This window comes from Paramacrobiotus metropolitanus, unplaced genomic scaffold, assembly GCF_019649055.1.
Source record: "Paramacrobiotus metropolitanus isolate TYO unplaced genomic scaffold, Prichtersi_v1.0 Parri_scaffold0000078, whole genome shotgun sequence".
Taxonomy (NCBI): Eukaryota; Metazoa; Tardigrada; class Eutardigrada; order Parachela; family Macrobiotidae; genus Paramacrobiotus; species Paramacrobiotus metropolitanus.
Genome location: NW_026570298.1, coordinates 468610 through 530194, shown reverse-complemented (window position 1 = coordinate 530194; position 61585 = coordinate 468610). Strand labels below are relative to the sequence as shown.

General features: G+C 44.0%; 6 protein-coding genes and 2 long non-coding RNA genes across 11 annotated transcripts; 4 read left to right on the top strand and 4 right to left on the bottom strand.

Annotated features, from left to right (window-relative positions):
* Positions 1-870: 870 nt before the first annotated feature.
* On the top strand, positions 871-2648 carry LOC129595479 (uncharacterized). The gene is made up of 3 exons (XR_008691324.1): positions 871-1589; positions 1658-2197; positions 2567-2648. It is a non-coding gene; the product is annotated as an uncharacterized LOC129595479 (long non-coding RNA).
* Positions 2649-2850: 202 nt separating this feature from the next.
* Positions 2851-6458, bottom strand: LOC129595461 (P2X purinoceptor 4-like). 2 transcript variants are annotated; one of them, XM_055492483.1, is made up of 10 exons: positions 6076-6458; positions 5622-5714; positions 5173-5371; positions 4849-4920; positions 4622-4776; positions 4485-4565; positions 4279-4417; positions 3886-4016; positions 3583-3739; positions 2851-3294 (listed from the first exon to the last, which is right to left on the bottom strand). In XM_055492483.1, the coding sequence occupies exons 1-10, from the start codon at positions 6141-6143 to the stop codon at positions 3181-3183; spliced, it is 1209 nt and encodes a 402-aa protein (XP_055348458.1). In that variant the 5' UTR covers positions 6144-6458; the 3' UTR covers positions 2851-3180. The 2 variants fall into 2 exon arrangements, with proteins under 2 accessions (XP_055348458.1, XP_055348457.1); XM_055492482.1 differs by lacking the exon at positions 6076-6458 and adding an exon at positions 5786-6054.
* Positions 6459-10603: 4145 nt separating this feature from the next.
* Positions 10604-13842, bottom strand: LOC129595480 (P2X purinoceptor 4-like). Its single transcript, XM_055492504.1, has 10 exons — positions 13495-13842; positions 13147-13239; positions 12737-12935; positions 12463-12534; positions 12241-12392; positions 12069-12149; positions 11843-11981; positions 11388-11518; positions 11118-11274; positions 10604-10847 (listed from the first exon to the last, which is right to left on the bottom strand). The coding sequence occupies exons 1-10, from the start codon at positions 13560-13562 to the stop codon at positions 10731-10733; spliced, it is 1209 nt and encodes a 402-aa protein (XP_055348479.1). The 5' UTR covers positions 13563-13842; the 3' UTR covers positions 10604-10730.
* Positions 13843-16018: 2176 nt separating this feature from the next.
* LOC129595487 (secretory-abundant heat soluble protein 1-like) lies at positions 16019-17509 on the bottom strand. Its single transcript, XM_055492512.1, has 5 exons — positions 17410-17509; positions 17210-17317; positions 16717-16874; positions 16317-16418; positions 16019-16250 (listed from the first exon to the last, which is right to left on the bottom strand). Exons 1-5 carry the CDS (start codon positions 17435-17437, stop codon positions 16200-16202), a joined length of 447 nt encoding a protein of 148 aa, XP_055348487.1. The 5' UTR covers positions 17438-17509; the 3' UTR covers positions 16019-16199.
* Positions 17510-19339: 1830 nt separating this feature from the next.
* On the top strand, positions 19340-23370 carry LOC129595478 (netrin receptor DCC-like). 2 transcript variants are annotated; one of them, XM_055492503.1, is made up of 6 exons: positions 19340-19530; positions 20992-21040; positions 21363-21683; positions 22408-22655; positions 22757-22929; positions 23036-23370. In XM_055492503.1, the coding sequence occupies exons 1-5, from the start codon at positions 19432-19434 to the stop codon at positions 22901-22903; spliced, it is 864 nt and encodes a 287-aa protein (XP_055348478.1). In that variant the 5' UTR covers positions 19340-19431; the 3' UTR covers positions 22904-22929; positions 23036-23370. The 2 variants fall into 2 exon arrangements, with proteins under 2 accessions (XP_055348478.1, XP_055348477.1); XM_055492502.1 differs by having other exon boundaries at positions 22757-22942.
* A 225-nt stretch (positions 23371-23595) lies between these two features.
* LOC129595444 (uncharacterized) lies at positions 23596-25941 on the top strand. The gene is made up of 2 exons (XR_008691317.1): positions 23596-23885; positions 24408-25941. It is a non-coding gene; the product is annotated as an uncharacterized LOC129595444 (long non-coding RNA).
* Positions 25942-26962: 1021 nt separating this feature from the next.
* Positions 26963-32980, top strand: LOC129595473 (sucrase-isomaltase, intestinal-like). The gene is made up of 19 exons (XM_055492495.1): positions 26963-27433; positions 27496-27783; positions 28068-28231; positions 28295-28383; positions 28449-28646; positions 28700-28812; positions 28882-29032; positions 29103-29209; positions 29291-29449; positions 29883-30177; positions 30257-30434; positions 30496-30664; positions 30738-31036; positions 31099-31273; positions 31543-31685; positions 31755-31843; positions 31965-32056; positions 32205-32360; positions 32426-32980. The coding sequence occupies exons 1-19, from the start codon at positions 26963-26965 to the stop codon at positions 32588-32590; spliced, it is 3501 nt and encodes a 1166-aa protein (XP_055348470.1). The 3' UTR covers positions 32591-32980.
* A 3964-nt stretch (positions 32981-36944) lies between these two features.
* LOC129595454 (uncharacterized) lies at positions 36945-42652 on the bottom strand. Of its 2 annotated transcripts, none has more exons than XM_055492470.1 (5): positions 42174-42652; positions 39841-40051; positions 37573-38025; positions 37464-37507; positions 36945-37403 (listed from the first exon to the last, which is right to left on the bottom strand). In XM_055492470.1, the coding sequence occupies exons 1-5, from the start codon at positions 42243-42245 to the stop codon at positions 37329-37331; spliced, it is 855 nt and encodes a 284-aa protein (XP_055348445.1). In that variant the 5' UTR covers positions 42246-42652; the 3' UTR covers positions 36945-37328. The 2 variants fall into 2 exon arrangements, with proteins under 2 accessions (XP_055348445.1, XP_055348446.1); XM_055492471.1 differs by having other exon boundaries at positions 42331-42652.
* Between the last annotated feature and the right edge of the window lie 18933 nt (positions 42653-61585).

The window sequence follows — 61585 nt, the reverse complement described above, 5'->3', positions numbered from 1 at the left end:
AACATACATGAGGGAAACGTAGAGGATACGGTGGAATACTGTCAGGAAAGTTGTCCTGAAAAATTTATCGTGTACAAAGTTGTCTCTGTAGTCAGCGTAGCTGCAGTGAGCATTGGACAGTGGACAGTGAAGTTAATCCTCATGGCAGCACAAAGCCAACCAGAAATTGCGTAAATTATTGAAGCTGTCTGAAAGATGTGCGAACAATTAGCAGACCGTTATACCGCGGTCAGCGCCCGACTAAAAATCTAAAGTCCAAATGCCTACATCGAACAGAAGACGTAATTTCCCGGTGACTTGCGTCTTTAGACGCCAGCATCTTGCAGGCTGTCAGGAAGAGGACGTTAGGACAGCTTTTGAAGCAGGAGATTGGTCCTCTTGGTGGCACTTCACTGGGGATTGGGCAAATCATTCTTGCCAGCGAACTGTAATTATAAAACGGAAACTGCTGTTTGTGTTAAATGACTATACGAAAAGCCACTTCCGATGGCAGAGGCGAGCTTCGATATGCTAGTCACCGGCAGAATTCTTAATCTGCAATAATTGATATTCTGCTAATAAATTACGTACTTGCACTTTTCCCGGTATACCGTCCTACAGCTGCCACCCGTACAGTACGTCCGTGTTTGCCGGTAAATCAGCCTCTCCATCGTGTTAGCTGCATAAATCTTGGTAATGTGCGCTGAAAACTGTACGGCTCATTTTTGACTGCGGTATAAAATGCAACTGAGTACATACACGGTACCCAGCACTGTTCAATGCACACCACCTAACAATGCCATGCTGGTAGCCTGGTATCGATCTGTTCTTCGCAGCGGTTAAGCGATGACTTTCATCGTGAGGCGCACTAACGCGCACCAAACTGCAGGTATAGGTGTGTATATAATTTATATCTCAGGATCCAAGATGTTGGAAATCACGGAGAAAGCACGATCTATTTAATTACACTTCCTGAAATTTACGAGATTAAGAAAGGAATGCCAAAACATTCTCCGGATGTTCGCTGAGGTGTTGTGCCGGTGTGAGGCAATTATCAGCGCACCAATCTCATTAATATCCCCCGTTTCCCTGCTACAGTAGCTAGGACGAGAAGGTAAACCTAACAAGAATCTCGCCAAGATGTGCCTGCTTGACCGCCAAAGTACTCGTACAATGGAAGTCGCTCAATCTTTGCGTCACATCAAAGTGGACAAAACCCGCGGATAGCCGGTACGGTGGAGGAAGGAATTTGCTTGTCCGTAGCATATTGTGATTTGCACTATTGCAATTATTCCGGGCTAGGTATATCCTCTGTCTGTCTATATACCGGACAATATTCTCTGTCTGCCTGGACAATATTCTCTTCTGTCTATATATGTTTGCTAAAAGCATAGTTCAGTGATCTGATGTTCGCAAAACAGCGAACGCGTACGAGAGTTAGGAGCGGAATATGGGGCGCCAAAACAGCCCACCTCGAGCTCCCCCGGACTATAAAGCTCCACTCGTTCAAACACATGTCTGCCTGAAGGCTCACACGTTCGCGCCCGTGTTACACGGACGATCTTGAGGAATTCTCCACATCCGCCACAAGACAAACACCTACAGCCGTGGTGAGAAGCGTGGCCATGGTTTAATTTCTCCCGATCTAGCTGTTACTTACTGGATGTGTTGTTGCCAGGCTCGTCTGAGTCAGCGTCGTATCAGACGCGCTGGCACAGCAAATCCTGTACACTGTACTGTTCCTTTCATGTGCGGCGCAACGATATCGGTCTAAGCGGCCACACCGCTTCACCACCGCGGTCCGTAAAGTCCCGTGTTCTGGCATTTTATCAGGCACTTCAAGAATTGCCCTTCAGGTTTCACAAATATACTGCTCTGCCATAACAAATATGCTGCTCTTCTCTGCTGCTTTTACAGATATACTGCTGCGAGTGTCACCGGTATAGAGGAAGCAACCAACTATCCCGATCGGCTGGGTCGTGATCGGCCGATCAGGGACTAGCCGATCAGGGTGGTTGGCTCACGGCGACGAAGCCCGGTCCAACGCTGCGGCCGCGGGAACTGTCATACTGGGTGCTGCACGTGAAGGTGCAACTGCTCCGGTTTCAAGCATGAAGTGTGGCATGGCCGCATGGGCATCACATGCACGGAATCGCGCAGAATTCTGGAATATACGGCGACCTGGAGATGCCGGCAGCGGTTCTGACTGATTTGTCCGGTCTGTCCTTTCTCGAGTTTCCATCACTGTTCTGTCAAATAGAAAGCAGGCATTTGTATGTTGTGCGCTGTGATGCGTCTTGTGAAAACTCTTAAACCGAATTAGTTATTGTAGTATACATAAACCCAAATTAAATTTTCAACCAAACTAGTTATTGTAAGTGCTTTATTATACCAGCATTTAATATTCCAGTAAAGAAGAAAGGTCTCATTTCGTGCATTACTCTAGGGAAACTTTTATCACGCTTTGCACATCCTAAACAGATTAACACTGGGCCGCAAAATTTGACAACTTCTACTTGTTTTTATACTTTTAACAACTGAAAAGATATCTCACGAAGAAAAGTTAAAGAGCTTTTTATAAATCTAGATTTGGACAAAGGAGTTAACGGATCCGTTTCCACTATCCACGATGGTACACAATAGAAACAAATTCGGGAATGCTGAATCTGTTGCTAATCGGCCTCTAAACTTTCCTAAGCAGTACTTGTAGTTTGTACATCCTATTGCCACTTGCACCACTTTGTTTATAGGGTGTGTATGCGATTGGTGATGTACTCGTATATGCACTAAATTTACTACCACTGTCTATAATGCACTTGTGCAGCTTTTGGTTGCTTGTCAAGTCTATCGCAATTTTTAATACATTGCTGAAGCGTTTCTCGTACGTACATGTTGAGGTTGTTCTTCTTAGCCATGCAGACAATAACGACCGGCATTTACAGAGTGCTTGGGCTTATTTCGTGATGCCGGAATTCTTACATAGAAGGAAACCAATAACAATATGTAAGCGCCATAGAAAACGCTAGATTTGTGCAACAATTAACTTACATGTAGTACATGAGCAAAAGCTGGAAAAGCGCCAAAACAAATATTCACGGGACATTAAAAGTAGTCCTTAACAATGAGACGCTAATTAATTCTGGAACGTTCTATGCATCTGCTGTCTTTCCCGTTTTTTTTTCCGGGCAGCACATCTTTCCCTCAAGACCTGTCGTCAGTATCTTTGTCAACATCCACCATGGTGGCATTGGCTCGAAAGAGGCGCTTCTGGGGACTCGCACAGTGATACAGCATGAAATCGCACAAAATCGTTGTCTGCAATAACAAGGCAGTTTAGGTGGCGATTGTTGTACAGCACTCACCGCTTTCTGCTACTTGTAAATAAGCGAGATCGCTGCTAAAAAGACAGGAAGATCATTACGTGGTTTGTTGTTTATTAATAATTATGCTGACACATAAATCTATCTGCGTACTATTCACGTGATACATTAATTAATGTATCGCTAGTACGCCGTGTTAAGCGTTTTGAGTATCTTGTAAGATGCTAGATTCAGTTCATGGATAAAGGTTCGGACAAATCCCGACCAACATCTTGTCCCTTACCACGCCCAGCAAACCCAGACCGGAACCGAGGTTGATGGTGGTCTGTACATAGCTGAACTTTCTGGCCACGGCGTACACGTTGAAGACGATCCGGATGCCGGTGTGTTTGTACAAATAGCGCGTGAAGACGCCTTCTTCTTTCCAATATCCACTGCGGCTGTAGAAAAGTACAGGCAGTGTTATTAATACTTTTAATATAGGCAGTGTTATTAGTTTAATATAGTTAGTGTCATTTGTGATGGAGAAAGCGCCATGGGGAAAATTGCAGACCCAGTCGTGATAAAAAAATGATTCCGCACTTACCGGTAATTCCATCCCGGTACGATAACACCCTCGCGTGGATCGAGCCGGCGGAAGAAATACTTGGGCGTGCAGTGGTGAATGTGGAAGTCCAGATCGCAGTCCCATTTGATCCCGAAACTCAAGATGGCTCCCTGCGAAAATTGCAAACGCAGCAACATCAAGATAGTCCGTCTTACGCTGCGTAATTCGCGAGACAGAAAAATTCAGTAACGAGCTAAATCAAATTTCCAGACTGCGAACCAACATAATTTACAACAGCCAATCTGTTTTAGAAGAGCTACTGTACTAAATAAGTTGAACGTCATTAGTTACTAACCGCACCGAGTTATCGCACGAGGACACGCTAATCGTAGCTGATAGACAAAAATACAAAAATACTCGTGAGTAACGTACATGGCGCGCCATTTCATCGTAATCCTCTCCCGCTAACCGGATGATGTATCCCAGATTAAATGCCGGACATTGCGGGTCGGTGGCGTTATTAAATACGCAGTTGCTCACGTAGCTATCATCCAAATCCCCGAAGTTCCTCCTAGCACATTCCAATGAAGCAAAATGCTTTCACTATAGCTTATTATTGATTTCGCTATACCTTTTACCTTCTAACGCGAAACTTGGGGAAGACAATGTAGTTTTTAACAAGAAGGGTGAGATGTTCGCTTCCAGTCAGTGTGGTCGTACTGCAAAGACAGCAGTGCAATTTTCCAGTCAAACGCTAAAAGCACGTGTGTTTCACCTGGACGTCTCGTTCTCCAACGGGCACCACGCATGTACATTACAGGTGTGGGTGGTCAGATTGCAGTGGCCGTTGAGTAACCCGTGGCCCAGATGGATGGACCGGCCGATTTCGCAGTCTGAATCGCCCGTACAATCTGCACCGGTGAATTTATCCTGGAAAGCAATCAGCCAAAAGCCATGCAAATAACTGCCCAAGAGGACGATCAAGCCAGCGTTATACAGTACCTCGGCGCAGATCCCGTGTGTCTGCTTAGGAGTGGCGGTCACCTTCGTCGTGATGAACAGGGCGTTGTTCTCCTGTTAAACAAATTAGTACATAAATTTTTTTTCAAGAGACAAAAAAATTAGGTCATGTTTATCAAGCGGTATGAAATGCACCAGAGATGTATGACGGCAGTTGAGTGTGCTACGCAAAATCATATGGCGGAAGCGCTTTTAACGCAGCAGTAAAGCTCATGTACTAAAGCGTTACAAGCAGGTAAGGCCAGGTTATGATATGTCGGGGGTAACGAAGTTTACGGTTTGACGATTTGCAGAACACTAGCCGACCAATGCGGGAACCATGGTGTCCACCGCGTCCCAGGTTAATCCCAGCGCTTTGTTCTTCAATTTCCGCTGGGTGGGGTCACGGTCGGCCAGATGGGTGAAGTTCTCGCGCTGAGACTGCTGCAGTCCGACCACCCGCGCCACGACACTGCTCTCGCCCTCCTCTGAGCGCTGGTAGCCTCGATCCATGATGAAGACCACGCTACAAGCACAGTCAAAATTGCAAACGGTAAGAATTAATGACAATCCGTGGCTATACCGCCAATGGTACTTAGCCATTCTGTTAGAAAGGAAATAAAACTCGGTTTACTTATTTTTAACGACTTATTTTAGGAAGGGACGTCAACATCCCATGGTTCTTATCTAGATACTCTGCACAGAAGACTGACTAATGAGACGCATCAATCAGCATGCCGTACTCGATCCCTCATGCCACATAATGCATCACTTACATAACAACGTAGGCGATGATAGTGGCTTGTACCAGCCGATTGCAGATGGCAATGCACGGTGAATGGAAGCGCACGGAGCGTGCCGTTTCATACCTGCAAGGGCAAGAATTATTATTGCAAGAATGACTACTATTGCAAGACTACTATTGCAAGAATTTTCTAACCGATGACTACAATTTAGGACATTATTCCCTTTCCGCCGCACGCCCCGGCCAATCAACCAACCGACCAAAGACATACTCGTAAATCAACAAGCCGACGAATATTTTGGCCACAGAATAAAAGCGTGTTTTTTAATAGTAACTCAGAAAGCAAGTAATTACGCCGAATGTTTCGCACTGCCTCTGATAAGGGCACGCTTTGTAAGAAATCGGAATCACTTCATTACGCTTGCGACAATGATTGTGCCGAGAAGGAATACTGTCCTAAGTTGCACATCCAGGTAAACACATACTTGGTAAACGTATCCACAACACTCTGCCGCACAATCGTCCCACAATTCAGCGTATTACCCTCCAACATGGCAGCGATACTCGGATGGATAACCGATGCATTTCCCGTCTGATTACTCTAACATCTGTAGGCTGTCAAATTCCTGGATTACGATCAACATAACGACGAGAGAACAGTTACAATGTTACCAAAGCCGAAATGTAGTGCGGTGAAAAAATAATTAACAGTAAGTCGGTGGGTGTACAGTATAAGCCAATGTGTTCTGGCTAATGGGAATCACTCACTGGCCTCTGCAAGACTGCAACATCGCATCTTGGATGCTCTCCAGCGCCGCTGGTTATACTTAGCGCAGAGGGGAGTGTGTAGATTGTACCGCAGTCGAACGGCAAAGGAAGTGCAACGGCACCGCAACAGCTGCGTCTGCTTATTTTTAATCAGCCGACTAGAACGCCGATGTCGCGATCCAGTTACTGCATCGGCAATCAAAAGAAACGGAGTACCGCCCAGACATACGGCGCACTCCGTACTGCAGAGTGCGCACTATGATTGTAATTGTTGTTATCGTGCGCACGATACAGCATGAAGTAACAGTTGATTGCGCTACTTCCGGCTGCTGCGTTTGTGAGTAAACTGTAGTGGAATTGTAACGACAGCCATTCTAACTAATCGACCGAAGCGTAGCGAAGGTCCTCTGTGTTCAGCGTTTATGAAAAAAGTGGTGTCCGTCGGTCATTGCCACCTAATGCACATATGCGCACTGGCCGTATATACTCAAGCCACAAGCAAACTATGGTGTCCGTCGGTCACCGCCACCTAATACACAAATGCGCGGGCTTGCTACCAAAATGTACATAAGCGTGCTGGCCGCATATACTGGTCACTAGCCATATACAAGTGCTGCGCTGCTTATTGAATTTTCAGGGATATATTTCTTTGGTCTTAACTTTTTCATTTCGCATCACAATCTTTACATCACACGCAAACGGAAAAATCTAGGAAGGAAGATTAAAATGCAACGCCTCAAAGTACGGAAGCCACAGCTGCTCGTTGTGATAAGCGCAATACCGGCATGGGCAATCGGCGTCCTTACCTGATCGTAGTTTCATTAGGCATCCTTACCTGATCGGCGCCCTTACCTGATCGGCTACAGTAGTCAAACGTGCAAGTATTTCTAAAACCATATTTAACCACCAACCCATGTTGCAACAGTAAAATTTCGTATTATGTCGGGAACGTTATTGCAGTCAGCTTCAATGGGAAAAAAATAAAAAAGATTTAGGCTCGTCACCAGATTTCTCGTAAATCATAAAGGAGCAAGTAAGCAACACGTCTATACAACCGGCAAAACCATGCCTACGCCGGCTCAGATCTACCTCCACCGTAATTTAAACCGTAAATATTTATCTCACTTTAGGTTTTAGAAAATATTAAAGCTTTCAGTACGGTCGGCAAACAAATCCCATCCATAATTTTTATTACGTTCTGAGAACAGTGGAATGTTCGTCGGTCCGAAAGCTTCCACTGGTTGCGGGATTTTGCTCTAAATATCTCATACTCGTAACGAGAATTCGACAAGTATTTGCTACGAAGTAGATAAAGATTGATAATAAACTTATTGCTACGCTTCGGTCATACAGTGCCCGCCAGAAGCGAGTGCACTTTCCTAGTATTCTATGTGTGTGAGAAAGGCTGGCACGGTCGGCAAGGGATGCTAACCGGAAGCCGAATGGTGCTTAAGGGGACGGCAAGATGCATGAGTGCGTGCAGCCGGCAAAACCGTTCGCCGGCGGTTAAAAAAACGTCCCGGCAAAAATCTGAATATACACAAAGGCAAAAATTATCGCGAACGTTTTTTGCCGGTTGCGCATGCGGTGATGCGGTTGTCGTTCACTTAGTAATCAGGGTGCACTGTGTGCACCATGCTGTAGCAGGAAGAAGTTTAGCACAAGAAATGTTACACATAAAAGCGATTTTTTACTACTTTATTTTTATTTCTTACTTTATTTTTTTATTACTTTATTACTTTGTTTCCATTACTTTTTTTATTACTTTATTTTTATTCCCTTGTGAGCCTTATATATAAAGGTACAGATTATGACTTGCTAAACTATTTTGAAAATCCTGTACAGTAGCTAGTAACAGACACCAAGAAAGAATGGTTTTCAATTGATTTCTCTACGATAGCATGGAAGTACGAGGAATTTCTCGAAAGTTATTTTTCTAAGCGGTTATCTGGGTCTCTTGGAGCGTAGAAATAGCGCATGCCATAAGATGGCATGTAGAAGCGTACATACTCCTATCGCACTGTGCAGGCTGTATACTGTTTTACCGTTATACAACTGCCTAGCATAACTTTATTCCGTACGTTTAACAAAAAGCAACGTCTTGCACGAATTTCTTCTAAATTAAAAACCCATTCCAGTTAATATGAGACGGGGTAATTCCCAAAAAACCCTCGGCATAACCGCGTCGAATCTCTGACGTCAACGTAGAAAAAGGAAACAGGTGGAGCGGCTTTCTCCCGTTCTGATACTGTAAAGTTTTTTGCCGATTTCCTTCAAGCGACTGGCAGACGTATTGGACCAAGCACCAAAAGTTTCAAATGCCAACGATAAAAAATAACATCATGATCACGTCCATGATGGTCATCCTGTCGGTCGTTAAGCTGCTCAGCGCCTGCTGCAAGCTGACCTTCGGGGAGATGCAGCTCCGCAGAGGGTACTTTGATTGTGGAGTACTGGACTGGAGTACTGGACCAAGGTGCCCATGCAGAAGCTGGTACACTCGCGGACCTTCCCGCATTCGGTGCGAACCATTAAGGAGAGGATTTCGTCGATGCGAAGGGCCAGGCGAATCTCATGCAGATGGAATCGCTGCAGCCGGTGACCACCGCCGCGGGAGTAATCAGCTGAAACAACGGCACGAAAAGTTGCGATTGTACCGATTTGAATATTCATGTTTACATAATCATCATTATTTCGAAATCGCTCAGATTTTGTTCATTTAAGCATGCATTTTCACAAACCAATCACCGATCGGCGGTTCGGATATTCCCTCGTTAATTTGGTTTCGTTATACAGCTCTAATGATATGCACAATACTCTGCAGGTAGGTATCTACTACCATCTAGTAATGTTTCAGAAACTTTCGTCTTCCTTCGACGACCAGTTTATGAGGACCGAAGGTATCTACTACCATCTAGTAATGTTTCAGAAACTTTCGTCTTCCTTCGACGACCAGTTTATGAGGACCGAATAACGTATACTTAGTAACGGTGAACACAACAGAGTAATACGGATTCTGTGGATACATTAAAAATTTTATAAGATTCGTTGATGAACCCTTTTCTTGGTAAGATGCAACTGCTCAACGGCGCTACAGATATGTGTACAGTGGACGCCGCAAATGTGGCTACACCGATAGGTGTATGCATGCTTAGCGCTATCGCCTATCGCTGTAACCACATTTATGGCGTAAATTGTATGTACACCGTACACGTACGTAATTTGAATACATTTAAATTGACATTTTAGTCTGTAAATTTTGCTGTACAGCGCTTGCTTCAACAGGATTATGACGAACAATTAACAATGGGATTTGCACGATTCAGTTTTATTAAAACTGAATCGTGGATAATGTGCTCTGGTCACTGCATATTTGCTGCTGTCTACACAGATTACTCTAGACCTGAATCGCATGGGTCGAAACGTGAAAGTGCCGTTCAGTTTGTTGTGGCTACGAATATTGCGCACATTCAGCGTGTGACGCGTTTACCAGTCAATGACTAAATGCCCCATGGTCCAGCGTACATGCAGCAAGACACACATTATCGGCTGAACGGCCTGGTAGTACTGTTAGTTTCCATGTGGCTTAGTGTTGGCCTGCGGGCTAATAACTGACCATCATGAGTACGCAGGAGGATCAACTTTTTTGGAAATTTTTTTCGCTGAATACACAGCACATTCGGTCTGGAATCCTCGAGCATGTTGGTTTCGTGCGAGCTTGTTTGTAAGGCATCCACATTTTACAAAACTATGAGCAATAGCATCAAATTCTGATAAAATTTTGGAAAAAACCTTCTTTGATAAAAATATCGGTATCTTATGTCAAACACCTATTTTTTTTATAAACTACGAAATGAAAATGTATGAAAATGTGAATGTTAGGTCTGAAAATGTTATGTAAGTATGGCCTAGCTGCGATAGTGTGGTTTGTCTACTTCAGCAACATTCACGACTTACAATACCTACTCTAGCGCTTGACTTACGTAAACTCAGCTCGTTAGAAACTAATATGAGTTGCTCAACTTAATATAACTAATCTAACTTAGCCCGTTATAAACTAATATGAGTTAGCTAACTAATATGAGTGGTCGTAATTGATACTAGTATTTCAGACGCACTCAGAAAATCAATGAACACCAAATTAGAAATAAGATTTACAATATCAGCTTGAAATTAGATACGAAGCTCGACAAAGACAGTTTATTAGCTGTAAGATTCAACTTAAATAAGGAATAAAAAGCTGGAAGAACAGAAGCAAAACTTTTCAGACGGAAAAGGGTAAAAAATAAAGACGCCAATGAATCAAATAACAAGTGGCATCTGTCGCCTTTGAACGATCTTTCTCATCCTTAGTATTTAGGACAACATCGCCTCACGAAGATTGGCCATCGGCATCCTTGTCAACATCGACCATGGTGGCATGGGATCGAAAGAAGCGCTTCTGCGGATCAGCGCAGTGGTACAGCATGAAATCACACAAAATCGTCGTCTGCAATGGCAAACCGTTCAGATGAAAACGCGACTACAAACTCCTGAATTTTACCGTTTTTTATAGAGAAGCTGTAAACTTATTTAATGTACACGATACTTTGCAAAAGCTTTTCCCCCAGTTTCTGTCGCATTAACACAGCGACAAATCCCAATTCACGGGCTACGCCGTACTATATACTACAGTGCGCGATTCGCTGGATATAGCAAGCAGCCGAACTATACTACAGGCTTCGAAAAGTCTTAGCTGATTGCAAGATTGTTGCCTTACCACGCCGAGCAGTCCCAGACCGGATCCGAGATTGATGGTGGTCTGTACGTAGCTAAACTTTCTGGCCACGGCGTCTACGTTGAAGACGATCCGGATGCCGGTGTGTTTATACAGATAGCGCGTAAAAACACCCTCTTCCTCCCAGTATCCACTGCGGCTGCAACACATACCGGCGACGGTTTTGTTGTATCCCGTCAAATGCCAGTGATGGAGATCGCGCCCCTTGAAAATCGTATGCCCCGCTAAGAGGCTAAATTTGTCCGCGCTTACCGGTGATTCCATCCCGGTACGATGACGCCTTCACGCTCGTCGAGCCGGCGGAAGGAATACTTGGGAGTGCAGTGGTGAATGTGGTAGTCCAGATCGCAGTCCCATTTGATCCCGAAACTCAGGATGGCTCCCTGTGTTTAGTACGAATTTATCATAAACCCAATAATCCACGGGCATCATTCACAGATCACCTTAACAATTCGCCTTAAAACGATGCGTAAATTCATATACTTCAAGATTTTCTGGAATTTGTATAAGTCATTTTGCACGACATTAAAGTAGATTTCAAATGGTCGAACACGTTTCAGCCAAGGGAAATTCGGCGGCTCCTAAATATCTGTGGCCTGTTGCCGTTGGCAAAGTACAGAGTACATGCGTAGTTTAGAATAATTTACATTTAAAACAGCATATTCTAGATCTATCCAAAACAGTAAGTGTACTTTTAGGCAACGTACGTGGCGTGCCATTTCGTCGTAATCCTCTCCCGCTAAGCGAATTATATAGCCGAGATTAAATGCCGGACACTGTGGATCGGTGGCGTTATTGTAGAAGCAATTTGTCACGTAACTGTCATCCAAATCCCCAATGTTTCTCCTGGAATACACCTTAAAGTCTTAATCCGCTTTCATAATGACATAATCCGCTTTGGACAGATGAACTTAATCGTGAAATTTAATTTACCTTCGAACGCGAAATTTGGGGAAGACAATGTAATTTTTCACGAGTAGGGTCAGACGTTCACCACCTGTCAGCATCGTCGTGCTGCAAAGCAGCACAGTGTTATTCTCCAACAACCATATTACTTCAGTGACAGCGATATTCTACGGAATACCAGCAACGCTGCTGCTTGTACCTGGCCTTGTTTTCCAGCGGGCACCAGGCATGTACACTGCAGGTGTTTGTCGTCCGGTTGCAGTGGCCGGTGAGCAAGCCATGGCCCAAATGGATGGACCGGCCGACTTCGCAGTCTGAATCGCGCATACAATCTGCACCACTGAATTTATCCTAGATAGTACCAATCGAGCAGCTGCAATATAACTGCCAGAATATGGGAAAGAAAAAATCAACTCAGTACTTCAGCGCAGATCCCCTGTGTTTGTTTAGGCGTAGCAGTAACCTTGGTGGTAATAAACAGGGCGTTGTGTTCCTGTCAATACAACCGTGTACAGTTAGTTCCAGAGTTGTATTAACTGTATAATATACTGGTAATAGTTTAATTTATTTATTGATTGGTTCAACTCAAGTGTTAAACATGTAATGCAGCTGCTATGAGGCTATATCGGTGGGATTACGATGGACGTTTTTTTTCTCTGTAAAAACGGATTACGATTTGTGGAACACTAGCCGACCAATGCGGGAACCCTGGTGTCCACCGAATCCCAGGTTAATCCCAGCGCTTTGTTCATTAAACCCCGTCGGCTGGGATCACGGTCGGCCAGATGGGAGAAGTTCTCCCGCAGGGACTGCTGCAGTCCGACCACCCGCACCACGACACTGCTCTCGCCCTCCTCCGAGCGCTGGTAGCCTTTATCCATGATAAAAACCACGCTGCAAGTACGGCATACATTTGAAAATATACTTGCGCATTTTACTACTTTGCTTGACCGAGAAAAAACCCAGTCTGAACTGTGTTTATTTGGGAGAGGAGTAGCACGATCTCGCTATTGCACACGATAGTGATGGGACACATCAATCATCATACCAAATCAGATCGGACAGACCCGTGACGGAATGTGTCAGTTTGCAACGCATCACTTACATAACAACATAGGCGATGATGGTGGCTTGTACCAGTCGATTGCAGATGGCGATACACGGCGAATGGAAGCGCACGGAGCGTGCTGTTTCATACCTGCGAAGGTTGAAAAATCCCGTTTGATGAATAGCGCATTTATCGGCCAATCAACACCAGAATTTTTGGAGACTGTTCTCTTCCGGAAGCCAGTTTCTATCTGTCTTTGCTCAGAAACCGCAGTTCCGGTTAAAGCGTACGCGTCGCTTATTATAAACACAAATTCACCTGGTTTACACTTTCAGTAATAAAAGTGGCGGAAAGAGAGTATTATCCTAAATGTCCTAATTGTCCACTCATTTAGCGAATACATACTTGGTAAATGTATCCACAACACTTTGCCGTACAATCGTCGAACAACTCAGCGGATTACCTTGCAACATGACAACGACACCCGCGTGGATAAACCGTTCATTTCCAGCTAGCTGATTAAACTGACATCCGTGGGTTGTCAACTAACGGGATTAAGATAAACAGAATGACTTACTGGAGCGACAATATTGCCAAAGCGGTTTACGGTGGAGAAATAATTCACAGTAAACCAGCTGCACAAGTCGCGACACGCTACTGGCAGGATTGATAGCGTTTGTCAGTGCAACATGCGCGCTGGATGGTCTCCAGTAAGCGTTCGGTTATAATTAGCGCGGAGCGGAGTGTTGACGGGATTATTGCCGCGGCTAAACCGCAGATGAAGCGGCAACGGCATCCCCAACGTTGCGCAAGAGCGGCGACTAATTTTATTCAGCCTACTCGAACGCATTAAAGAGTTTTTTCATCGGTAATTAAAAGTGACGGAAAGTAGCGCCCAGATTTACGGTGCAATATACAGATGACATGTGCAGTAATGTTTGGACATACATAGTTCGTAGTATAACGGATATACTTGGAGTGTATTACTATGTCTACCGGTTTCTGTGCTTCGTTCTGTAGAATTAAAATTGTATTAGATTGCACAACCGGTCAAGGCAGCATGATGTACAGGTCACGCTATGCTTTGACGTTTTTTACTGCAAGATTAATTCTATTGGGAGATTCCAAGGTTATCTCTGCGGTCACTGCTTTATACAAGCACCCAAGCGCCTCTTCGTGAGCGGACGGAGTACAGCAATGCAAAACGCAATTACGGCAGCCATCTAATTTCTTGACACTGCAGTAACAATTTCGAAACAAAAAGAAATATCTTTTCGTGCCTTGGGCCAGCAAACCGCATGGTAATTAATCTGACAAGCGCTTCAGCTGCAGCAACTTTCTTCCTTGATCGGTGTATCTCACGTTTTGACAGCAGCTGACGGTATTATTCTTACTGCTAATATCTACACGGGATGGTTAATGCCGCTGCCCACGTGGGCCTTTTGCAATAGAAATTAAAATAATGAACTCGCTGCGCAGCCCTAGTTTTTCCCTTTTATTGCGACTCTAATAAATTTCTTTTTTTCTAATGCAGCCGGCTTATGCTGTGCAAACTGCAGAGAGTAATCATAAGCACAAGTACATCTAGTAAAATACGTATTAAGAATCGACCAAAGCGGCTGGAGCAGCAGCTCGTCAAGCGGAAAACCGAAAACGATATAACTACCGCTTGCTGGGAGACCGTACTGGTTTTATCCGTTTGCTGTGGCGACGATGGGAGTCCTAGGAGAAGCTGCTAAGGAAGTGGTCAGTTTCTTTGGACGTCTGATTAGGGAAAAGACAGGCGAGAGCAGATCCACGGACTTTCTTAAACAGCGCATTAGTTTGGCTATCATGAAGGGAAATGCCGCAGCAGTTTTGGGCCCTTTGCCAGGAAAGAATAAGATTGTTACTGGAGAATTTGGTTGTTTTTTTCAGTCTTAATACAGCAGTGTGTACGTAGTGTTGTTGACCTACTGTGAATGTATGATGCCGTAAAAGTAATAGTGGATTAGCGCAGACCAGTTGTATAGATACACGGAATCTATACATACAAACACGTGACGTCAGAACCTTCCGGAAACAGGCGTGTTTGTATAGATCGTAACGTATACGAGCGAGCTGGTGTGCGCCACGCGTATAGCTGCCAGCCATCTCGCATGCACACATACAAGCAGACTGCCAGTTGATCCCCAAAACTTACAATACTCGTTTTTCGTTTGTCTGTCAGTGGATCTTCCCAATCGACATATCAAAAGATGTAGAAATTAAATTTGAACTTTTTGATATCTGACAAGTGGATATTTATGACAAATCAAGATAGTTATGACTGTTTTCGTTTCTCGTAGACACAGCATAGGTCCGTGCGAGGAGGCGTTGCTTGTGTCCTATGTTAAGTCTACGAGAAACTAAAACAGTCATAATTATCTTGATTTGTCATAAATGTCCACTTGTCAGATATCAAAAAGTTCAAATTTAATTTCTACATCTTCTGGTATGTCGATTGGGAAAATCCGTTGAGGAGTAAACGAAAGATAAGCGTTTGAAATTTTGAGATCGACTGGCAGCTGGATCCGCTACTTGTTTGTATGCATCAAAAGGGGTGGAGTTACATGCATACACGTAAGGGCCTTACGTGGATGGATTTTCGGCACCGCTTTCATACACGCATACATTAATTTGCGCGGCAGCGAATCAGTGCACTGTGGGTTCGGCCGTGACGTCACATGTTTGTATGTATAGATTCCGGTATCTATACAAGTGGTCTGCGCTAATCCACTAATAAAAGTTGTACTATACGTATTACATTATAGTTATTATATTTTTACAATGTATTATTTAACCATGGTACATTTGTGCAGTGTCAAAGATATTCTAATTACAGTAAGTTTAGATAGTACAGCTTTCTACGTAATTCTTTTTGAGGCAACACTTCCTTGTTGGTGTTGTTTATTGCTGAGACAAAATGTTTTAATGGTACAGACGATTACTGCAATTTACTGTGTTGATTAAACACAACATATCTGCGAATGGATGTTTAATTTGTCAAGTACACAGGCGACGACTCGCATATAGTGCCACTTGCTGCCAGGATAGTTTTACTGTACGGATCAGCCATCGTAACTGGTCGGTTAAACCTTGGTGAACCAAACTTTCGCGGTGACGTCACCAACTTTGTATGTCTGTAAGACAAATGATGGGAACTGGGATTTGTGGGTGAGAAGATTCAAGGTGCAACGCCTTCTTACTTTGACCATTTCATTGCCGGAGAAGGTAAACATCTGATCGACCTGGCGATCCGGAAGGTCAAAGTTCGCTTTCAGTGAATCGCCCTCCAACGTGTACTTGTACTGCAGTTAACGTGTACAGTGTTACATATACCACAGCAAGCTGGAAATTAATTACACGTATGTATAGGTAGAACTACAACAGAACTCCACATGCTGCGATTCAAGTTTTTCTCCAGAAAACCTTGGAAAATCTTTATGACTAAAAATATGCGCCATTGCATCACAGATAGCTTGAAAAAATTTGTATCTACCAAGTTAGGAAACAACTGCTCAACTAAACTTAGCTGCTTTTAGCTTAATTAAAAAGGCAGCTCGTTTTCTATTTAAATAATTATGTATTACATAAATGCGCACGTACTTTATAATTCGTCCCATTGAACGCCGCCTGCCGTTCTTCCCCCAGTTTGAACGGCAGATCCTGAACGTAGTTCTTGCTGGGCACGGAGAATTTGTGATGGTATTCGTCGCCGCTGGCGGAAAATTCATTGATGATCTTTGCGTGAATGTCGTCTTGCTCTGCACAAGCCGGTAATTCAACGGTTATCAGCAATCAGTTTAACAGTATCAAAAAACAGTTTGTACGAATAAATACCAACAAAATAAGCTTTTTTCTCATCGTAAATGACTAATTAATGGCTTTAAGTAATTCGGCATTGGTTAATTAATAAACGCAGCATATTTCATAATATGTATTAGACTAATATATAAATAATGTTATACTATTATAGCTTAAAAAACCAAGCCGAAATCGGTAGCCCCATCCGGTAAAGAATCCGATATATATAATTATATGAAAATGAATTAAAAACTCGTTAGTTTCTGTAGTACACCAGTTTTGAAGAGATACGCACTTAACGCGGCGGCAAAGGCCTGGGTGTTCTCTCGCCGGTCGGTGGACTCGTACTTTCCCAGAAACGCATCCAAGCCAGCGCCCTCGATGGCGGCGATCGCCAGCGTTCCTGTACATTACAAGTACCAATAATCATCTATATTAATTTATAGGAAATATACAGTATCCCGTGATTAATTAATCCAAGTCGTATTCTGTTACCTAAACAGATTATACGCATGAACGCCATACTGGTTACTTGGCAGTTACAGTCTGTACAATCGAATGTGGTCGTCGTAACACAGTGTTAGGGCTGCGCAACAGCCAGAAGCGCGTTTATCCATTTTATACGAGCACCATATATGAGATAATAATATTATACAGTTTGGTGTTTGACCGCACCGTATTGTTCCAGTGAAGTTTAACCCCGGCGATCGGCATCGCCATGGGCAGCCGGCACCTGCATTTGGCTTGTCTGGTGTTGAGGCTTTTCCCGGCGTTGTACGCGCCGAGACTGGTGGCTTCGGAATTTTACAGTACCATATGAGAATTATATGCTATATCAGTGATGGAATACTTTATATATAATTGCAAAATTCGGTTCATTGACCTTTTAGTGTTGCCTAAAATTCTTGAGATGGATCGGTGCTGGATTTTCTCGATATGATCACTTTCTTCGGGGTGCTCGTAACCCAGGTATCGCGGCACTACATCTTCCCTGCGAGGACGTTGACCCATACAACTCATGTAGTAGAGAAAAATCGTTAGAAAAATTCCAGCTGAGAATTAGTAAAAGTTACGTGATTGACAACTGAACTAGGCTTTTTCCTGAAATTTTTCGGCACACCGCCAACTTGGTGAGTGACACCCCCGTCAGGCATTAATACGAGTATTTTCATGTACACCGAGCCTCGTTACATTGCATATAAAAGTAGAGGAGTACTTGTAATTTTAGAAGAAAAATACGCTTCGGGGTGAAGCATCAGAAAAAAAATTAAAGACGAAAATGAACATTGATATGTGAGTCGCTGTAAGATACCGCCTTCAAAGTTGACATGTTGGATGTCATCAATGAGGGATGTCACTGCACTACGATAACACGTACAAGGATGCTATTGCTCCTGACAAGTGAATGCTATAATTATATGTTTGAGCAAATATACAGCAGTCACAAATATAAGCACAATGGAAGAAGCGTTGACGGTAACAGCAAAAAACATTACCAATGTAAAGGGGCGCTCCCATTATGTCAACTTCAACAAAATTACAACCAAAAATATTTTTCTCAGTACCTTATTTCCACTCGGTTATTTTCCACTTTTATACGGTACTGTACCAGAACAGCAAACGAGAGTTTAGGGGCTTGCAGTTCGCAAACAAGGGATTTTCTGGAATATTCCCTAAAATCATCCAGAAAAATTCCATGTTTGAACTGTTTTCACGGATTCTCAGAAAACTCTATCGAATTCAGAAGGCGAGGTCACGGCCCGTTTTATAGTGGATCACTAAGTACTTATGGAAACGCACTTACAGGAACCGGCGCCAAGGATCCCTTGGCAGAACATTCACCCCATGTGATCCATAACGAATGCTTCCGGCCCCCGGGAAAGTCGCGCGCCCACCCAACCGCCTACCTGGTGTGGTCGGGACAATAGCCGCGTTCCCGAAATATCGCCGTGGCAGGATGTGAACGCTGCATTATTCAACAGCCGCGTGTGTCACGTGCCCGCCCGTACCATTGTCTTTATGCCCTGATATCAGAGCGCGCTTTAACGACGCACCCAACTGTAACAGTAGACAGTTCATTAGCTGCTCCAGACTGGCTTTCCAATATCAAAAGTATGGCCGACACCTATATATGTATTGCGCTGTGTCGTTATTACCATGAAAATTGATCGGAATATTCATAAATATTACACTTGCACATTGCTGGATTATACGTTGTAATAACACAGTAGACAGTGAAGTGCGTATGATGCTCTACACGGTAATTGACACATGGAATGTAACAACCGTGATCTGGATCACAGTCGGTACAATACGCATAATTATTTTACTGTACGACACCGTCGCGGTGCTGTAACACGTGATGTACATCCGGCATTTATAAAGATGAACGGGAGCATCGTTCACCGTGTGTCGTCGGGGCTGACGTTGAGCTGCACGCGCCGTTACTCGGTCGAGCTTAGGCAGACAACTTCTGTGACCTTTGTGTAAATAGCGTAACTTTACAAAATTAGCACTATGCCGCGATTAGCGATAGTTTTTGTGGCCCTGTATATCCTGTTCGTTCTCCACCGGGGACTGGGGATGCCGACTAACATCGACCTTGCTTCCTTCGAGGTAAACACTCCACTGTATAAATTCCGTTACTTACACATTTTTTATATATTACGCTGTAATCAGCGATGGGCAGTAATATAATCGAAGCGTAAACGAAGCACGCTGACACTATTATTTTTATAATTACTACGGATTGAATTTTAAAGCCAATTAGAATCTTTCGAAGTCCCGTGGGTTAAAACGTACTGTATTTATGCCTCGCTGGCGTTCGGCTACTTGGCGAAAGCAGTTCTGCTTACAGATTTATCATTTTAAGAAAGATTTCTCACATAAAAAAATTAGAAGAAATTCGGTTTTAGCGACAAAACAGCGAATACCGTAAAAGTATATAAAAATAAGAATTTGTTTTGCCCCGGCTTTATGGGATAGAGTTACTTTGGATGAGCCCAAAAATTTATTGACTGACCGGAGCAGCGCGTCCCACTGCTGTTCTTAACCCTTTGAGCTTGACCGATGTTTCAGGGAAATGCTGCAGTTGTGCAGAGTGGCCGAAAGGGTAACCTTTACACTCAAATTATCAGAATGCGAATTAAAAATAGAAATACCTGTTGAATTAACGGAAGTACCATTATATCTGCAGAGGATAAGTAGTGCTAAATTCGTGAAAATAAAAAAAAACATTTCGTTTTTCGCGCTGAAAACAATGTTTTGGCACTGTCACGGTATTTTTCGACCAAAGGGCTACCTCGTTGGAAAATAGATTGTGGGAGAACGATACCTAAGTGCGTTTTTGGTGCCCAAGAAGTACACAGCATAATTCCGTCTACTTTAAACTGCTGGTGTTATTTGGCCCCAAAATTCCGAAAATGCAAGAATTTTTTTTTAAATTTGAGAACCTCTGGAGAAGTTCTTTGCATCAGAAGATCACCGCCAGTATTTGCCTTCACAGTTTTTTACATTACTTTTGTGAAGCACGTTTTTATGTTATCCATTTGGTGCGAAAGTTGTTCACGATCAATACTTTTGTGACGACCCCTTACGGCTGATAGGAACTTGGAAGGGCATTTATTTTAATAGACACATGTAATATAAGAGGAACACCGTCTTCTAGGCGGCTACGTAAGCCGTACTGATTTCTGACAGCAATATGCAGCGTCATAACTACCCAGTCATGGAGCGGAACAGAAGAATAACATTCGTTATGGTAATACGTAAATATAGAAAAGAAAACCGCCTCTAAATATAATCGATCGATATAAGTGTGAAAATCATAACTGCCGAATAACTTCAAAATATTAGAGCGTTTATGCATAGTGCATAATTGTGAGGAGCAGGTCGTTTACCTTCCTAATTGAATGCGCGATATTTCCACAGTATTTACCTAATAAGTCCGGGAAGCAAACGTTAAGTAGGGACTGTTAATTACGTTAAATTTAGCAGTGTACTGCCTATGTTTGATTACAGGTTTCTGACAAATACGTTTGCGTGTATAAATCAATAATTCTGCTTTTAATTGTACAGTCCAAGATCCCGCCAATGTCGAGCGTTCTCCTCCAGACAAACACCCGAGGTAAGGTGTGCCAGTTACGCCGCACCAAGAATCCGCTGACCGACAATTTGCTGACGATTTTTTGCTGACCGACAAAACGCGTACCCAACAATTTTGCTGACAGATTTCAGAACATTACACTTCTGTACATATTTGAACTGCGAAAGAAGCGCGTCACTGCACGTGACATCCGTAATCAAGGCGTAGTATGTAAACGCGGCAATTGTCAGTCAGTAAATTAATCTGAATCAGCGATATGTCGGTCAGCAAATTATCGGAAAACAAAACTAAGGTTAGAAAACTGTCCTAGTGGATTCGGTTGTCAAGTGGTCTCGTTATGCAGACGGCCAGTTGGCCTTTACGGATCCCAAGCCACCGCGCATCCTGGAAGTCTTCCGCTACCAGTCCTTCAATCTGCGCTGTGAAGCCGCCGTCATTCACGGCCCACCACCGCGAGTCTACTGGATGCGCAACGGCAGCATCGTCAGTCCGACAGACGACCAAGCGGATGTTTCGCCCACCAATCACACGGCTGTCAACGTCATCCTCTTCAGTGTTCTGTCCTTTAACTGTGTAGTGCCCGGGGACAGTGGCGATTATGTCTGCGTGGCCGAAACACCGACAGCGCGCATACAGACCACCACAAAGGTCATTGTCAATACCGGTACGTTGGCGTTATCAGCATCGATTTATAAGGAACATGTGAATGAACTTCCAACGCCGTGCTAAATAGTTTGGTTATTATTTGTTGAGGGTTTCACAATGTTCCCGTCTTTTACACGTTGAACGAACAGTATATTATGCGAGTACTCGACCTGTTTCCCGTTCCGGATACTTTTAAAATATGGGTTCCCGTAACAGACACCAGAGGGAGGAAAATCTCCGCGGTGTTCCACATGAAAAATTTTTTTTCCAAAAATGACTACGTGTTCATGACTACGTGTTCATGTTCGGGATTTTATACTTGCTTGTACGCGAAATTTATAAAAACTTATGAAGTTTTTTAACGTGGACGAACGCAGAGAATGCCCCCTCTCTGGTATCCGGTACGCGAATCTGTATTGTAAAAGTGTCCGGAATGCGATAAGCGTTGCAGTACAGTATTTCTTTAATTTCCGCCGCATATTCTAATGCTCAGTGCGCACCCTTCCTCCTTCTGTAATCCACATTTGGCACGCATGTGAGGATCCGTGTAATGCATGTGGCGCAAAAAGACCGGTTTTATCATGTGACCAAAGCATACGTCGGTTTTGTACTGTGTAATGAATTTCGATCCGGTGTTTCCATTGGACGAATTCTGATGGTCCGCCAAACAGCGAAACACTGTCCCCCTTATCTATGCTTATCCATTTTGCTGCTCTGCTGTACCTTATTTATTATGTGGATAGGACCCTTCAGCCGCTCCAAACACGTCAGTCCACACCACAAATGTTCCGCATACCCGACCCTCGCGCCGCACATCTTCCTATCGACACGCAGGTACATGCCCCACGCCCAGGATGACGTAGTGCTGCACTGCCGTAGTACCGGATCCCCGCCGCCCCGCAACGCTTGGTACTTTCACGCCGGACTCTTCCGCAACGCCACACCGGACTATCTGAAGAAAATCCAGCCCTATCAACAGGAGAAATACCAGGTCGGCCATTCCAATTACTTGCATACGTACTGCCTTTTCCATAATGAGCTATTGAAGGCCATATCAATATGCTGCATATAATCGGTTTTTGCATTCTGCAGATTTTGGGCAACGGCGATCTTGTCGTGAAAAAGGCCACGGTTCAGCATGATCTGGGCTACTATATTTGTGGGGCCATGAATCTTTATGGAGAGGATTACGCGGTGTCTTTCTTGCAGCCAGTGCTGCCGGCCCCGGGCGAGGTGTGATTGAGAAAGAATCGAAAGTTCCATAGGTACAAAACCTAGGTGCGTTTTCTTCCCAGTTACCACTGGCAAAATAAATGGTAAAGTCAATATTTACACATACGGTGTGCGGTAACCGAATCGATGTTTGTGTAGATAAATTGTAAATAAAATGCCGGGGCAACGGAAAGGTCACCACGGACATCCAACGGCCCCCGGGCTAGCTGCTTTGCTCTTCTTTGCGACGTGATAGTTAACCAGTTTTAAATTTCTTTTGAACAAGTGTTATTGTGACGGCTTTTTTTCTTGTACATAATACTATACCCGCATCATGCAGATGAACGTTGTATACTCGTATGCTATTTGCGATTTTGTTTGTAACTGATTTGTTCTTCCTTTATTTGCTAACTGCAGTCAAATAAAACGGTTGTTTATCTAGCTGTCAATACCCGGATTAAACGGTCACCTGTTAATAAGGAGTTTCACGAGTAATAAATACCTGATAAATTGTGCTGTGAATATCTGAACCATTCGATAGGGCTCGTAGTAAAACGATGTTGATACCGGGATCGCAGCAAAAGAAAATAAATTTAACGAACTCCTCTACTGAAGTATCTGTTCATGCTTGACCCTGAAGATGCGGTATCCATGGCAGCTACAGATTTTGGTAACATTATTAAACTTTTTGTTTACGTATTTCATAACACCTTTTTTGTGAAGACGTATTTTTCAGTATCGAAGACTACGTCATGGTTGCATATTCCTGCGTAATTTATAAAATCAATATTTCTGCAATAGAGCCAAATTATTGTTAAGTACTACAGCGCTTGTTGCAAAATTTGTATCTGTAACACGAAATTTCTTGGTATCCCACTGTCATAGCGTCTGCAATTACTGTATCTCTTCGCCGGATTTTGATACTGATACAGTGATACTGAATACCACGGATGATCGCAGATACAGATATATCCCGCAGACGATCCCCCATCGCTGAAAATGCTACCAGGTATTAGTAAGCATCTACGGAGTCATTTTCTAATAAATTCATAAACTGTGCAGTACACACAGTACACACTAGCCATACAGCTAGAAAGACGCGACGATCGCACGTGAAAGTGATAATTATACCGATAGCTGTATATACGTGTTGCCGGTAATCGTGAAACAGGAACAAATACAGAAATAATAATAATACATTAATAATTATATCATAATAATAAGAAAGTACAGAAATAAATCAGTCAGATATGTCACGTGACTTATAATTGCACGCTGTACTGTACAACTAATAAATTTATATTTTTGTGTCAACTGCACAATCTTACACAAATATTATTTACGCTTAATTAAGCGCTGATACGCTTTTTGTATTGCAACTGCTGTAAACCGCATCGTCTGACTAACCACCAATCGGCACAAACATAGGATAATACCGTATAGAGTGATTAAAGTAATACATTTTACAACACCTTCCAAAGCAGTCTATACAATTCATTAAGCTGTAAAAAAATCCCTTAAGTTTCTTCAGTTCCCATGCACTCCACCCACCCGGGATGTTACATGCTCGGTATGACTCAGCCTGCGCTCCTTCCCACTCAGTCGATTAACCAGCCTATCTATTTTCGGGTTTCTATGGAACCCGTGTGATAATAATACGCTTCTTTCACAACCCAGCGGAGAGCAATGCACTTGATTTGGCGTATATGCCGACGCTCAATGCCAAGGCGCGTGTAATCACCATACGGCAGTGCGCTGAAAATGCCGGGTGATCTTGTGATCGAGGATGACTTGGACAACCACCAACCTGCTATTCTCGACACCATACCCGGCTTGGCAACGTGGCACTTCGCGGTATTACGCGGGCACATGGCTCCGCGGCGGATGCATAATATTATAATCGCCAACTTATGCGATTCGCCCGCCTGATAAAACCGTTCAACTTAACCGGTTACATGCGGAGTGTGCACAGCGGCGTAAAACCGTAATCATGCTGTGTTTGTTGGCGTTCGCTATCGCGTGTTCGGCGTTTACCTGGACGCAGTGAAACTCGATCTGTTTCGTGATACAGAACTCTTCTAATAATTCTAGTCATAAGGTTTTTTAATGCCTCCTCAAAAACCGTAAAAAATGCATGCTGTTTGATAAACGGTTTTTTTGCCGGCCTTTCTATATGTGCAGATATCTGGAGTGAAGCGTGTGCAAAACTTGTGTACTCTACTAATAATCTTTATCCTCGGATTCTTTAAATGTCTCTTTGAAAACCGTAAAAACCTGCTTGTCATTTAATAAACGGATTTTTTTAACAGCAGTTTAACGGAACGACATTTTTTTACGGATATCTGGAGCGGAGCGTGTGCAAACGATTAGCATCGTTTCTCGCTGGATCTCAGCTCAACGGATCTGTTAAATAAAATTCTATCGGATCTTCACTGTATCGACGCCGCACTGATTCGCCTTAATCTGCACCGAAAAAAATCCGAAATTTTTTACCGGAAAACGGTTCCGGAAATAATTATGTCGGACACGGTGAAATCCCAGCCGATCCCCATCCCCTTCCCCCGCAAGAGCAAACTGGAAATCGCCGACGCCACGGAGACGCCACACCGCAGTCTGGAGCGGAATCCGCGGTCGCGCTCCACCTCCGTGGTGGACATCGAGCCCTCGGAGATCCAGCGGCTGCAGCTGCACAGGAAACAGAGTTTATTCGTCCAGCCCACATTGGAGCATGGGAGTAGTCCGCGTCAGGCTTTTGAATGGTAGCGGAAGTCGCTAGAGTGTACGGTGATGCCAGAGTGTGTATATAGATACTGACATGAACAGTCTTTCGCACATTAATGTGTATTTCTTGAAGCGAAGTGTGTTATTACTCAAATCAAAAGCTGTAGTTGTATTTGTTGTGCCGAAGATGCAATAGTTTTGATTTTTGTTGCCTTTTTGTACAGCAGAAGACGATGGATTTATGTACCAGGATTCAATACATACACTGAATATAGAGATTTACATATATGCGCGTGATCTGCCAGTTGACTGCTGCGGAAAAATATTAAATTTAGCGCACTGTGCATTTTGACTAGTACATTATTAAATGCTTATGGGAATTAATGCTTATATATATTCTGTATAAAACCTGTATTACGAACGAACATTTGGGTATTATTTAAATCCATTCCACATTCACGGTGGAACTGTTTATATTTTTAGAATAAAAAAATTAATATTATAAAAAAATACAAAATAAAACGGTAAATTATATTATTAATATAAATTAATTTTATAATTATTGTTGTTCTTCGGTTACACTGGCCATTTGACAGCTACATGGACACGATTATCTGGGTTGTAGTGGAGTGGCAAAACCAAGGAAAGCATTAAAAATAACTAGTTAGCCGAAAATATGTCAGCTGTAGCGGCGCAATTCAGAATTTCCAAATTTTTTGTCATTTACAGTTTTTAAATTTAAACTGTAGCGGGTTAACAAAAGCCTAATTACGAACATACCACGTAACTAGCGCAGTAGCGCTTGGTAAACCTGCGGATGATAACTCACCTTGATGTATCTGTATTCACGTATCCAGGAAGTGAAATTCTTTGATTTGTTTCGTACAGTTCGACCTATCGACTTCACTCGCAACTATGTATTGTTTCCGCTTATCACAGCGCGAAAATCCCGTATATGTCGCTTCGAAAACGTTCCGCAATTATCGGAAAACAAACTAGAATTCCACGATTATCACTCTGTGCAAACCCACAACTGTCACACTGACCTTAGTGACAGATACTTGCCGACAGCGCTATCTGTTCATTCCGTGCCCATGTGAACCGGTATCAGTCGTAACTACCGGCAACACAATTGTCTCCTGAACGATAAATTACAGTCTAAACAAACATCCATCCACGCAGTAAAATTCTTCGGGCATTTTTCAGCGAGCATACAACGCTCAGAATTTTTCTTTCACCGTGATTTAAAATTTGCGGAACGGAACAGAGAAGATGACGGGCTGGGAACGTCCGTAAATTCTTCTGATATTTTTCTTTAAACTAGCAAAAAAATTTGAACAGGGCTATTTGAAAATTCTTGGAAAAATGGCCGCTTGGGATCGTCAGTCCGAGACTGTGGACGTCACTGTACCCGCCCGGCCCAACGACTACATGGACCTCATCCACGACACCAACGACATCATCTACGGCTTCGAATCGCACACCGACCACCCGGGGCGGGTGTCCCTGGGGCACATCTACGAGGACATCCCGCACTACCGCCGCCAGTACCCCCCGGCCCCGCCCTCCGACGCCAGCATGTACTCCACGACCTCCCTGACCCTGCTGACCAGCGCCTCCCAGGCCTCCCTCGCCACCACACCCACCCGCCCCGCCCAACCCATCCCCGTCAACCCCGCCCGCAAATTCCCCTTCCACATCCCCAAAAAGTACCAGTGGGCGTTGTGGGCGTGTCTGGTGGTGTTCCTGGTGGCGCTGGCGTCGGGGATCACGTCCATCGCCCTGATGAAGACAGAGGAGGACAACCACGCGGAGGAGAGCGTGGAGTTTGTGGAGGTGGGGTTGCGGATCACGTGCACCCCGATAAACGCGGGACGGACGCGCGGAGGTGTGATCAGGGGTTGTGTCGGCGGCGCGGGTGCCAGTATCGGGATGAGGACCTCCCGGTGGATGATGGGAAGGATTTTGGGCCGCCGTCGTGCTACATGCCGCCGAGTAAGATTGGGTATAATTTGGTCAACCGGGATGAATATGTTCCTGGTGATTGGAACAGTGTCGGTATTCTGGAAGCTATCCATACGCCGATTGTCTTTGATGAGGAACGCCCGCCGTCGGAAGCACATTTTGCCTTTAGACGACCGGCATTCCGATCGGACTATCTATCGGAAAATACGCTGCGGTTTCAGGTAAACATTTCCGTATGCTAAAAACGCACTTCGCTAGTTTTCATATTAAAAATGCTTTTGCTATGTACTCGTACATGAGAAACACCTGCGATATAAATTCAAGTCTTAAAATTTCCCGCCCTCGCAGTATAACGTTGTAATTCGCACGGAGGTTAAATTATTCCAAACGCTCCTTTATGTACATAAATATTACAACTGTTGAGAGAGTTTATTCCAGAAAAGAAGTACAAAATTAGTAAAAAGGTGTGTCGCATTTCCTCACAGCATCAACACTTATGTTGCAGTTCTTCGATTACAACACCAGCCGTTACGAAGTACCGGTCGAGCTTCACAATGTACGGTCGACGCAGTTTAATCCGAATCGACGCCAGTACGCCATCAACATTACCAGCAGTAATCCGTTTAAATTCCGCATTTACCGGCGGACGTTCGGATCCGAGTCATTCCTGTACGGTTTCGTATTAATACTCCTTATAAAAACGGGCAAATAAAGCACAGTTTTAAATTGCAGGTTAGATACATGCATTGGTGGATTGGTACTGCAAGATCAGTTTCTGCAATTCTCGGCCAAATTGCCATCGGAGCACCTTTTCGGTCTCGGTACGAAAACGTAACTACACCGCTTCTAAACGAGAGTATCTGTACAGCTTGGTTCCTGCGGACAGGCGATAATCGACTGGGCAGTCTCAAAAGGAAAATGGACTGGGCCACCTGGGCCATGTTCAACCGCGACGTGGACCTCTTGATGATGGATACACGGGGAACCACGCCCAAGAACCTGTACGGATTCCAGCCGTTCTACATGGTCATTGAGAATGACGGGAAAGCGCACGGTGTTTTCCTTCGCAACAGCAACGCCATGGGTACCAGTTCTGCTGATCCAGAATTATCCAGAACAACAGCTTGTCAATTTTAGATTACACGCTTCTTCCCGGAAACGCCATAACCTGGAGAACCGTCGGGGGTATTCTGGATTTCTACGTATTTCTCGGTCCAAAACCGGAGGACGTCATTCAGCAATTCACAGCTGTAAGAAAACTTAAACGGTTTATTAGCACGAAATAGTGTGATTTTTGCATGACCTTTACGTGATTGTAGTTAACCGGGAGGACTTTCATGCCGCCGTACTGGTCGCTGGGTTTCCAGATCGGGCGCTGGGGTATGGAATCGGCTGAACAAACCCGGCAACTGGCGCAGCGGAATCTCCATGAGAAGATCCCGTTCGATATGGTGTTCGTCGACATCGACTGTATGCTTAACCTAAGCTTTATTTTTTCCTTTAATAGTAGGAGCATTTTTTACGGTTCAGAAATGTTTAGATATGGACGAGCGTCAGCCCTTCACGCAGAATAAAACCGGACAAGATTTCCACGCCCTCACAACGGAAATGTTGGAAAGATTTGGAATTCATTATGGGGGCGTTGTAGTAAGTTTCCATACACACATGCCTGATTCGGCAAGGTAAGCCAGGCAACTTCGGAAAACTATAGTTAAATTTATTTGATAGTTTCCTTCGGTTCATGCCGACGCCAACGGATCCGCAGCAGTACCATATACCACCGCCCAGGAAAAGGGAATCCTCGTCAAATGGCCACAGCGCAGTGTGGGCTGGGCGCACTCCAATAATGGATTAAGTGTTGGAGGTGACTCGGTGCTCTTGGGAAAGGTAACGTTTTACGCAGTTTTCTTCCAGCGAAATAACAGGAAAGAACAAGTTTAAGTGGTTTTATAAATCAACCATTTAAAAATTATAAAATACAATAAACTATTAATTTTTATAATAAAATAGATAAATCGGTTAATTTATGATTTAAGACGCCTGCGGTGCGCGTCGAATGTCGGAATGGCGCAGAGATTTCAATCTCGTATATTTTTCGACATTTGGTTCCTTTTTACTGGACTTTTTTCAGTCTTCTGACCATAAAATAAAATTAGTAGCGAGGTCCATGACTGACTACAGTACGGTACTGTAGTCAGCTGACTCAGCTGGTCTGTACAATCAGCAAACGACCGCTCAGTGACGCATCCTTCCATTCGAGGCGCATAGCCGTGGCGTTAAGATAAATCTATTTTTGCTGCAAATACTGCTGCTCACCTAGGCCTGGGCAAACGGGCGCTCCGCCTACGTGGACTACCTGAACCCGAAATCGGCGGAATGGCTACAGGATATGCTGCACATGCAGCACACCCAATTAGCGGCCTTCTCCTCCCTCTGGCTGGGCATTGCCGAACCGTCCTGCTTCGCTACCAACACACCGGTGAAGGAGGCCTGGTTTATTAAGGGACGCGGTGATCAGCAGGATGAGAAAACGGTACCCGGGTACGGACGGCACTGGAACTATACACTGCAGTGCGATCCCGCTAGTCTACATGAGCGTCCACCGTACAAAACCGGTAAAAGTTAATCGCACAACTAAACTGTACAAAGCGTAATCCATTAGCAAACGTCAGCTCCTAATTTTCGGCCAATTAGCGGCTATCCGCGAATGGGAAGACCAATCTACCAAGACCCATCAGTCCTCATACAAAAAAGAGCTGTTGTCTAGTCAGACGTTATGTATGGACGCCGTGCAGAGCGATGGAGTGACCACCTACCATCACTATGATGTGCATAATATCTACGGTTTAACGGCTGCTCGCGCACTCTTCAGGTGCAAACTCACTGACGAGCGGAATGTCGTGTTCCTTAATCGAATATTTTGACTTGCACAGAGCAGCAAAACAAGTCAGGCTGAACCGGACGCTCATTATGGCCAAAGCGTCGTTTCCCGGGATGCAGCAGTACGCCGGCCGTTGGCTAGGCGACATCTCGTCGGATAAACGAGACTTTCGCTATTCGTTCCAATGGATCCTGGAATATAGTCTATTTGGAAACAGCTACGTAGGCACTGCATCAGTTTCTTTAAAATTTTTTCGGCCGGACAAAATGTGACTACTTCATTTTGTGGTAACAGACCGGTGTGGATATTTGCGGGTTTTGGAGCCCTCCGCCTACCGCCGGTACCTATCTAAAAACGGAACTATGCCATCGGTGGACGATTGCCGGGGCGTTCTATCCGCTGATGCGCGCGCATTCCTCCAACGTCAACGACTATCACGACCCGGCGCGCATGTTCGGCGAGAAGCCACCGGCGTACTTGGAGCAAGTCCGTAAAGCCCTGGATCTGCGCTACAGGCTTTTACCGTACTTGTACACGCTCTTCCATATTGCACATACCAAGGGGAACACCGTGATGCGGCCGCTACATCACGAGTACGTACAGCGTAGTCCTTGCTGTGAAACCATGCAACGACAAATTATGGTTTACTGCATAGATATACAAATGTGGATATGATCAATTTCGTTAGCGCCGATAGCGAACAGATACAGTTTATGTGGGGCGCGGCGCTGATGATCACACCCGTGCTGGAAGTCCGCGAGGGTACGGCGTTTGTCGATCAAGTGAGGATAACCTTCCCGCCGGACAGGTTCTACGATTTCTTTACCGGGGTACGCGCATTATACGGTCCCTTGAATACAGCACCGGTTTATTGATGTTGTTATTAGATTTGTTACTTACCGAAAGATCAATACGAAATATTCCCGGTTCCTTTATTAATTTGTTTGGGAAAATATGATATATCTTGTTACTGAATTTAATTTTTTTACGGTTTACTCCTTTTTATCATTTAATTAGATTAATTACTTTGTTTAATTTATGGTTATTAATTAGTATTGTTCATGTTTAGCCTTACTATGACCTTTTGATGGTTTTGCAGGAAGTAATAGACCGTGAACGAGTGAAGTCACAGCATGAGTCGGAAATGTACAACTTAACTGATGTATCCATCGGTCTGCATGGTCGAGCCGGTCACATCATAGCGACCCAAAACAGGAACGAGCAGCTCAACACCAGAGAAAGGTCTTTGAAATGCTTGCGTATTTCAACCTGCTTAGCAACGAACGAGGTCGTCTTTTTTTGGTTTCGCAGTCGTAAGAATAATTTCACCGTGGTCATATTCCCGAAAATGGATGAGTACTCTAGTGGAGAGTTTTTCTGGGATGACGGAGAATCTCAAGGTCTGTCGAATTTAGAATGAAGGCTATTTAATTAAAACATGTAACAATTTGAGCGGAAGTTCACGTGCTGCCTGCACGCGATTAATAACCTAGTACAATTTTGTTTATTTTGTTTATGCAGATACACACGAAAACAAGAACCACTTCTCGGCGTGGTTGCGGTATAAAGGCGAAGATTCCGTTCTATATCCGCTGCTGCCTTATGGATACTGGGTACGAATTTTCACTTTTTGTCCATCAGAGCAATAATGCCGACAATTTCTCCGGACATACAGTATATAGAACTGCGTACTTAATGTGTTTGTATATAAGCGCTGGTCAGTATCGGTTTTACTAGACGGAAATGCGCCTGTCTTTGCAGCATGTCTTCATTCTTGAAGTGAAACAAAACTGGACAGGAATGGAGAACTACTTCATTGAAGAAATCCAGATCTACGGGATGCAGGCGCGCCGCTACCAGCAGGTGATCATCGACCGTCAGCACGATCGCACCGGGGAATTTAAATTTGCTAACAAGGTAACGATTCTTACTTTTACTCTGTATCCTAAAGGATTCCGGGTCTAAAGCGGCTTATTAAACAGAACGGCACTAAGATTATGACCATCACCGGAGCCATACCCATGACCAAAACGATGACCTTTCTCTTCACCAACGACGATTGTCGACAGGAAGATACATATTGTAAATGCGACTTGTCAATTCCCGCTGAGGAGGGGGTGATACGCTCAGCTGATTCCTTGAAATGACCGGCTAAAGCATTTATTGAGTACCACCCATCAGAACACCGTAGGCCGTCCAAAAAGGAATGGGTTGTAGCTCACCACCGAAAACGTTTTGCCAACCGGCTACAATCCAGTAGGACCATAGTAAAGACCAAGTACGGGCCACTGCCTGGACTGCCACTAATCACAAAATCACTATCCAGAGAATTTCGTAAATACGAGTGTATTGCTGACTAAATGTGAAACGATACATCTGCGTAATATGGTGGTCTGTCGCTAAATCACAACGCCATGTTCTGGTACAGTTGGTTCAGGTGTTACAGGAACGTGTGTTTTTTTTATTATAGAATTACGTCATTGCAATTTCTGTATATAATTTATTGTACTGTACGTGATAAGGATAAAGGCAGAACGTGTAAAGTAAGTTTCGATGTGTACGAGTACAAATGCAACGTTGTCCGTAATTCAAGCAGCACTAGTAGGACATGTATTGAGCGCCTGGAATATACCGATTATTGACTGCAGCTTTAATGCGCTACTCAGTAATGACACGGTGTACTATTCACTATTCCCGCCTCAGTCGTGATGCGAAAACCATTAGTGTCCGGCGGAAGGAGCGGGTTCAACATCATGTATTCTGATGCCGGTTACCAACCGGTTGTAGGAACGATACTGTGTAATGCGAGCCATAGATATTCGACGCCCCACAAATGTAATATCCACGGTCGGTTTTGGCGGATATATTGCGGATTAGCAGATCACCAGTCTCCAGGACCTTCAACATATTTTGTATAATCGAGTTGCCAAAAACAGGCTTTGTTACAGTAATATTATTCTGGTCCGTTCGCAGTTTCCTTACCTCGTATTTTTCTTGTGTCGGGCGGATTATTTTAGCGGACGCTGGATTGCCTTTACGGTGCAGCGTAGCCTGATAAAACCAGGCGATTTTCGGTGCGGGCGATCCAGTACTGCGGCACATTAGCACAGCATCGCGCTGCACTGTTTGAATATACCTCTTGGTCGATGTAACGATGCGGGGAATTCCGGTGGTGTCTGGACATTTTTCTTCTACGTTCACCTGTTTCGTACGACTGCTCCGCCCTACAAAAGTGAAAAACTTACGGCTGACGGAGGACAAGCTAACGCTGTCATTCGTAGAGCTCTTCGAAAGTGTTTCACCTTACGATGCACCAGACCTGGGCAGTTATGAGATTTCGACTCATAGTTAGAGTTAAGAGTTAATCGCAGCTCGCGAGTTACGCTACGAGTTAAGTTAGCCGCAATAACTAGAGTTAACTGGAGTTAACTTCTAATAAAAAAAATCATGATTTTATTAATCAACTTCAAGTAGTCTTTTATGCATACCGATATCACTTTTACCAGATTTGAGACACAGACCAATTATTAATTTTTTTCTTAAAACTGATTTTTAAAATTCATGCTTTTCTAATGTTCCTTTTCATGTTTTTCCTGAGGGAGAGAGCGAGAGACACATTTTTCTTGAGGGAGGAAGATAAAATATAAATAAAACATAAGAAAGAATAAGAATGAAACAAAAGAATGAAACATATACGTAAAGAAAACATGCTTGTGTTTTTTGTGTTTTGTTCTTATTGTTTTTCCTGCCTGTTTTCTCTCACCCTCAAGAAAAAATCAAACATAAGAAGTTCTTATCTGACAAAATTCCTCCCTCTTTTTGACCCTGGCTTTTGGGGCCGAGCGCCGGCAACGCTGAACTTTTTTACTAAGATTTCGCTTCACATGGCTACCGAAGTTAGTGTAGCTGTTTGACAGCGTTGACCGCATTATTACGCTTCCCTAATGGGCAGGTAGCGAACAATTACAGGTAGCAGGTAGCGCACAGACGATCAGTTCCCGTGTGATTTTGGCGCGGAACATGATTTGTCCTCTCGTTGACAAAATTTTGCTCCGCAAAAAATTACGTTCTCTGCACGCTGTTAATTGAGCTCAAATTGAACGATCACATTCACTGTCAGCATGGACTCTCCGATGCATATTCATCGACCGAAGCGTAGCGAAGGTAGATTAATACATACTTTCGTTGATTTGTGTCCGTTACGAAAGGTCGTTACGAAAGGTTGTCACGTAAGCCATTTCCAACGAGTAACTGGAAGTCTATGCTTATGTTCCTAAGTCGTTTTGCAAAATAATATAAAATTTCATTATTCAACATATAAAAATAGTATTAAAATACTTAAACAGTTTGTAATATAAAATGTAGTATACTGTACTCAAAGGAAATGCTGCGCTCCGGTCTGTCAAATGCACGCCAACGTGCATTTTTCCTAGTCTAGTCAAAGCCTTGGGCGGTCGTAGTGTACGTCTGCGCGAGAAATTTTGTACAGATACTTTTGTAATTATGGCAATTTATGCGATCCACGGTTAACATAACATTTTTTCTGATATTTTCTATTTTTTAATTTCATTTTTGCTTTCAACTGAAACCTCCAGAGTTACGTTAAACTCGAGTTGCGCTATATTATTTTTGAGTTGCGCTAGAGTTAAGTTTTCATCCTGGCGAGTTAAGCTTCAAAGTTAAGTTATAACTCGTTAACTCGAAAAAAACTCGCGTTAAGTTAAATAGTTAAAATTAACTGCCCAGGTCTGCGATGCACAATCAAAGCTTCAGTTTAATTTATTTAATTAATTGTGTCCTTTAATAGTATTAATAATAATATTTTTTATTATTTTAAACTGTTAATATTTACTGGTATTAATTTAATATTAGTTATTATTTAAATTGCTTATTGTTTAGTTTAAGTTGAGTTTTACAGTAAATAAAGCCGTTTTTCCAGAGACACTGCTTTTAAAATTTACCGGTGTCGACGACAATCGTCGTGATCGTCTGGATCCGTGACGTCAGTGTCTCCGCAACGCAGACATAATCCCCACTGGTGTCATGCTGTACACAGGGAAACGAGAGGGCGCTGCTGACCAGGGCGCTAACCGCGGTCGGGTTGGTCAAGGAAGCGCGCGGATTGGCTGGTTCCGTAACGGCGGACACAATGTCACCGTCGCGCATCCAGTACACGGTGGGCTGCGGGCCGTTAACCACAGCGGCTTCGCAGCGCAGCGTGAGCGGCTGGTGTGGAGCGAGCTGCATCATTTGCGGGGGCTTGGGATTCGTGAAGGCTAAGGATTCTGCAAAGACGAAGAGCAGATATATATTTTAACATTAGGACACCGTGGCTCGCATGCATGAAGATCTTCAGATTTTCAGCGTTTAGATTATCTACTGGATTCTTCAAAACTGCCGGCGAATTTAATGCAGTTAGCAAAGGGCTTTTAGTACACAGTTTATGTATCTAGATATACTAAGTCTTAGTCTACCGAAGTGAAAGGCAGTATTACATGTACATACTGTAAATCTTCTTGCTGGTGCTTATTTTTGGTAAGTACAAAAAAGAAAATCTTTTCTTATGCTACAATGAAGGCGCACAGTACATATCTGTAAACACATACCTACGCTTCTGGCATAAGCTTGGTCTGCTTGGATGACAACCTCTGCGTTTGGCTGTTGAACACCCTGTGTAAGGAATTATTTCCACCATATTATAATTATCCGCATAGAAATTCACACGAAAAACTACGGATTATTATCAACGAAGATCAATTAGTCGAATTGCAATAAATTTATTCCAAATATTAACTAAACGGATCAAAGAGACGCGCATTCTTTACCTGTACACGTCCATCGTTACTGTCGGCTGAGTAATCCGAACACTGACTCCATTTACAGAGAAAATGCACAACCAGCGCCGAGCTGATGAGGAAATGCATCGTCTGGGAAGTGGCCGGATAAAGGTCACTTAACGTCGCCACGCGGTTAGAAAAGATGTGTAAGAGCGAGCGGAAGCACATTTGTCAAACGGCTACCTTAGCATCGCGCTTTTATAGTGTGTGAAGAGTGTGGAGCAGTGATGTCAACACGGATGCTGGTCCCCCACATCCTCCTCGTAACCAGGCCGCACGGCAGATACGCTCAATCGTCATCATTCCGGTACTGAGGCGGCTGGGGGATTCCTGTGTACGTGGTACTACGTGGTATTTGCGGGTGTGCGTGCCTCGTTGCAAGCTGCACCAGCACGCTATCCGCTGGATACGATAAACAAGCATTCACAGTGGACGTTCACTCAAATCTGTCAGCCTGCAGTAGTTCAGGGCAACGTGTAACCGTCGTGCCGGTTGTTGTGCAAATAGTACTAAGTTTTATATTAATTTTTAACAGTTTGTGAGTCACCGTTAACGGTGGGGCAAACAACAAAGAGCGTGCCACCTGTAAGGTCGCCATTTAAATGTCAGCAACTATTTTTATATGCACATGGTGCTAGTGTGAATTAGTGCGTCCGACAACGAACCACAAAAGCTATTCATTCAAAAGGTCTTTCGCTCATCAGAGCCTACTGTAAAGTTGTGCAGAAGAGAGTTCTATTTTGGTCGCCTATGATTCCAACTCGGTACCGCATAACCCACATTGCCGCATTACCGCGCACGACATGACCTTTCATATCGACACATTTTCGAAACTATAAACAACAGGCAACCCAGTAAATTTTGTGAAGAAAAACAGATTAATTTTGTAATCTATGGTCACGAAAGCTTCGATGCTATGGTGTTCTCGGACCAATTTAAATCAAAACCCTCCCTTAACAAATCTAGCATAATAAATCCGGACAAAGGTTGTTAAAACAATCGTAATTAAGTTAGTGGTGCCTTGATTCGTTCCGACACAATGGAGTCTTTAATCCGCCCCCAAAAGGGACTTTGTGTATCTAATTCTCCACTTTAGCGTTACCAGAAATACCGGGACAAATGCCTGGAAACCATAAATATTGCACTTCTACTAAACAGTATGGGTTGCTGGGATTAACCTTACCGATGATCGTGTGATGGAAAGGGCCGAATTTCGTCCGCGGGCAGCTACGAATTTCGTGCATAATTTACAGTTACAGTATTTCGGGAAATGGCAATCACTGGCGACATACCGTCCGCAGCGCAGTCCGCTTCGTCCGGGTAGCGTGGATCACAGATGCGCGTCTCATTGTCACTATTTCCTGGCACTTTGTTGCTGCCATCCTGCACTCCATTACTAGCGCCACCCCCACCACCAACCGGACCCGGTTTACTGGTCCAGGTGGGCGGCATGGTGGGGCGCGGTTGGTTTTCATACTGTTCCTGCTTGAAGATATCCGACCAATTGCCCGTGCCGTTGGGGTGTAGTGCATCCGTATCCTTTGCCACCGGTGCCAAAAAGTGCTGTCCGAGATTCTGCCGGTTGCACTTGTCGCCCCAGCAGACACACTGTCGCACCGGCATATCCATCGACGCTGTATACAGACGGCAGGCGTACTGATGCGGTCCATCCGGTTTTAGCGTCATCAGCAGCAGCTGCAGCTGGTGTTGGTTGCTGGCCAAGCAGTAACGTTTGAGCATGGGCCCTGGTTGAAAACAACATGGGCCACCTCTAATACAACAGTTCTTTATGTCGGAGCGCCCGATCATTATACTAACTGACCGAAAACTTCAGTGGTAAAGTAAAAAAAAATTGAAGCACAAACGAAACTGTGCGGCACACTTTCGTCTGTGCTTCAATTTTTTTCAAATTTTGGCCACCTGGTGCAAAAATTTCCCGAGAACGATTTATGTCCACGGAAATGTACAGTTTTCATAGGGAAAACTTCGTCTATGAATGATTAACATCGATACATTTTCATAACAAATAACTGGAAGAAAGGGATCTGGACCGGGCGAAATGTAAAAAACCGGTTTTCCACGTTTACAAATTTCTACAGTTTCAAAAATTTCAAAAATACAATTATGTGACACAAATATGAATATACAACCTTAGAAAAGCACTTTTCTTTACATCACAACCTAAGAGTCATACGGAGGCACCCAATGAACACTAGCCTATCTTGCGAGGCCAGATTTTTAGCTTTGGGAGCCCGTTTGCGTGCGCCAACCATGACTAGGTCTTACTTCCTTACTGCATTTGACCTGGATATAAAATCCAATTAATATGGTAATTATAAATGTTAAGAAAACTTCAAAATCTTGGTAATTACAGCATTAACTATATTATGTAAAGAGCGACGCGCTTAATGCGTGTATGCGCTGTTGTACGAGTACTAAGCCACTTATTTAGATTTGCCATCTCAAAAACAAAGCTACTCCCGAGTAATTTTCTTTATTTTGCTTATCCTGGGCGGAATATGCCATATCTACGTCACGCAATGCGGACCAATCAGTTGAAGGGAGGCGACTGGGACGTGAACAAAAGTGCTTTTTTGGTTTACATACCGTAATTATCGAATTTGTGGCCCTGGGGTACAAATAGTTCGAAGGTTATGGCGGAGGGGGGCTTATTTCGGGGAGGGGGCGTAATTTCGGGGGGTGGCATTATTTTTCAAACGGCATATTTTGGAAGGCGGCATTATATTTCAAACAACTGTGCATTCTGTTCTAGTGAAACTGAACGCAAAAGTTACCGGTTTATCCAAATACACGACCTTACGAACACACATTTTGGAGCATATTCTTATCTAAGCAACTGTTTCTCAACAAACACCACATTATGCTGATGTCCATTTACTGTTTACCCATCAAATTACAATAATTGTTAGGAAGAAATTTGCGGTGTACTTATCATTTTGCAGCGCTGGACATTTAATAAAGGCCCCCTGGGGCGTAATTTCGGGGGGTGGCGTTATTTTTCAAACAGGATCGGGGAGGGGGGCTTATTTCAGGGGGGCTCTTATTGCGGGGGGAGCCACAAATTCGATAATTACGGTATCTATCTTTGTGCCCGATAAACTGGGATTTGTGGTAACCATAAAGCGTTGAAACCAAGTCAAAAGCTATTCGTGCGATTAGCAGCTGTTAATGTAGCATTGTAGCGCGACACACAGGGACTGGTACCAGTGACGGGTGACCAAAATATAAAATCACTTACCTAAAAGACCAAAATGTGAGAAAAATCTAACTAGTCATACGATAAAGCACAAATTTTCAGTCTTCACTCGGAACCACGATGTATGCGTCACATACGTACGTACGAGTACAGCAAGCTTGAACTCTGTATGCGCATTGAATTAAACGGGAGGGCTTACAATGTGGTGAAACCGTGTAGGTAACGCCTAATCCGCTGTTATTTCGTTTCGCCCAGAGTGTCGATAATGCCCGTTTAAATGATAATACTAGTAAGTAAAGTTTGAATAAACTTGTCACCTTTAGTGGTAAAATACGGTGCTTACCGATGTTTCCCCCGTAGTATCGGCTCGGAGCATAGATGGTTTCCATCAAGCATCCGTTGCATTTGCTCTGGCCCGGTATACAGGTGACGTACGCTTTCTTGGAGCAGTCGATGGCGGTTGTCTCGTAACCTTTTAGGCAGCCATACGGATGCTGATTGGCAGTGTTCTGTGTGATGCTAATGTCATAGTTGCAGCTGTAGCAATAAAATGGCTGCAAGAAAGCGTGTAGCGTCAGACAAAATAATCCTGACTTGTTGCAATCAGCCCGGCCTGCTGCGATGTTTGGCCAAGGCACGAACGTGATAAGTCAACGGCCCCATAAAGAAATTCCAGCAAGGTGATTTTTTAGCCGAAAAAGCTTGCATAAAAACTAATGGCAGGAAATATATTCATGTAATCACATAACACAATCACACCCGTGAAGGGCGGCTGACCTGTTCTCGTTATAATTATGCTGCTACAAAATTCGTGGACTTGTACGGAACATTCGCTTTTGCGCACTCGCAAATGCATTTCTGGGGTCGGCCAATTTCGCCTTTGCCGTCCCTTTGCGTTTGCTTTTTCAGTTTGCCTTTTTCAGCTTCACCTTTACATTTGCTTTGCCGACAAAAAAGCCGTTAGCGTACGTACTAATATACCGTTTCAATGCGCCGTCTCACAAAAGCCTTTGCCGTTTGAAAACGAATTACCCAAATGAAAAAATCTTCCCAGATATATGTTCTGCATTGAAATACGTTACATTATCATATCATTAAAGAATAAAAGAATTACATTATCATATTTAAAGAGAAAACAGTACCAAAAGTGTTCAGAAATGGCAATGTGTTAACGGTAATTCATTTTTCGAACGGCAAAGGCTTTTAGAGACGGTATTTTAAAACGGCTACAGTAAAACCTGCCTTTACAGATACATACACCTGGAAAACCAATACACCTGAAAAGTAGGTAAATACGTTAGAATCTTAACCGGCGAGTCCCGTAGACTATGGCATAGGGAGGTCCTGTACAGTGAATACACCTGCATAATAGGCTTAAATACACTTTCTTTCCTTAACCGAATGCGAAATACCCGTGCAAAAGAACCTGCTTCTTACGCACAATCTGGCAAAAACGAACAAAACACAACGAAACATTCGCGATCAAGGAGTTGTAAGTGGCAGAACTCGGCTATGTCAAGCAGAAAAAAGTTCAGTTGAGTTGTTGGCAGTCTTTGATTGAAACACCGTAAAAGAATTAACCCTCATGGACAAACGAAAGCGTAATAATGAAAAGAAAGCTTTGACACTGGATTTTAAGTTTGATTTTGTTTTTAATTACTGATGCGGTCGTTCACGATAAACCTAGTAATCGAAAAGTTTAACCTGTCTCGTGCCAGTGTTCAAACGATTTTGTTTAAAAAAACCACCCAAAAATTGAGCGGTAGCGGGAAAACAATTCGGGCTCGAATCGCAAGCGAGCCACGCGCAGCATTCCATTAAAAAAAGTTTATTCAAACAACGATTCAACATACTGCACATTATAATCCTGCTATATTTTCTGGGGGCAGTTCTGTAAAATCAATACACCTGAATAATAAATATGGAATCGTTTAACCGCCGGTGTATTTGGTTATCAGGTTTTACTGTTGTTAGCACGCTAACGGCTTTTCCAACGGCAAAGGCAAAGGTAAGTTGAAAAAGCCAAACTGAAACGGCAAAGGCAAAGTGGGCCGACCCCAGTCTGAGGGGTTTATGCCGTTCTTTGACCGGATCCAAAGGATTTGTATAAAACAGCAAGAATGTAGGTATGAAACCGTTTGAGTGTGCCGTCACAGCGCAGCATCCGCTTTGGGAAGCATGTTTGAAATAAACTTCTAAATGCTAAAGCGTGAACATACTTCTATGCATCATTTTGCTCATAAGTGCGCCTATGTATGAAGATAGATATATGAAGATAGATCTTCACACACTGAACCACGGACTAGCATTTTTTTAAAATTTTAAAACGAATTCCAGAAATCGTAAACTAATTTGAAAATCTGAAAACAATTCGGAAAATTTGTTTCGGTGTCAGAACGACCTTTCATACTTAAGCGCGTTAATGTGCAAAAGTAGAAAAAGATTCGGTCCATAATTAGAATTTAGGTACAACTGTCAGTGGTGACCTGTGCTGCTGTGCATACTGTATAATAATATCGCGCTGCAAAAAATTGTTTGGGAACGGGCAAAAGCGAAAGTTATCGGCGCATATCTGGCATCCTGTACTATTGTATCTGCTCATTTTTCTTAAAGAAATAACAAACTGCATAGCGAAATATTGATTAAAAAAATCGCTAGAGCAGCTCTGCCGAATACCCTGGCTGACTGTTGACACTGGCCAAGGGTAAGGATACAGGCAAGGGAAAGCAGTGGAGGCCGGATGTCCATGCACGCTGATAGGACCAACAGACCGAGGTGCTTATTCCGGAAAGAAAGAAATATTGCAGGCTCTGAACTGGGGCAGACGACTCACAATCAGTTAATGGAAATAAACGCCAGAATAGTAATTTTGTTATGATATCCGATATTCCGTTTCGATAGATTTGTCCAGTATCTCAGTATTGCCCCTTTATCTCAAGGCAAGGGTCCGGGGTCAGTGTATAGTACCATGAAGGCAAGCGTTTCAGTACAGTGTACGGTTACTGCATTTAAAAATTAGAATGAATAAAAATTGTCAAAGCATTACAGACTTTAACTAAATATTACAGCACTATCCTGTCTCCACACGATAAAGCTTCTTATTAAGTACAGCGCGTAATCCTGAACTCCTGATGATATATTTTTATGCTTATTTGTAGCAGATGCTGCATTACTGTGACTTTACGTATCAACATGACATTTTTATTGTACAGAACGACGGGCCATGGCAACAGCGTAGCGGGTGAAGAAACAGGCTGTCAGCATTAGTGCCATATTGTGCAGAAACGAGGGGGAAAATACACCTATCCCGTCGTTTCCGTGCACGATTAAAGTAAACGGCTTGAAAATATACTGCCTAATTGAGTACTTAAACGCCTTATACGTAGGCTCGCCTACGAGCTGTAAGGAGATTCATAGAACCGGCACTCGAGGCCCGAGGGTATCTCAGATACTCCAATCTGATGTTTTCACCGCTTTGACTTTTGAAGCCGTTTATGCACAATTAGTACTCGTAATTACAGTTTCTGCAGCATAACAAGCACGTACGAGCACGATGAGATCCTTCATATAGTTAAACGGAACGAGATATAAACCATTTTTCTAACTGAACAAAATACTCTCTGAATCTGTAGCTCTCGCTTCAGGGGGAGACATCAGTGACTGTCGCATTGGAAAATAACACCGAGCGGATGCCAGCGCAATTAGTATGTAAGCGCTCCCTTTCCTGGCTTGGCGAAGCGCTTTTCTGGCTTACGTCTCCGACGACGACTAACCGGTGCAGTTAGGATAAAACTCCAACGGTCCCTTATCATCATTTGTAAAAAGAAAGGTCACGGATTCCCACATAGGAATCGCTCCGACAATGGCCATGATATTTTTTTGCGGATCCTATAAACAGAATTAAGTTTAGCGAGGAATCTCGTCTGCTTCTGCAAGAACCCAGCATATCTAAATACATTGCAGTAAAATCGCGTTTTTTATATTTCGGCCTTCGCTTCGTTATCTTTTTTGCTGGTAGCATTATGAGACGACATTGTCTATGTACTGACCTCATTTACGAAGAGAAAATCGTTGGTCCGCTCGTCTTGATTGATTATAACGCGGTGCAGGTTTTTGGCACGCGTTCCATAGATCTGGATCTTTTCGATGAAGTAATTTTCCATGCCGGTCCAGTTATGGGTTATTTCAAGAACAACCACTTGCTATACAGAACATTAGATTTTTCTCGTAAATAACGACTTGTAAACTGCGGACAAGAGACACTAAAAATATATACCCAGAATCCATAGGGCAGTTTTGGATATAGTAGTGTATCTTCTCCTTTGTATCTCAGTTTTGCCGAGAAGTACTCTCCGTTTTCGTAGCTGTCTGCAGAAAAGAAAATTTGCGATCAGCATCAGCCAGTAAAGTAATACGGTCTCGGAGTGCGAGAAATTATTAATAAGTGACGTGTGGGAATAGGATCACACGCCGGAGTACGTACTGGATGCTGACTGTCCGCCTTCCACCTGCAACATAACGGATAATCTAGTCAATCTCTTCTGTGATTTGCTGTTCTCTTTTACTAGCGATGTATATGATGTCATAACGCGAAGTCTATATAAGTTCTGGTGATGCCTAATATCGGAATCAGTAGTCTGAGATTTACTTCTGAGACTGCTTCTAATTACGATTTCCTAGCGTTGTGAACTGTGATGTGAATTGGATAAAGAGACAGCAATACTTGTTCCTTCTGATGTACATGATCGTTCCCGGATTATTGCATAGAACACAGGTTTGCTCGTGACACAATCGTCCTAGCTCTTGCCGATCCTCACAGGACTTACGACCGGAAGTTGTGGTTAGCGTGTTCCTGAGGGATTCCTGATCTTTCGTGTTCCTGAATCGTTCGTCATATTTCCACCATAGTTTTTCTGTTACAGTTTGAGAGTACGAGTGCCTACCGATTGAGCATTACAGGCGTGGAAGAGTAAAGATTGTTCATGGAGCCTTAAACGGCGTGAACGCTTATACACGACATGGCGCCCACCGGTGTCTTTTAATTTTCCCGATGTAACAGAAAATTAATGGTGGAAAGTTTGATGGTAATTTATTGGTAAAAAGTGGTCCGTACAGAAAGGCGTCGAACCGCAAAGGTACGCCGAAGGAGGTCAGCGTTCCCGATCTGGCCTAGTTGATTTATTTTCAGCGAGCTTCCTCGCAATTGTGAGCTTCCTCACTGGTGAGCTTCCTCGCCAATTAAATTAACATAATTTAAATTGGACCGTAGGAATAAATAGTCGAAACCTTAAAGGTCGGCTGTGTAAGTAATCGGTGTCTGTGTGGGTAATTTCCGGGTTGTCTGCGCAAAGCAGTAACCGCGGCGAATAAAGCGTAATCTGCAGTGTCAGTGTACCTGGCCTGCAGATAGAGCAGATAGTAAGCACCGAGCCATTGTCAGTGGCCAGGTGAGATAACGATCTCCAGCAGACTGATAAAGGCAAGCCGCAAGCGGTAGCCAGAATCAGCAGCTAGAGAGAGTTGACCGTGAAAAAAGGTAAACACCGGCAAACGGTGATTGACCTGTGAATTTTAAGTTACAGCAGCACGCAAAGTGCAGCTGTGTAATTGTCGAAATTGTTACAGTCGAAACCGCAAAGGTCGACTGTGTTTAAAACTCACTTAACAATTCAAACCTAAAAGGAGGATTGGGAAGTGACGTAGTAGTAATTGCACAATTGCAATTTCGGAAGCAGTAGCACAATCGCTGCTGTAAATATTATTGTAAATAGCCGCAAAGGTTATTTAAAATAAAAAGCTGAAATGTCGGGCGGTTCGATTCCTAGAAATCGCCCACCACCGCGTAAAATCCCAGACAACAAAGTGATCATTGGGGCGTATGATGGGTCGAGAGCCCAGACAAGGTTCAAATTCAACGCAAAAGAAATTCCGTTGAATTTGATGTACCTTGCTCTTAACGTTGAACCACCAGAAGCACAAGATGCATTCTGTGGGAAGTCATGGATTGATTACCAGGAAATCAGGCGGTATTTAAATTCCAAAACCAGATTACCAGCACATTTTAAACCTTGGATTGAGTACGAGGGATGTATCCCTGAAGCTTACCTGGACATTACTGATGAGCAGTTTAAAGCTGCTTTGCAGGATGCAAACAGGTGGCTGCCAGAATATACGGAAGATTTGAATAGACGCAGAGAGGCGGCCCAAGCTGCACTAACAGCGTCAAAAGCAACCGGAAAAACTCCCAAAAAACAGGCAGCAAATGAGCGCGTCACGCGCGGTGCCAAGGAGAGAATTCCAGCTCAGGCATCCGGTGCGATACTGGATGAGCCCATATCGGAAACTCCAAGCGTGGCCGAGAGCCAGACAGAACCCCAGTCGTCCCAGTCGGACAATAATTTGATAGCGTTGGCGGCTGCGGATAAAGCAGACATATCCGAGGGATCAGAAACAAGAGCAAGCAAAAGCATTCGTGGTGGAACAATGACATTCCACCCGGCACAGCTAAAATTACATAGTTTTGTGTCAGAAAGAGATTTTGAGCAACCAGATGAGGACTTCCTTACTCAAGCTAGGGAAGTCGATGAGCAGTTAGCTGCGGCAGAAACTGACCAGGACGTGGGTTTGATAGTTCGGCAAACTATGCCCGTATTGATCCAAAGTCTCCGCACGCTCATCGCATCTACAAAATCAAAAGTTGATGAAATGGGTAATACTATGTCGTTAGACGCCCGCGTCGATGCAGAACGAAATGAAAAGCTGAAATTCCAAAACGATTTTAATGAAATGCGGATTAAATTCGATAATGAACAAACGGAAAATGATAGATTGGCTAACGAAATACGTATAGCAAACACTAATCTGCATGATTTAAGAGAAGCCAACAGAAATGCGGAGGCCGCGTTTAATGCAATGAAAGATGAGCGCGATACTTTAACAGACACGAATCGTAATTTTGAAAAACAGTTGGAAGATGCTCAGAGAGATCTTTCAAACGCGAAAGCTACGATTGATGGCCTCAGTGCTCATCCAACACCGGATACGGCAAAACAGATTGTGGATTTAGACCAAAAATTGAATAAAGCATTGAAAGATTTGAGTGCCGAAAAAGATGCGCACCAAGTCACAAATAAAAAACTAACTGATGCGCAGAATTTGTCCCAAAAACTTACCAAAGACTTGGAAGCCGAAAAGAAGCGAGCTAAAGACGCTGAAGAGTCCCTTCAACGGGATCTCACACAAGCGAGAGTGCAGCTGAATAACAAGTCTTCGGTCGGCCCGATGCATATTCCCAAGGAAAAGGATGATTCGTCCCAAAAGGAAATTGAGAGGCTACAGGGTATGTTGACTACAGAGCGAGAGAATGTTCAAAAGGCCCAAAAGGAATTAAAAGATTCGAAAAAGGATAAAAGATGTGATAATTATGAGAACGCGATTCAAGCGAAAAATACAGCACAAGCTGATGCATATGAAAAGTCTGAGAGGTGTAATCGACTGTATGAAGAAAATGCGCAATGCCGAAAGGAATGGCATGAAAAACAAGACCAACTTACCAAGATGGAAGTGGACCTAAAGCAAGCGTATGACGAACTTCGTCAGCTTCGAAATACAGATGCTGCTCTTGGCGGCGGTGAAGGATACTTTCAAAGGGAAGCGCCGGTAGCGACAGGGGACGTATTACGTCCTTCCGTGTTTACACCATTTAATCCCCAAAATTTCTCGTCATACGTGGATCAGCCTTTAGCCACTGGCAGTAATCCGGTTGGCATCTTGCGGAGACCTAGACAGGAATCGCGAGTCGAATTTTCGGAGGCTCACTCCATGCCACGCTCGTCTTCAGAGAGTCAGATTCCCAGAGAAACGGTGCCTCCTAAGCAAAAGAAAAATAAATCAACAGATTTACGCCAAGAGGTATTCAAAAGAATATCTGACGACGCTGGTCGCCAGATGCGAGGAACAGAAAATAGGGACAGTTCCGATACAGAAAATGAACTGATGGATGATGCCCTGATGGAGGATGAACACCGTCGCCCCAGTAGCACGGCCAGCAATGAGTCTATGTCCAGAAATCCTCAGCTGGAGGAATGGCTGAATAAACAGACTCATATTTCGGATAGAACGACGCTTACACAAGAAAGCGTTGTTGAACTTTCAGCGAAATTTGTGGAAAAAGACAGCGATAAAACGGTAGGTGGCATGAAGCTCCTTGCCTTTGATGATGCTCATCCGGAAAAGATTCAAAGATGGCTCATGAATGTTGAACAATGTAGAGCCACGAACAATTGGAATGACGAAACAACGTGTCGCAGAGTAATCGGTGCATTCACCGGTCCGTCTTTTCAATGGTTTGAGAGATTCTGGAAAGACAATAAAGGCAAATCATGGTCTGATTTCTTTAAGCCCGCTATTGTAGAGCACTTTAACGGCTCGCTGTCTAAGCCCGTTATTCGCCGAAAAATGAATAATCGTAAATTGGAATTTTATGAACCTGTTCGTGCTTACCTGGATAGCTTTCTCCCGTGGTTCGAAGAATTAAAAGTATCCGATGAGGAACAAGTTGAAGCACTCCTAGAGGGCGTTCAGGAGCACAGACCGGCGTGGTTTCGTGAAATCTACAACGCAGCGCCTAAAAATTATACCGAATTTGAAAAGAAACTACAAGAGTGCGAGAAGCTATGGAAGCGTATGAATAAGGATAAAAAGGCACCCGAATCAACACAGAAAAATGCTCCTTCAGAACCGAGAAGTGCCGGTAATAACAATTATAATAATTCGAATTATGAAAATCGAGGCGGCCGCGGTGGCTCGTCTCAGAGAGGAAATTATTATTCGAACCGGGGAGGCCGCGGAAATTATGGCAATAATCGCGGTGGATATTCCCGTTCGTATACGGAAACGGTGATTCCACAGCCGCAGAATTCGGTGGCTCCAATCCAACCTGTCCTGAATGTTCCCCAGCCGCAATTTGTTCCAGTTCCGGTGTATTCACAGCCACCATTCGTTGAACAACACCCGGTACAATTTGCGCAGACCTTCCCACAGCCAATTCCTATGCAGGCTTCCATGCCTGTCCCAGTTCAAATGATGAATCCAATGATGCCGGTTATGCAGCCGCAATTCCAACAACCGGAACAGAATTTTGATCAACAGTACCAACAGAACGGCCCGGCGAATAACAACAATTATGACGGCGGTAATAATCGTGGAAATTACCGAAATAATAATAATAATTATCGAGGACGAGGTGGCTATAACAACAATAATAATCGTCAGCAGAGTAACCAGAATTACCGGCAAAATCAGCAGGCCGGTAGCCAGCCTCCGTTTGATGAACGAAATATCCTGAAGGATAAATGGCGAACAAATCGCGGAGTTGAAATTTGTTTCCGCTGTCATGGTCTTCATCCCGCTGCAGGTTGTACGAATCAGTTTGTACTTCCCCGACAATATGAGCCGTCTGCAGAATTGTTGGCAAGATACAACAACCCGCAGCAGCAAATTAATATGATGGAGTTGGACTTACCGGCTGGTTTGTCTTCGCCGACGCCCCAGTGTAACAAAATGGAAGTCCAGGACTTTTCGCAGTATCCTCTAGCGGATCACGTGTGCCTGTTGCCGACGCTTGATGCCCAGGCTTGGTATTCGGTAATCGACATTAACTATCAGAAAGTGAAGACTATGCTGGATACGGGCTCCAGTATTTCAGTTATGTCATTGAAGATGGCGAAGGATTTAAAATTAAATATTCATCGTTGCCCGGATCACATTAAAGGCAGAGTTGTCCACACAGCTTACCAGGGAAGACAGTTGATTGAGCCGTTGTCGGTGGTGGTCACCATCCATGAATTTGGGATGGCTTTTGAGCACGCAATGCTTGTGATTTCCACTTTCGACAGGGACCACGTGGTTTTAGGTTTGGACTTTTTAGCTACAAAGCCTTTTATTTTAGATATGAACACTATGACTTGGCGTCTCTCCCGTAGACAGTCTAACGCTCCAGCATTCTTTCGCCGCGAAACTCACCTGATGTCGGACGTCATTAGGTCACACGATTTTGATCCGTTAATTCCTGTGGGAGTTAAGCCGTCTCCCGCAATTCCTGCATTGATGTTAACAGAGCGTATTGGTGTCGCTAAAGAAGCAAAATTTGTGCCATATGAGTCTGCACATTTAATTTTGGCAAAAGCTGACCCAGAAATTTGTATCCTACACTTACAAAAAGCGAAGCAGGAGTGGCCGCGCCCAGTCGCGCCACCACCAGTGACTAAAGTGGCTGATGCCCCGGTGAAAACGGAAGTTAAACAAACTACACCAGTTCAGGTAGCCCCGATTAAGCAGGGATCCGACCAGCGTGACGAAGAGTTTGTGCGTAGTGTAGTACAGGAGATGATTCGTCAATATCTCCCCAGAGCAGCTTCCGTCGTGGATGAACCTGTTCGTCCTGCAATTAAGCAAGAAATTAAGACGGAGAAAAACCCAGAACCAAGTCAAGTTCGTGGGGGAGGCGGTGAAACAATTGTAAATAGTATGCAGTCAAGTTCGCGGGGGAGAGGACAGGCGTCTCCTCAGCCGCCAATTAAAAAGGAAAAAGTTTTGCAGCCGTCGCCGGCAAGCAGCCCAAGTACCTCACCTTCGGCATCGGTCAGCCCTGTGCCTAATTCTCGCTCCAGTCAAGTTCGTGGGGGTGACGACTCCTTGCAACTTCCAATTCAGATCTCTTCTGTGGATGCAGTGTTGAAACAGCATCCTGCGGCAAAGTATCTCTACATGGGCGTTTTAGAGAAATCAGCGAAGGTTGTCGAATGTCTTAGCATGGACAATAAACTGCTAAATATCATACCTGTCGAACGAGATCGCAGAGACGTTGACGAAGTCCATGATTATCCCTCTTACATGGCACGGAATCCAGAGTTAAAGAAGTGGATGACGCCGATGGATAGGCCTCAGGACAAACAGTTGTATCCTTCGGAGCAACGGTTCCGAGATCCGCAGTTTTGGCGCGAAACTCAACAGCAATGTGTTGATAGCCGGATGTGGTATAAAATGTACAAGAAGCCGTCGCATGCTAATACTAATTTTACCAAGTATGAAATAAATCGGTTTATAATCTGTGAAGGGATTTTGTGTAGAGTACCTGATCACTCGGGAGCTTGCCCACGGATTTATGTGCCACACCAATGGCGACAAAAGTTGATAGCCTGCTTTCACGAAATACTAATTCATAAGCAAGCGTACGGTCGGCACGAAAAATTATATCCGTATTTAGTAAAATTGTTTTACTGGCCGGATTGTATAATAGAAATCGAACGGTATGAGAAAAACTGCGACGTGTGTCGAAACTCGATTAATGACCGTCGGCATTTTGAAACGATTAAAAGAAATGAACAGTTGGCCGCACAGAAAGCTACAGGAAAACGTAAGGTTACCTTTTCCGTGGACAATCCAGCTCCCGCAGGAGAATTTGAAAACGGTAGCTTTATTCCAGCTGACGGCATGAAGCCTATCAATATCGGCCCGTGTCCGACCTCCTATGAAGATAAACAGGCGGAGAAGCAAAGGGAAATAAATGCTCAAATAATTAGTAACTCACCGCCGCCGAAGCCGTCTGAGTTCGTTTCGGAGGATGTCAGAGCGACCTACGATGTTTCAACAAATGTTAATATTAATGAACAGTGGGAAATCTGGAATGAGATTCAGAAACAAAAAGCATTGAGTGAATCAGCAGCTGTCAGTCTAGTCCAACCCACCGTAGGAAATTTCGAACCATTATCGGAAGGTTCAGGAAGAAACTCGCCCAGGCGTAAAAAGTCTAGCTACGGTCGTAGAATTAGGCGCGAATACGCAGAGCGCGAAGCTGCAAATCAAATGTCGGCCGAAACCGTGCCGCCAGTCCCCGCTCAGCAGTTGCCCGTGGTTAAAAACTTGCCTAAACGGTCTCAGGACGTCCGGGAATCCACTGATATCCCGGCATGCGTGTATTCGAAGGATGTCATCGAGCTGGCGTACAGGGACGCCCATCTGAAACAGGCACAAGCACAGGTTGAAGTTAATTCGGTAGAACATGATATTTACCGCTTCGAGCCAGAACCCGGTCCGATTGATTGCTTCAAAATGGAGCTTTTCCCAGCCTCGCCGGTTATAATTCAGCCCCATTCACAGGGAATTATTCGCGCAACGACGTCTATGTCTGATGAGCAATTCATGGAATTCCAGGATGAGTATTTATACACTCAGCCTTTTCTCTATGAAGGAAAAATTCCCGAATCAAACAAAAATGCGGTATTACTGGACGGCGTTTTAACGCTAAACGAATACGGAAATTGTCGAGTCTGCGTCGTTAATGTATCTGACAAACCGCTGGTTTTAAACGAAGAAACTAACCTTGGCGAAGTGGCGCTCGTCGATGCGGTGTACCAGATGGACTCTCCAGAGTTTCAGGAGAGTTGTCAAAAAGCGATTAGTGATATTTCCAGTGATGAGCAAGGTGTCCCGGCACCGGAAAAAATCAACGAATGTGTAGCCATGCAGTTGCCGCCACCCGCCATCCGTGCTGCTGATCCTGAAACAGAGGAAACTTTCGCAAAAATTAAAGTTGGAGACATTTGTCCAAGTAAGGATGAATTGAAAGCCATATTTTATCAGGCAAAATCGGTCTTACCGACTAAAGCGCGTCCTGTGGGATGCTGTACTATATATGAGCACTCCGTAGACACAGGTACGAGTTTGCCGGTCAGAACTCCTCCGTATCGCACGTCGTTCGAGGATCGAAAATGGCTCCAAGCTAAAACACAGGAAATGATTAAAGACGGTATCATTGAGCCAACAAATTCGGCGTGGGGAAGTCCTATTTGTATCGTAAAAAAGAAGGATAAATCTCGGCGATTAACCGTGGATTTTCGTAAATTAAACGAACGGTTAATGGGCAGCAGTTACCCGCTTCCCAGAGTTGACGATATTCTTAATGCCCTCGATAAAGCTACTGTCTTCAGTAAGATTGACTTAAAAAGTGGCTTTTGGCAAATAAAAATTAAACCGGAAGACCGATGCAAAACAACAATGGTGGGCGAGGAATTCACATTTCAATACAAAGTCTTACCTTTTGGAATGAAGGATGCGCCTTCGGCTTTCCAGCGCGCCATGGATCTAACGCTTGCAAACATGAAGTGGAGGAACGTGTTAGTTTTTATTGATGACATTATTGTCTTCAGTAAAAACCTGGCTGATCATATGCGAGACTTACAGGAGCTTTTCCTGCGGCTCCAGGAATGCGGCTGGACCATTAACCCTGAAAAAACAGAATTGTTTGTTAATTCGATAACGTTCTTGGGTCATACGGTCGATCAATTTGGTATAAGTACGGATCCAGAGAAAATCCAGGCGGTAAAGGAATTTGGTCCTATAAAAGATAAGAAAGATATTCTCAGATTTTTAGGTATGGTAGGATATTATCGTCAATTTATTAAGAACTTCCAAGAAATCGCTGAGCCGCTTCAAAAATTAATTCCCAAAAAAGTTACCTTCGAATGGGGAACGGATCAGTGCAGGTCTGTGGAACAATTGAAGGAGGCCTTGGTGACGGCGCCGGTCTTGGCCCGTTATGACCCAGAGGCTTTGTCGCGAGTTATCGTCGATGCCAGTACTATTGCTGTGGGTGCAGTTCTTATGCAATGTCCCAAGGATAAACCGACGGATGTGCCAACAAACTGGCGTGCTATTGCATATTTAAGCCGCAAGTTGACTGAAACACAGAAAAGGCTCTACTTCTCTACTGAGCTTGAGGCCTATGCTGTTATTTGTGCTCTCAAGAAATGGAAACACTATCTTTCTGACTATCAGTTCGAAGTCCAGACCGATCACCAGGCGCTGGTCTTCCTTAATAATATGCGCGATGCCGCTGGCCGCCTCGGGCGCTGGGCCTTATATATCCAGCAATTTAATACTAAACCTGTTCACATACCTGGCAAAGAGAATGTTATTGCCGACGCCTTGAGCAGAAATCCAGGAGAGCAACCGGAACCCGACTCCGACGATTCAGATATCGAATTTGACTATAGACAAACTTACCCCTTCGCCGGCGATGCAGCGATGATCGAATGTTGTTTTGCGGTTTTGGAGAGAGATTATGTGGACATCCGGTTCGAAATGATGTCGGCTGAGGTGAAGGCAGTCTCTCAAGAGGATATGCAAGCCTTCGACGCCGATAAAGTCCAAAAGTTGATTACTGATGACAAAGCCTCACATTCGGCCGAGGAGCAGTCTCGTGACGCTCGCATTGTCAGATGGCGATTGCTCCTAGAAAACAAAAAGGAAAAGATGTCAGAGCACGAGAAATTACACCTAAACAAATTTGTAGTGAAACAGGGCGTTGTATACTACAAGTTTGAATTAAACCGGAAGATCTATTACTGCATGTATGTACCTGTTCACTGGCGGCTTCAGTTCCTTCAGGATAACCATGATTCCCCGTTAGCGGCACACTTGGGCGTCCTGGCCACCTATAAAAGGATGTACAAGTATTTTTATTGGCCCCGTATGTTCGAGTCTGTTAAAAGTTATTGTGCCTCTTGCCCGGCGTGTCTTGCACAAAATCCTCTTGCTACGGCACCGGCCGGCGCTCTCCAGTCAAATCCGACGGTTCCTCCCCGGTTAGTTTGGGCAATCGATGTTGCTCCGGCCCTCCCAACCACGGAATCTGGAAACAAAAACATAATTATTGCCGTAGATTACGGGAGCAAATACATTGTGGCTGAGGCAGTCGAGAGAAATGACGCTGCAACATTGGCGTTGTTCTTTTATCGTCGTATCCTGACAGTCTTTGGTATGCCCGTACACATTACCTCAGACCGCGGCAGTAATTTCATGTCCGAAATGTTTCGGGAGCTTCTCGCTCTCGCTGGTGTTGCTCACGCACCGACGGCGTCAGGCCACCAGCAGGGTAACGGTCTTGTTGAAAAACGTGTAGGGGAAATCAAAAAGGCGCTAGCGAAGTATGTTAATGAGCAGCAAAGTGACTGGGATATATTCCTCCCAGCACTTTGTGCTGCATTTAACAGTAAAGTAGTAGAGCGAACGGGCCGTTCACCGTTCTTCATGATGCATGGCACCGAGATGCGCTTACCGATAAATAACTTCCTGCCGTTTGAAGAGGATTTTGTGATTCCCGCCCATGTATACGTGCAGCAGATGCAGCGCGGCCTTGGTGAGGCCCTGGACTTGGTGAATGCTGAAGAGTTTCGCCATAAGCTTAAAGATAAAATTAGATATGATGCTAACATATCTCACACCTTGTATAAAGCCGGAGATCAAGTTTTGGTTTACGTACTCCATCGAAAAGTGGGGAAGAATCCATCCCTTATGCCCCGTTGGACTGCTGGATGGGAAATTGTGCGTCAGTCAGGGCCAGTGCATTATCTAGTTAAGAGTAATCGGCGTGGAAATGTTAAAACTGACACAGTCCATGTCAGCCGCCTAAAGCCGTATAATTTCCGCGACGTTGATATTATTTTACAAGACGAGCACTTACCGAAGTTGCTCGACTGTGTGGAAAAGGAATGCCCCGATGAATTAGTTGAGGCGCCCGCGCCGCCGCCGGTGGTTCCATCCGTTGATTCAGCATCGTCGCGCCTTGATGCTGAGTACGCTGAATATCTGGATAACCAGATGGAAGCGGTTCCACTGCTTAAAACCCGCTCCGGGCGTGTGGTGAAACCTGTGGAAAGACTTGTGAACCAGATGAACGACAAAAAGCGTAAAAGAGACCCGTCGGCTGACGCTAAAAAGCGCATGGCCACAAATGATAGGGAACCGGCTATTCTGAATGTATCCCAGCCGGGAGGGGGTCAGTCCGAATCAGCTGAACCATTGGCCAGTCATACTTCGCCAATTACCTGTAACGCAATGGAGATTGGGCCGGCGCAGCCAGCAAAAACTACTTTACAAGCTGTAGAAGACAGAATTCTCCCAGTCATGGCTTGGGCACGTCCAATTGAGCAGTTCTGGCCACAAGGCGTAATATCCGATGACGCCCTTGATAAGCAGGAATTCTGGAAATATCGCCAGATGGAGTGTAGTGACATGATGTTGTGGGACGCCGTGGTTGATGGAGATTGCACTCTCGAGGAATCTGCATACGCGGCCTGGCATCTTCCTTTAGTTCTAAAAGTAAACGGCATTATTTGCCATTATGGAGAAAAACAGGACATTGCAAAAAGGGTACCTAAAATTCTCATTCCTTATCAGTGGCGTAAAATCTTAGTTGAATCTGTACATCGGCGGTTGTTACATAAGTATAACAGTAATATTACGCCGTATGATTACTTGTATAGAAGTCTTCGTCTCTTCTGGCCGGAAATGAGGCGTGATTGTGATAATTTCATAAAAATCTGTACCTTATGCAATAACGATTAAACAAGCTGAGCGGCCGTGTGAATTTGTACACTTATTTTATTTTATTTTATTTTTAAATTTTAAGGATTGAAATTTTTACTCACTACTGCATTAAACTATCTGGAAAATTCCCAAAAATTGGTTGTACGTACAGATTGAGTGTGCGCGTAGTCGCCATTGGACACTCCGCAGTGACGTAGTAGCGTTCGTTGCTCTTTTGCATATCAGCTGTGCAGGAAAGCCGCTGATAGCTGGCCGCAAATGATATTCATACCTGCAAGATTAATGTTATTTGTCAATTCGCTTTCAGCTTCGTCCGAGTTTCCTCCTTTTATACGCCCAAGTTGTAGCTAAAATTACTGTACATTGCTGCAATGCATCGCCCGAAAGTACCGCCACATCCTTCTCATCAGCATGAGGATACCACGAGTTCCTCGGAGGATTCGGTGCAAGTTGAAGCGGACATCCCGCCGCCAGAGAATCCTGATCCTCACGTCGGATGGCCAGAACCGACATTTGAGTGGTCCCATCGCATGGTGGATTGTGGCCTTCGTCCGTCTCCACATGATTATGCTCGTGGAGCGCTGAGCTACATTCCTCCCTCTGGTCTGCAACGTTCTCATTACACTCCAGATGCTGATTACGTGGAATTGCACCCGGATACTCGCCTGCGTTTCCGTGGCAAAATTTTTCATAAAGGTTCGCAGATGACGGTGGACAAATATAACCGCTTTGTCCACACTCTGGATCTGTCAAAGGACGCACACTATGCTTTACTTCGTTACCTGCGTGTGGACTTCCGACAAGGATGGCTTATCGGGCAGATTGTCTACGAACTCCGTCGGAACCACGGCATCAATGTGGTGCGTAATCCAGTAGAGTTCCTCACCGCTTTGAATTATCACCCGGGAGATTCTGGCGACCGTGGAGCTGTTGTCACATTGGTGGACGTCTATAATCAACATATTACGGATGATGTTTCGATGATTGATGAAGATTTACGCCTGGAAGCGGAGCAGCGTTATTATCAACGCTTGGACATTGCTCAGCAACGCTTACCCGGTCAAAAAAGGCAGGAAATGAAAGTCCGTTGGCTTCTGGGAGAAGGACAGGAGAAACGCGGCCCGGGCAAACTGGATGCTTCAATTGCCAAACGCCATCGCCCACGCCGTGATGACGACGATGACAATATGGGCGCTGCGGTGTAATGATGATTTCCCCTGCAATCACAGCTCTGTTTTACTGCTCTCTTATTGTAGCTTCTGTATTCTTCCTTTTACGGAGGAGCAGTATGTTTAGTGTTGAAGCGGTTTATTTTACTCCAAGCTCACAGAATCTTATACAGAACCTGTTTTCCGTTTACAATTAGTTCTCTAGCGTTATTTTTACAGCCTGTGCAATGTGCAGCTTTCCTACGAAGTAGCTTACCATTCATTCTCTGGAACGCAGATTTGGCCGTTCAGTAATAAATCAGTTCAAATTAGACTGTTCCGGTTATTCAAAAATCAGAATTTGGCAGATAATCCGACGGAAAACGATTTTAACACACAAATGACAGTCTAAAAATGCAAAGTCTCCACGTTTGAGCATGTAAACAATTATGTCACTGTACCAACCGCCCGTGTGTAGCCAAATGTTAGGGCAGTAGCAGTTTCAGTCTGCCCAGCTGTTTCCGGTCTGCACAGCTGCAGTGTGTCAGCAGTTTTCATGTTTGGATCTGCAGCTCTCTCGTCTTTTCTCATTTACATTCTTTTTCGTTTAAATACCTACTATTCTTTTAAAATGGAGATGGAATTTTATAAATCCGAGCGCGGGCGTATGATTTGTGCTGAGCAAGATGAGAAGAAGCGCCGTAAGTTCGTCAGATTTTCTGATTCTGTTGCGTATGTTCTGGCGAACCAGGAACACATTTCCGAGTTTGTGTACTTTTGGCGTTCTTTGGACGGCCCGTATATTTCCATTTCGGAGCTTTGTAAACTCTCTAATTCCGAAATTATGGCCTTGAATTTTACAGAACCCGAGCCATTGGATTTTGAGGCTCAGGTGGCTTTAGAGATGGAGAAAGTTCGTGCGTCGGAAATGCAGATGTATTACTTGAAGATCGGTTTCATTCTGTATCCCGACACTCCTATCCTTCGTGAAGCATCCGAACGCCTGCGCAAGGAATATGGTCTGCCATCCCTATTTAACCCGCCGGAAACTCCGCGTGAGCGTCATCAGCGCATGGTGGAACACAACAAGCGAGTGATGGAAGAAGAGCTTTGTTGTGTGGAGTGTGAGAATAATGGCCCAGGCTCGTGTGGTCGGATGCTGTATACTTTGGACGATGAGCCTATTCCAAAGCTGTGGGATCTGGCAATCTCGAGGACTGGAAAGAGCCAGACTTAGACGTGGATGACTGGTGGGCAGAGCACAAGCTGGATTTTAAGGATCCGATTGAATTCTTGCCTGTGGACATGCTGTGGGTGGATGATGACTTCGGCACTGCTCAGAAACCGAAGAAGAAGCGCAAGCACATCGTAGTGCAGCGCCATGTTCTCCGTGGCATTCCCCACACCTACTGGAAGTGAGGACTTTTGTTGATCGGCCGTTTGTGTGTTTAAATTACAGCTCGATGATTTAAACTGTATGGGCCTTTTTCTTTAAATCTCTCGCTGTTTCCTGCCTTTTATGTGTGTTTTGAGGATGCTGAGCGCAACATGCTTAATCATGTATAATTTTATAGCTGCTGCCTTTTAGCATTTAAAACGAGTGTTGTTCTGCTCTCCTCCCAGTTGTGATCGAGCCTACAGTTATGGCTCTGTTTTCCACGAATTTTGCTCTGATGGAATGATCCGTAATTTTATAGGCTTTAAGTAGTTTGTAAAAAGGAATTAAAAGCTTGTGGAAGTTGGGATTTTGCGTGTTGAAAGCGGTAAATTGCCGAGCGTATATTCGTTTGATATACACACTCTAGCGAAATTGCTGACGGTGCTAAGAAGTGTTGTCGCAATATACACGCTCTGCCGTAGGCCGTGTGTTAATGGACTTCGCTGGTTACGAAGTATGCGGTCGCCAGCGTGGGCGGCTGTCAAACTCCTATCCTGAATGTATCCCAGTATGAGTTTTTATTTAAATTTAATTATTTACTATTACTGTGATCTAATTCCGCTAACTCTGCTGCTTTAAGCTTTATTTGCGGAATTCGCGATTTGCTCCCAATCGTTCGCATCATCATGACTCCTCCGGCAAGCGAGAGGAAGAAACCGGCCAGGCAGGCGCTGGAGAACCGTGTGACAGCTTGGACGGAGATTGTGGCGCAGAAGATGGCTGAACGCACTGAAGCCCAGCAGCGTTTCGAGCGTGGGAGAATTGCTGTCAAGGAGGCCGTGTCTAAGCTCCCTCCCAAGATTCCTTAATGTGGTATCATCTGGTGGACTTCTGGAGGTGGACTTTGCCCACTGTCGTTGAATGTTTGGCATTTTGTACGAAATGCTTGAAACATCGAAGCATTGTTCACGCGTATGATCTCCCTGCTTTCACGCTTTTACTTGTGCACTTATGTCCCTCTTTTAGAGATCTCATACTATAGATCTAGCGCAGCGTTTTATCTTGTATTTTTATTGTTTTACGGTTAGTTTTCTCCTTTATTCAGATTGTGTTTCGCCATATGTGTTGCACACTGTTTAGTTGCTACACTGTGGTTTTTGCGTTTCGTTCCGCAAGACACTCGTGTCACTTGTTACTATGCGAGTTGCGAAATAAATAAAGTTTACGTAGTCACCGCCAGTGCTGTTATTGGTAAATTTGGAACAGTGTAACGTACGACCGCACGAGACTACACTTCCATTGAGATGTTGTGCTGGTTTTCATGCAGCTGGTCACTTGGGTGGGTAGGCCACAGGCATACTGACTACCGTTATTGTATGCTATCGGCGCTCCAGTTAAATAGGATTTCGCGTAGAGCGACCCCGCTAGTATAGTAGTGGCTTCCGTTGCTTCGTCATTGGAGGTCGGAGGTTCTAGTCTACATAAAAATGCGATTTTGTAAATATCCTTCTTTTTGGTTTTTATTTCATGAATCGTTATACTTTTAGTTGTGGGACTTAATATAAGGAATATTGGGTGAATCGCTGTTGAGAGGTGTCAAAATGAACTCTGCAAGCTGTGTTATTAGTATTATTTTTGTTGACGACTCCTGTAGTCGAGTGGTCCAGTAAAGAGGACAATACCAGGCGAATCCGTTTACCTGTTGCTGGTCCTGGGTTCCAATCCCTAAAAATTTAAAAGCGTTTTCATAAAACCTTCTTTTTCGTGTCCAAATTTTTGCATTCGGTTGTACTTACACATTCGGTGTGATACCGTTAATTTCCTATTAGTTTTCAACGAGCGGCGCACACTTGTACAGCTCTTACCGTTCAGAATTTGCTCTTTTACCGTGAGACTTCGTAGTGTAGTGGTTGTCCGTCTTGTCTCCGCTACGACTCAGTCAATTTAGGGCCCTGGGTTCGAAAACCCTACAAGTAATGCATATTTCTTTAAACCTTCTTTTTGGATTTTATTCTGTTGTAATGACACCGAATATGCATTGCTGTTGACCGTTGTAATTTTATGTTCCTCCCCGACGAGCGAATTCAAAAGTTACTGTCGTAGAACAGCGTAGTATAGTGCTTTGCACCGTTGAACTACAGCAACGGGGAAATGAAACGGTTGCGGGTTCAAGTCCCTTACAGCTAATTTGCAATTTTGACAAACTTACTTTTTTCGTTTTATATTCTTGTTGTCGTCTTGGGAAAAGTATTGACAATAGTTCCCAGAATATTAGAATTAAACTCAAAGAGCTGGGCGTAAAATTGTATACACACTCAATGGTTAACATTGCACTTGGCCGTCTGTTTGTCTGTATTCGAATGACTTCGTAGTTCAGTGGCTATGAATCATGGCCATTCGCCTCATGTACTACCTCCTTAACGGCCGGTCTTAATCTCAGGGTTGCATGCTGCATGTTAAAAAACTACATTTTTCTGCCCTATATTTTTGTACCTTTGTGGGATGAAGAGTTAATCGTTTGGTGCCTTATTGCAGTCAGGTTAAATATACACGACATGGCGCTTCCGGTGTTCAGCCTAACTCGGCTAAAGCGTAGAGCACCTTGTGGCGTAGTGGCTAGACTGACAATCCATACCGACCCGCTTCTTACAAAGTCTAGAGTTCGAAATCCTAAAAGTTAATCCGTTTAATTTAAAACCCTCTTTTTCGGTTTTATATTTTTAAATCTATATGCAGCATTATGTTGGCTTCGAGATCGCTAATTTTACGGTCACTTCCGACGAGCGAAGTTAAAGTTTAACTCCGCAGATTGTAGTGGCGTAGTGCACTGAACTGTTGAACCACAACAACAGGTGCAATGAAGGTTGCGGGTTCCAAACCCCTTGAATCTAAAGTTGCATTTTCTGACATCCTACTTTTTCGTTTTTATATTTTTATTGGCACTCTTGTGGAAATATTTCCGTTGTCGGTGCGAATTCTGCGATCATGATGGTGGTGAAATCTTAAAACTTATCAGCTGCTTCAGTGGTGAATTTTTATTATATTGTGAATTTTCGTAGTACAGCGCCTCTAGTGATTGCCAAATTAAAAGTGAAATGTGGTATAGCCATGCTAGCGTATGGGCAAGAGCAGGATTTAGTTGTCCACCTAGATGCAAGGTTCAATCCTGCGTG

Bases quoted from the DNA above. Each gene is read 5' to 3' on its own strand.
- LOC129595478 (XM_055492503.1), top strand. From the start codon at position 19,432: ATGCCGCGATTAGCGATAGTTTTTGTGGCCCTGTATATCCTGTTCGTT. The intron at 19,531-20,991 runs GTAAACACTCCA...TTAATTGTACAG, and splicing joins TCGACCTTGCTTCCTTCGAG to TCCAAGATCCCGCCAATGTC. The intron at 21,041-21,362 runs GTAAGGTGTGCC...CTCGTTATGCAG, and splicing joins CCTCCAGACAAACACCCGAG to ACGGCCAGTTGGCCTTTACG.
- LOC129595473 (XM_055492495.1), top strand. From the start codon at position 26,963: ATGGCCGCTTGGGATCGTCAGTCCGAGACTGTGGACGTCACTGTACCC. The intron at 30,665-30,737 runs GTAGGCACTGCA...TTGTGGTAACAG, and splicing joins GTCTATTTGGAAACAGCTAC to ACCGGTGTGGATATTTGCGG. The intron at 32,057-32,204 runs GTACGAATTTTC...CTGTCTTTGCAG, and splicing joins TGCTGCCTTATGGATACTGG to CATGTCTTCATTCTTGAAGT.
- LOC129595487 (XM_055492512.1), bottom strand. From the start codon at position 17,437: ATGGCGTTCATGCGTATAATCTGTTTAG. The intron at 17,318-17,409 runs GTAACAGAATAC...TGTAATGTACAG, and splicing joins CATGCGTATAATCTGTTTAG to GAACGCTGGCGATCGCCGCC. The intron at 16,419-16,716 runs GTACGTGCGCAT...CGTTAACTGCAG, and splicing joins TCAATGGGACGAATTATAAA to TACAAGTACACGTTGGAGGG.
- LOC129595480 (XM_055492504.1), bottom strand. From the start codon at position 13,562: ATGTTGCAAGGTAATCCGCTGAGTTGTTCGACGATTGTACGGCAAAGT. The intron at 12,535-12,736 runs GTCGGCTAGTGT...TTGTATTGACAG, and splicing joins ACACCAGGGTTCCCGCATTG to GAACACAACGCCCTGTTTAT. The intron at 10,848-11,117 runs GTAAGGCAACAA...TTGCCATTGCAG, and splicing joins GTCTGGGACTGCTCGGCGTG to ACGACGATTTTGTGTGATTT.
- LOC129595461 (XM_055492482.1), bottom strand. From the start codon at position 5,859: ATGTCTTTGGTCGGTTGGTTGATTGGCCGGGGCGTGCGGCGGAAAGGG. The intron at 5,372-5,621 runs GTAAGTGATGCA...CTGTGCTTGTAG, and splicing joins ATCATCGCCTACGTTGTTAT to CGTGGTCTTCATCATGGATC. The intron at 4,418-4,484 runs GTAAAAGGTATA...GGAATGTGCTAG, and splicing joins CCCAAGTTTCGCGTTAGAAG to GAGGAACTTCGGGGATTTGG.
- LOC129595454 (XM_055492470.1), bottom strand. From the start codon at position 42,245: ATGGACATCCGGCCTCCACTGCTTTCCCTTGCCTGTATCCTTACCCTT. The intron at 37,508-37,572 runs GTATGTCGCCAG...CGAAATTCGTAG, and splicing joins AGCGGACTGCGCTGCGGACG to CTGCCCGCGGACGAAATTCG. The intron at 37,404-37,463 runs GTAAGGTTAATC...TATGGTTTCCAG, and splicing joins TTTCCATCACACGATCATCG to GCATTTGTCCCGGTATTTCT.